At 38.5% G+C, this 72,089-nt stretch overlaps 1 long non-coding RNA gene across 1 annotated transcript; it reads left to right on the top strand.

Moving 5' to 3' along the window:
• Window positions 1-17,769: 17,769 nt before the first annotated feature.
• On the top strand, window positions 17,770-24,718 carry LOC115352113. The gene is made up of 2 exons (XR_003926997.1): window positions 17,770-18,035; window positions 24,517-24,718. It is a non-coding gene; the product is annotated as an uncharacterized LOC115352113 (long non-coding RNA).
• The last annotated feature ends 47,371 nt before the right edge of the window (window positions 24,719-72,089 follow it).

Here is a 72,089-nt window from a genome sequence, read left to right as displayed (position 1 = left end):
TGATAAAAGAGCATCCATAATATGGAGAGAAGGTGTGAGAATTGACAAGAATTCCTTCTCTCTAACCACAGCATTGCAGAAACTGAGGGAGAGTGGATTGACCCTGAGACTTAGAAATGTGTGTTTCTTTGCAGTGACTTCTTCTATAACCTTTACCAATTCACTTAGCCTTTCTAAATCACATTTTCATATCTGTGATACAGGTGTAAAAATCATGTGTCACCACTGTAAAAATCAGTGAGGTCTGAACTGCAAACAAAAACACAATCACTGCTTTTGTTAAGGGAAAAATTTGATGTTTCTCATAACCCCTTGTCACGTGCTTTAGAGTGTCCAGAGTGTGACAGCCTTGCTAAAAGTCAGGTCTAACAAGTCAAATAGTACTTTCAAATGCATTATTTTGAAAATATATACTACATTTCAAGTTATCCTTCATTATCCCTATCCCTGCCTCCTTTTAGCTCTCTGCATTGCTGCTTTGCTATTCTAGTCCACATGATCTGCACTTTGATTAATTAATTTATTCTGATTATTTAACTCCTTTTTCATTTTTCCATATTCTTCTTCCTTGATTTTTCTTCCCTTATCTCCCTGTCAGTCTTTTCTTTGTATCACTTTCTATTTCTGCTCTCAAGTAATTGTTTTTCTTTTCATCTCTGCTTCTTCCATTTATTATCTTCATATATGGAAAAATATATACTAATACCTCCAGGGAAAATAATCCACAATGCAGACACTCAGTGAGAGAGAGAGGAGATCCAAAGAAGCTGCAGTGCTGAAAGAGATCTAGCAGAGACAGCAAACTGAAGATTAGATATGGTTTTGCAAGAAGATATGGCTACAGAAAAGGCTAATGAAATCTTGTCAACATGCAGAGGCATCACCTTGTGTTACAGACCAGAGAGATTTAAATCCAGCCTTATAGGGATTTCTTGTTAGCACATATGGAATACTACATTAGGTTGTATGTAATATGTTGCCTTAGCAATACACCCGCCTATCCAGGTATTTATATAGATTGTATCACCAATATTCACTACGGAACCAACAACAACCTCAAGGGAATTCAAAGAGGATCAACAGAAAAACAACAAGAAGCTGAAAGGACAACAGTAAAAAATGATGGAAGATGTTGAATAGCACTCTTAGCTTGGTCAGGGAGGGGTTAAAGAGCTTGCAAAAAAAATTTGCAAATATAGAACATATTATCAAGGAGGTAGAAACGCATTTTCACACCACGCACAAAGAGATAAAATGAAAGCAGGATAACCTAGGTTAAACTTAATGAAAAACTTGAGGCTGTGGAAGAGTCTCTCAGGTGAGAGGCTTGTAAGAGCCATCATTTGGGTCTTCAATGGCAAGATAACAGATTTTATTGTTTTTTTAATTGTCCCCAACCACGTGCTGAGATGCTACACTTCAAGAAATGTTTCTATTAGAAACAGTAACTTTTAGGTTAACTTGCACCCAGATATTAGAATCTCTCTCTAAAACATTTAAGTCAATGAGCGCCTCATTTCAGTGACCTTCTTCCAGATTCACTCCCACAGAAATCAACACAGCTTAAAAACATGGAAGTTATCTTCCATTCAGCAGCAGTAATGTTGTTCAAGATGCATGTTCAACCTTGAAGCATAATGAGCTTTATCTGCTACTTGACCACGCTGTAAGTCAGTGTTAATAAAAATATACTATAAATAATTAACAGTAATTTAAATATTCACATGTTGTTGGGGGCAAGGCCTTTTATCAGACAGTTGAAGATACATTAGCGAACCATGATATATTTCACCAAGGTTAACTTTATCCTAAAAATGCTACCCTAGTGCATAGAGTAATAAGATATCAGAATGGCCATCAGACAGTTTGCTAATACATAACTACAATAGTCTTACTTGATAAACTACAATTTCAGAAATGGTTGATTCATATGAGCAAGCTTTAAAAAATATCGGAAGCATTCATTTCATTTGATTAATGCTGATATGATGCATTTGTATATCTTTTTTTTTTTTTTAAAAAGGCATTCTTTCTTTTTTTATACAGGAAAGTGATTTTTCTTCCACAGCATTGGAAATGTCACCTCAAATTGTCACTTGAACATAGAATTGCTCCTGAGCCAAATGATACCGTGTATAACTGCAAACATCGTCTCCCCCAGGTGACTTTAGGAGCTAGGGTTTCCTTCTCTGTAAGTGTTCAGATATGTAGCTTTGCCTCTGGAGCTGAACAGAAAGCCAGCATTGAGTGTATGCTCTCCTACCCATATGCACACGTAACTTTATATTAACATGATCCATACCCACACGGTGATAAAACTAAACAAAAAAGTCTCTGTCTAAATATAGAAGTGATGCTGGAAAAAGCTCTACGGATCTCCCTCTGCATGTAGTCTTACTAAGAGACTCCTCTCCCTGGGTGAGTATGCAGTACTGACAATGAATTGGATTCAGTAGTGCTATTAACCCCCTACTATGAAAATGCAATATGAAAACGTTCCTAAGTGCTTTGAAAAAAACACGAACTAATAGTTGGGTTTTTTTAAAATCTGAAATACAGAAAGTAAAATTTTATAAATGTGAAAAGTCAATGTTCCAATAGCATTGTTAGTTCATTGACATTTCTCATCTGTAATATTAACTACCCAAGCTTTTCTCGTTAAATGAACGGTCTACTGCCTTCCAGTTCATGTTAAATTTATTTACTAAAGTATCTAAGACAGACTTAGAGAAAGGAGGCATGGTTAGCCAGGCCACCCTGCGATACCATTGAATACTTGGCTTTTGCAAAAAAACCCCAAATAAACAGACAACCAAACTCAGTTACTGAAAGAAATCATTTCATGTACTGAAAAAAATAATTTCTTCACAATACAGTTGCAGAGGATGAGCAGTAATAAGTGCAATCAGGTTTCCAACAAGGAAATTAATCACAAATGCCATCTCTAATTGATTTGGCATGAGCGGTCCAGCGTAGTTCAGCAACACGATGGCCATGTATTCATGTCCTAATCCTGCACGTGAGGACTTAGGGCCAAATTAAAAAGGTTGCAGTTCTCACTTCATTTCAGGAGGGACTTCACTCACCTCTTTCCAGTACATCCTATTTGCATTAATAAGAAGTTAAATACCTGCCGTTAATGCAGGTATGGCTGCCCAGTGTCCAAGAAGATGTAAAATGTGACTTGATGTAGTTTATCTGTTGGATGTTTTCAAAACAAAGGACTTCTGCTAAGCTTTTCAAAACAGCTCACATCAGGAAGCTTTGGGTTTGCTTCTCCCTCGCATTTTTTTCCATGGTAAGACCCCAAGTACCACAACCTTCTGCACAGAACACAAAGCATTGTCCTCGCAGTTCATTTGCAAGTGTGCAACATTGACAACATTCAAAGCATCCTTCAGGAATTGGGTCTTTTTTTCCCATTATCCTGCAAGTAAACCAACAGAAGAGCTCATACAGAGCAAGCAGAAGGAAGAGCTCACTGAAGAACAGCTGTGTCTACTCATGTGTACCTGGGTTCATCCCAACAATTTGGCACCACTTCGTACAAACACTGACTAGGGACATCAGCTCCTATTCAGGAACGGAGGCAAATCTTTTCCCCCTTCCATTCTGGTTCATACATTTCCGTTGATATTATTTGTTCTGAATTAATCCAGAGCTAATCAACAACTTAAAAAAGGAACAACACACCAAATAGCAGGTTTTGCACTTACTTCCTAATCCTTATTCTGTTTCCCATTATGCATAACAAGTATGTAAACATTCCATATTTGGAGTGAACAATTAGTCTATGGTTTGCACGAAGGAAAAGAGATAGAAAGTCCAGATTTCATTCCCGAGTTTGCTACACTAGCGGGCAAAGTACTGTCTGTCTCAAACAGCCCACCCATATAACAAGAATAATTAAACCAACAACTGACAAAGTTGAATCTGTAAAGTGTTTTGAGATCCCTGAATGACCAACATTAGGGAAAAAAAAGTGTACTACTGTACAGTGAAAAATCACAGCCTTATGGATACAGGAATGTCATTTTTGTCTTAAAAACAAAAGCAAGAAAGGAGGATTATGTTACTTCTCTTGAATGGTTACAAGATATTTGTTACCAGAGCTTATGCTGGAAGGTCATGGCTATCCCCTGACAGGCTTGCCTTTCGCTGAACTAGTTTTTAAAAAGTAGGTGGGTTCAAGAATCACGTTTTAAAATCAGGTAGGGAGTATTTCCAAGTTCATCTCCTGAACCTGTAACACAGCCTTTAAGTCACCTTCCTGGTATTCAAAACTTCTGTTAAGTCTGCCCTGTTTTAATTACTGGGCAGCCACTGCCTCAGGATAAATCTAATAGGCTTTTTGGCACTGTCAGATTAAAACTTACCTATCAGCTCACTGCAGTGCTTTAGCTGTCCCTAAATCTGTACTTGGGAGAGAATTTATGACCAGGAATCGCATTTTGCAAAATGATTAAAGTTACCAAACATCCATAAAAAGTTGCAGTTGTAGATATCATTTTTTTGAAAGTCTGCTTAATTTATGAGAGGTGGAAGGTTTATTGTCATTTAGAGTCCACAGTGATGCAGCAATTTAGCATTTTCCTGAAGCTATACACAGCTGCTGTCTCATTTATGATTTTTACATGTTTTTAAATTGCCATGTTTGTAACTGGGGGCGTCTGCACACTGGGGGGGGGGGGGGGGGGAAACAGACTCTCCTTATTGTTCCCCACCCTGTTGTTAAAATGCGAAGCAGGTCATGTTCCTTCTAACAAGATTGTGAACTATGCAGTGAGCTTCAGCACTTACTCCAAAGACAGAGTGTCCCTCTCTCCTCTCCACCCCCCTCCCCGAGTGCTGCAGTACAATAAAATTAAACACAGATGTAAACTCCTCTGCTGCCAGTCCAGCACTGGAGATCCTACATGCTGCAAGGACAATGTACTGCCACATTAACACAAATGGGAAGTGTTTTAGTTGGCCCATTCCCAGTAATGGGAGGCTCTGTCTGACAGACGCAAGCCAGTGACCTGCACATCCGTAAAGTAGGATCCTTTAGCCTTGCAGGAACTTTAACTCTGTGTTCCTAACAGAAGACATCCTCTAATTCTGCCCTGCATTGGTGTTCTTACCCACATTACAGGCAGCAGAGGAAAGGAAGGTTTCCATCATCAGCTTACGGTCAATTGCCCATCATTTCGAAGTAACAGATGAAGTGTTTCTCTGGATGTTAAATCCACATTGTGATGTCAGGTTCTCTGTGCAAGCTTCCTAAGAGGACAACTGCTGTCTATTCAAGAGCTACATTATAGCATCAGAAGCCTTATGCAACTCAAATTACACTTCTTTCAGTCATCCTGACAATCTTCCTCATGGCTTAAGATTCCTTCCCCTTAGATAACTTCCTGTTTTCTTCTTCTAGATCTCACATCACTTACCTCTCAGTCCACTTCCACCCAGGTATGTACGCTTTGAAGCCTGTCAGATGGAAACACTCCAACAGGCTTATCACAGGATCAGAGAACGGTTGAGGTTGGCAGGCACCTCGGAGGGTCATCTGGTCCAACCTCCCTACTCAGGCAGGGCCACCTAGAGCCAGTTGCCCTGGACCATGTCCAGGTGGCTTTTGAATATCCCCAAGAATGGAGACTCCACGACCTCCCTGGGCACTCTGTGCCAGTGCTCGGTCACCTCCACAGTAAAAAAGTGTTTCCTCACATTCAGAGACTCTTGTGTTTCAGTTTGAGCCCATTGCCTTTTGTACTGTCAATGGGCATCACTGAAAAGAGCCTAGTGCTGTCTTCTTCACATCCTCCCTTGAGATACTTATACATTGATAAGATGGCCCCCAGCATCTGCAGCTTAACAAAGACTCTGCAATGTCATCAGGTAAAAAGTAATACTTGTGCTGTTCATTTGCACCTGCTGCTTGGTGTGAATAGGCAACTCAGTATAATATCAGGTAATGGAGTAGCATCTTTCTATGATCAGAGAATGTATGTATCAAAAGCTAAGAAGCTCTTAATTTGCTTACAATTCAAGCTTTTGATTCTGCATGCAGGTCAGTTCCTTCCCCACTGTGAGGTAAATTCACCCTGACCCTTCAATAAACAGAGACGTGGACAGTTTTGATTAAACGGCAATTAAAGCTACCAACACTGTGTTAAAGAAAGACAATGACAATTGAAATTGAGTCAGTGTAAATGCTGAACATGGGAAATGTGCAAATGCCCATTTGGAAAATGTTTATTTATTATCTATTGCTTTAGAAGATTTACTCCCATTTGCAAATTGAGCCAGTTGTAGACATGAGATTGGACATAAGATGTCTCGATCACCATCCACGTCCTTTCAGCTGCTCTCCATACAGTTTGCAGCTTCTTAACAATTGAGGTTCTCACAAGCATCAGCACTGCCATGTGCTCATCAAAACCAAACCATTGATACTTCCAAGGTCAAACTAGTGTAATGCACAGACCTCTGAGCTGAGAGATGTGCAACGGAGTACAGGGATGCCTCACCTATCTACCTATCCTGCTATTATCAATAATTCCTTTATCTTATTTTGTGTTAGTTCATTTTTTCATTTTACCAAGCTAGACTTGTGTTTGTAACTGAAAACTAATTAAAGGTATTTTGATTTATCTCTGTAAGAAATCCAGTCTCTCCCCCTTGAGTATTAGAATTTTCCAGCTTAATTGAATTCTACATTGTGTTTATGATGTAATTTTAAGAATCCCTGAAAACAAACTCAAAAGGCTCTTTTCATTACTTCTGAACCTCTTTTGCAACAGGCGGCATTTTGTCTATGGAGAAGGCTGGAGTTCCTGTCAACTGTAATAAAATCCAAATGCTACTTAATAACGGGAGTGAAGTCAAAAGGAGCCACAACAATGAGGAATTAGAGATTAGCAGCAGTAATCATGGACTAATTGAAACAATAACCTATTAACTGGTGTCTTGGCGGTCCTTGCAGACACAGGAAGCTGTATGTAACTGAAGCTGGCATTACTAAGCATATAGACTTGTCCTTCTTAATGAAATCCTTGTATTGCCAGGAAGAGACTTCACACTTTTCCTTTCTGTGAGAATATAAAATGCTAATCACTGGCATTTAGTTAAGTTTCACAATCAGGAGCACATTTCTTGCTAAAGAACTACAAATTAGCTTTTTTTTTAAAAAAACACAGTTTAGCTCTGCAGCTTTACTGTTAACAGTCACAGAGATGTAAACTCTTGCTCTGTAAGCAAATTATTTTGTTGTCTGAGTTTGTTTCCAGAGTAGGTAGATGTCATATCATTAAGATATGGCATGTTTAAGTAATTAAATCAATATTAATAGAGTGAACATTAACATGTCAGCTTCAGCAAAGCAGCTACAGGGGGTGTTTGGGAAGGTCACCCCTTTCGAGGATGCCCAACAGTATAAGTCCTGTCCAGCTTATAGCATAGGGCAATTTACTGTATGAGGGAAGCTGTTGCCATTGTGGAGTGTCCACCACAATGCAGGAAACATTTCTGTCACTTGACAGAAATTGAGCATCTGCCCTTCCTTCATTCCCCAAGAAAGGAGGTGGCAGATGTTTGATTAATAGATATGGCTAGTGCCCTTAGCCATGTCAGCAATCCATAGCCAAATAATTCACTGCAAAACCCTATCTACCTGTGCAAAATACAGTACCTGTTTGCTAATGCAGCTGATACTGGAGAAGAAAGACCTGGCAGAATTCAACCCTCCAAAAATAAACAACCCTTGGAAACAAAAAGTGGGGGAAATTGTTAACATTTACCTCAATAATTCTAGAAAGGGACCCTGCATCAGCACAAGCTGTCCTGTATAATATCTGTGCCAGAGCTGGCAGGCTAGCAGCCTAAAAACCATAGACCAGAGCAGTATATGATGCAAATGTTGTCCATCATAAAAATCAATGGTTCTTTTGCTAAGTGGTCAATATTTATTTAGCTTTAGCATTGTTTAATTCAATGCATCAATTAAAGATAGTGTAATGTCTGATTTGGTCCCAAGCTGCTGTTTCTGTTTGTCGTTACCTCATCTGTTTGATATCACTCATGTCTTTAAGTCTCTGCTCTTTTGTCCCCTTGCATAACTCAAGGACAGGAGTAATTGACGTAAAACTTTTAAAAATTAATTTCACCGCATATGCCACTAACAGAGAGTGCAAGTCCTCAGAATCATTTATAACTTCATCGTGATTGGCCCTGACAAAACAATACCTTAAAAACTCACGAAAGTAAATTATGGTCCAGGCAAATGGCTGAATGCGAGTTGGGCCCAAGGCTTGGAGCACAGCCAGGCAAAAACAAAGTAATGCGCTTTTGATATTAATAACAGAGATGATATTGATCTGTAAGCCACTGTCACTTCTATGCTCAGGCAAGGAGATTGCTTCAGGCATTTAGGCCACTGAAAGCCACTTTCCATATAGGCCATTTAATTCTGGGAGTCTTTAATTATATGAAATGGAACCCAGTTAAAGGGCCAGACACCTATTTACTCATCTTGAATATGGGCTGTGATTCAGGAAGCCGTCAAAAAGGTATATAACTCAATTCTTAGATTTCAAAATGTAGCCGTCTTTTTGTATGTTTATTTCATCTGTGTATTTCTTTGGCTCAGAGCCTGCTGGGAATTTGTGGGTACATGGACTCAAATTATAGGATGATATTTTTTCAAAAGACCTGAAGCTAATCTTCTTTTTTTTTTCTTTTTTTTTTTATACAACAAAAGCAGCAACTCAGATAAGAAAGTCAACATCTCTTACTAAAACACAGGATGCGTTAGAAAAGAGACAGTACATCAAAGATGTACAGTTTGAAAATATCCCGTCACATGTGCATTTGCACACACCTGAAAATGTACTTGTTTTCCTCAAACAAAAGTGATTTGCATAAATAAATTACTTGCCTTAAATCTACTGGAAGAGGTTGTCCCTTGAAAATTTTTCCCCAGGGAAGGATACTGAGGAGTGCCAGGGATTGCTTGTATTCTTGCTGTGTCCCTACCTGCTCAGAGGACAGAATTTTCTAGTGCTAAGGGAAGGGGGAGTGCTTATAGGACTGCAGAAAAGGGAAGCCAGGGTATCCAATGCTGATGAAGGTCTGCTGCAAAACTATACTTCTATTTGACTTTTACCTATACACATGACCCTAATCAAAGATCCCTCTTTCTAAGGCCGGAGTACGTTATTTTCTGTAGCATGAATTTATTACCAACAGACTGAAGTAACCATTTTACTATATTGTTTTAGGTCTTACACATAAGCTACCTGAGGTGTTCAAATCTCTGTGCTTGTCATTAACTAAGCTCATTTTGGAAGATAATGTTGTTCTCTCTCCTGTCCAAGGGGCATGAGTACAACTTTCCATGGTCATTTCCACCCTCATTTTTCATTCCTCATGTCCCTCATCAGAGAATTCTCCTACAACATGTTCCCTTGACAGCTTGGCGGGACATCATTCTGACAGCATGCATGTATCAGTAACTAAACAGGGGGCAATGCAGGAACTAGGTGCTGCTTCTACAACATGAAAGATACGTTTGCAAAGTAACAGATATAATTTGAAGGCACCTCTCCACATAAAGCAGCAGGAGGAAGAAAAAAACCAGTAATGTCCCAGAGCCCCTGAGGAATGCACATGTAACACAAGCACAGCGGACACAGAAGCTCATTGTATTTCACTAGCCTTCAAAAAGGTTTGCTGTCTCAGAGGCAATTCTCAAAATGGACAGAAATGCCAGTTTTGCCATGTCCTGCCATAATGAGAGAATCCCCAGAACTTGTAAGAGATGGGAAAAGGGAAATGGTAATTTAGGAAAAGGGTTTTCCTTGATCACTCCCTCATCTCTGAATAAAAGGCACAGCACCAACACTAGAAGAGCCACGCCAGATCAGCCTAAGGATCCATGTAGATCAGTATTTATTTTCCAACAGAGATGCACCATATTCACAAAGATGGTTTTCGCAAAGTGAGGCACTTGCACTCCAGGTGCAATAACCCCTTCAGTTTCCCTGGACGCAACAAACTTGACTGTGTTGTTTGTCATAGCAGGGGACTAAATACATAGCAGGGGAAAATACCTCCCTTCTTTACGAGATTAAATAGATTAGGATGCTTAGCTTGCAGAAATTAGCAATGGAGGACAATGATAGGGGCTTGTAAATCAGTTTGGGGAAAATGAATGATTACCATTAGCCCAACATAAAAGCTACGTCTCTTCCCCGCTATCTGTCCAAAATGGTCAGGGAGAGAGCATTTTTAAGAAGGAAAGAAGCATTTTTTTCCTGCAGCATATAATTACTTTGTGAATCTCATTGCTGCATGCTGTCATGGAGGCAGTAATTATAAAGAGCTACCAAGAAGGGATTAGACAAACTCACACTATTTTCCACATAAAACTTGATGCTAGGGAATCCCTCAAACCAGAGTGTATAAGAGGGAAAACACCACTTTATAATTAAAATCATACAATCATTTAGGTTGGAAAGGACATTTAGAGGTCATCTGGTCCTACCTGTGCTTGAAAAAGAGCTAATTTAAAACTTGGATTGTTTTGCTCAGGGCTTTGTACAGGCTGGATAGCCTTGCCCAACCTTGTCCTGCTTCTAATACATTTCCCTAGCATCTGCTTGCTGCCGATGTCAACATGTAAGGTACCGGCTTAGATGGTTGGGGCCACAGAACAGAGGGCCACTGAATCACAATGGTCTACTAACTAACAACAGCAATCTGTGGTAGCCTCTCATAATTTAATACTGCTCATAACATGTTTTGAGGACAAAAAGATGAAAATCTGCTTGGTAGTAATTCCAAGGCACTATCTGAACAGTATGCATGTCATCATTTCCAAGACTTTCACACTTCTCATTGACACTTTGTGGTCTCAAAGTGGCAAAGGATCACCAAAACTACTCACTTTAGACTGTAGAACTCATTAACCTTATGAGCTCAGATTATGTCCCAAATGAGAGGAGTTTAAGAAAAATCAATGTTATTGCTAGTCTTTGTATCACAACAATACATTTCTCTCTGTTGTAAGCAGCTGCTGCAGCGCATAGAGCTGACTGAGGAAGGCTGTGTTGCATGTAACTTTTCTCCTGTAACTTTGAACAGTTTGCCTGTTGGGGTGATTCTAAGTGGAAAGCTTTTAGCTCCTCAATCAGTGTGGAGGGCAAGTTCAGCTCTCGCAGATGGGGTAAAAAGAGTCCACCAGCTGACACATTAAAAGACTTAAAATTATAAATCTTGCCACGTGGTGGTGGAATATTATAGTCATTCTGTATATACCTGGGGTCAGAGAGAAGAAGACAGGAGCAATCAAGATCACCAAGAAACAACTAATTGTTTTTGTTGGTAAATTCAGACATTAGAGAGGCTGCAAGAAAGGGAGTCTGTTGATTTGTCTGGAGGGCACCCCTGCCGCATTTCTCAAATGGATATATTGGTACAAAATGAGCAAAACACCAAAAGACAAAATGTGCCTGACAACAGTAAAAAACAAAAACAGTGTTGCAAATGCTACCAGCCAAGTGTCCACAAATATACTGTCTGCAGTCAACATTCATTCAATTTAATAAGAGTTAGTTGGGAAGGAGAAAGGTAAAAAGGATTTGGTGCATACATTTTTTCCTCTGTAATCCATCATGTTTCTCTCTTAATTTCTGTAAATAAACAAGACTGGCCATCTGCCTACTTTGGGTGAGGTGTTTGCGTGCCCTCTTACATTCTCTCCTGGTTTTTGACTGGAAACCTCCCAAACGAAAGAGTTAATTCACTTTCTATATTAAATATTTACATAAAAATGTTCAGGAAGGTGTGTGTAAATTATAAATAATGTAAGGCAGGACTGGTCTCGGTTAGAGCTAAGAGACCCAAATTGTATCATCATAATACATTATTCACATATAATGCATCTATTCTCCTCCATTAGTGTTACTAGAAAAAACCCCTGAGTGCTTAACTTGAATTTGGAAGAGTGTAATAAATGCGAGATAAACAAATAGCAGTGGGGATGCATCTGTAGTTAAACAAGTGTAAATTAGAGCTCAGCCTAATTCCTCCAAACTACACATAGGACAAACATGACGCTCTCCAGAAACAAGAGATCACTTACAAACTGCAAAACAAAAGACACAATAAATCCAAATAATTTGATTTAGTTTCCCCCTATCCTCCCCCCTCAAAAAAAGGTTTCCATAGAGAACAGCATTCTGCTGAATTTTCTCCAGCAAAGTTACACCTAAATACTCTGTGTTGTGACAGAAAATGACAAATGTAGAAAATAGAAATTTAAAATCACACTTGCTCCTAATGCCCACTATGTGTGCCCCTTTTATTGACACAAGAACAGAAACATACTCTGAGTCCTTTTCTACTGCTGGCCTCTGCTATACACCTCATACCATATAAATGCATTTTAAAATAAGTGACTTATAAAAATGCTATTGGTCTTCCTTTTTAATATAAACCACAAATATATGTATGAAAATGTGAAAGTACCATGAGTGGGCTACAGTGCATAGGTATTTACTCAGGACTGTGTCTGCTCATGCCTAGTTTATACCCATTTATCTTTGTACTTCTATTTCCTGTAAGCTTTAATAGGTGGGTTCTACCCCATTCCTCCTCCCACCCTCGAGATCGACAGAAATTCTACTCTCCCTCCCACCAGTGGGCTCAGTTCCTACCATTTTGAGGTCCTCAAAATTATCTGATAATTTTGAGATCCTCCAACTTTGTGTGGTGTCAGTGAGAGACATACACAACTGAGTATGTGCCCTCTAAAAAGGTCTGAGGCACCAAGTTGAGTTTCCCAGAACAGAGGCACCCAGCATCTCTGGTCTTTGTACTGAGTTTCAGTTAACAGAAATATCACCTGCATCAACCAGGTGAACAGAAATAGTCTTATCTTTGAAATACCTCCTTTGTTAGTGCAATTTAATCTGTGACTATTCTCAAACCATGCAACTTTTAAAAACATTCTCTGATCAAATCCAATCCTCTTATTTCGGTTTTTGTTTAGGTTTTTTATTTAATCTTTTGAACAGAACCAATGGGATGGAAATTTCCATTCTCTAAGCAGCACTCTAAACAGTGGAAATTGGTTTGGGAGTGAGACTGGAAGTGGGCAAACCCATGAGCTAAGACTGAGTGTTTTCAGAGCACAAAGAGTGGGGAGACGAGAGGCTGAAGCAGCTGATGATGAATTTTTGTTTCCCCATGCTTCTACTTACAGCTTCAATATACAGAGCTGGAATCACATCATTACAAATCACCCCAAATTCTTAACCTTGGTCTTGACAAACATAAAGCCAAAATGCAGAATAAAAAAAACTAAACTGCAATGTAAAATTATACATAAAAAAGTATGCGTGTTTAAAAGTTAATGGATGAAAGCCTTACCACAGGAAAAACTCATTAAAAAGCACGTATGTGAAAAAGTCACATTTTCAGCAGGCCTCATAAATGACTAAATCCCCTGCAGAACTGGCCAAGGGTGCCAGGTACAAACACAGCCCTCCACCCAGAAATCAAAGTCTTTAAATAGGATCCCTGATATCAGACAATCAAATCCTGATGACAAGCGAACTGGGGCCTGAACCACTACAAATACTGGTCAAACACTGGATCCCTCTGGTCGACCTGTGAACCAAATGGCAGCAGTGAGAGGAACAGTCCCAGACACAAAAGAAAAGGCAAGAACGGAAGAGAAGGCATTCATGTTGGCCTAAAGTGAAGAGGGAAAGCAGACACGGTAAATCCTTGACAGAGGGACACATTTCTGTGACAGGCACTCTGCAGACACGATTCCAGTCTCCTGCAAGCCCAGGAAAGCCATCCCTGTTGCTGTCCCACATTTTCTTTTCAACTGGAGAGCTTCTTTTCCCCAGGCCCAGAAAAATATCATCAGCTGCTGACTACTGAGAGCTTGAGAAGTGATTTATTAATTTTCCACTTGCTTTCAGCTTTGGAACATGACTGTACTCAACAGCAGTCATCTGACTCCTTAGGCTAGTTTTGCCAGGTGTTTCCTGGTGCCTCGAGCCTCTCTTTTTCACACGGGTTTATATTGCTGCAATATACAGAATTGTTTCAGTAGTTCTTGGGGCAATTTTTTACTTTTTTGGTATTTTCCTAGAAGTGAAATAAATAAATGCCCCCTTTCAACAACACAAATATTTCTGCCTGTTTGGAGTTCTGACTCATTTCTCTAGGTAACACTGAAATAACTTATATGTAAAAGTGACTTTGTTTATGGAGCCAAGCAGGCACAGGGGAGTACCTGTTGATGAAAGGATAGCTTCTGTGGCCCATGACTCATGTTCTGCTGACTAACACAGCAGAGGCCTATTTCACACAGTGAGGGTGGCAAAGTCACTTAATTCAGATGGTCACTTTCTCACTCCAAGTGATTTCAACAGAGATGTCTTTCCGTTTTTTATGTATTCTCCCACAATATCCATCTCCTTCATTGAACTGACCACAAGAAGACCATTAAACCAATGCTGGACATTACATTTAAGAGGGACATCATTCAAAGTGTCCTCTGCTTCCACCCGTAGCTCCTTCTAACATGTCTTTTACAAATCATGTACGTACCTCTTTTCTTTGGAGTAGGCTGGGAGGAAGGAAGAGGATTCTGATAGACTAAATACTATTTTTCTCATGCTTTGCAAGCTGCTGCTGGTCTAATAGCAGGGAAGTTGCACGCTTATTTGTTGCAAATGGTGACTCAAACATCTAACCTGAAAAATCAGTATGCATATTACTAGTGAAAAACAAATGATATGTCACAAAGCCTGAACAGCCACAGTGCTAGAGGGGAAAAAAAAAAAAAAAAAGTGTTGCTTGAGGCCAGCTTCTTGATTTGGCATAGGCCAAAGAGCTGGAAAAACCCCATTTTTTTGCAAGTGTGGCACAAAGAATGCAGTGAGCAAACAGTACTACAGCAACATTATCCATTGACTACAATAGGGTATTTTGGTGTCAGAAACAGAGATCTTGTTTCTGCCACTACCCCACTATGGAATCTCAGGTGTCCTTTGTACTACTGTCTCCTTAGCTGTCAAGAGAGAGAAAGAGTTCCCTAGGCCTGGAAAGTGTTTAGAGATCTTCAAGTGAAACTGTTACTGTAAGCACACAGAATATTCTCATTATTAACTATCAGTACACATTAGTGGAACCGCAATGCAGTATGTTCAGTGCAGCAGGTCCTAGAACACCACACTGTGGTGCATAGACATAAAGTTAATATTTAGGCTTAAGCGCTTCTCATAAAGGCTTCATAAACAGTAGTTGTTGAAATGAGAAAGTCAACCACTATGTGAACAGCGTTACTGCTGTTCTACAGGTTTTTTTCTGAACTATTTATTCCTGCTAACTATGGATGTTCAAGAAGCAAGCACCTTCTCCAAACTGCAACTCAGTTACAGTTTGAATGACTTTTGTTTGGCAAGGAATTTTGCTGTCAGGATGAGACTTATGGCAGCGGCACAGTCCTTTCGCTTCCTTCCTGCAGAGCTCAGAGACCTTTGCTAAAATAATTAAATTTATTATTAGTGCAAGTAGAACAGGAGTAAAATAGTTGTCTGGTTAGTGGCATGTCTTGAACAAATAACATTTCTAGCACAAGGCAATTGTCACTGTCTGAAGAGTGAGTTGGGGAAACGCATATTTAATAAAGAATATTTAGTGGAAATTTTTAATAGCATTTTTAAGTTGCATTGTAAGCAATTAAGAGGTCTTGTGCTGACAAACTGCAGAGTGATGAACGTGCAGTTGACAAACAAGAATTTCCCAGGATATCGGAAGAGTAGAAAATTCAATAAATTCAGGAAATGCACACGAGGAACACTCTGAAGTCACACCCTGAATATAGGAGGCATCTAGACATTGAAGTCTGCACCCATCCAATAGGGAAGGCTAGATAAACTGCTCTGGACATTTCAGGTAAGCTAAAGACAATTAAATCAATTTGCTAATGCTTGACAGGAAGCCCCCCAAAATTGCTTCAACCTCTGAGCTTATGCTAAGAAGTTCTGGCTCTGATACAGTTCCTGAACCTGAAATCTGCGAATGCATCTACTACAGATGTCCAGGGCACCAGAAAACGAGTTACAACTGCACAACAGGAGATAATAAAAACACGTATACAGATCTATGCTTCTAGGTGGGACAAGACAGGTCACAATCTGGACTTATGCCCCAAGAAGGTAGTATGGTAGTATTGTCTGATTAACGTGACTGTCCAGAGAACTTGGAATCAAGTGCAACTTCAAGGTCATGGGTCTTGGGAACAGGACAAGTAAGACAATCACCATGGGATACAACCAAAGAGGACAGAAAGGAATTGCAGTGAAAGATGCAAATCATGAACAAGTCAGCCTTGGGAATACTGTTCTCCAGACTGGAAGCCAGAGAAGCTTCTAGTCACAAACTACACCAAAAGTTGACTGTGCAGGTACCTGAGAAGTGATGATTACAAGTGCAGATCTCAGGACAAAGGTCACAAACTCGTAAGGGTGACAAGACAAACAAAGACTCCAACAGAACTTCAAGAGATTGCCAAGCAATTCTGACTGGCAGTAGAATAAAAAAACATCAAAGAAAATGACTGCCATCTGCATCCAGAAACAGGGATTAAGATTTAACTTTATATATATTTGAAACCTTCCCCTTATCCCTGCATGCTTTCTGCTGCAACATACAAATATGGTAGCAGGGCAGAGTATCAACCACGACTCTAGCAACAGAACTTGCAGCATTCCTTAGGAGTCAAAGGTGAAGACCTAGCTGGGTGGCTCCCGCCAAGAGGAACGAGCTTCCCAGAGGCTGCAGTATTGCTGCCACCCTCAAACAAGTAAAAAAACAAAGTCTTAGGAAGTCCAAGTTCTCAGCCAGGAAAGTAAACCAGAGATCAAGAAAGAGTTGTGGCTGAATGCAGCTCTTATTTGCACTCTGACTCTATTCAGTGTCTAGGAGAATGAGTTCTGAGGACGAAAAACAGACGGTAGATGAGGAATGCCTTGCGGGTATGACAGGAGAGGTAAGGGGGGGGGGTGTCCCATGCTTAGGCATGCATCATCTTCTCCATGTCTTTCTCAAAAATCTGTTGGATGCCACATCAAAAGGCTTTATATGTCACAGAAAATCCTCAGAGCCAAGAAATGTCTCCAGAATTCCTCAACAAAATTTAAAAACGTTGATGTCACCCGAACAAAAGAACAATGAAACTAATTAAAAAAATGCTAATAAAGCTTCCCAAAAATCTAGTGCGGAACTATATGAAGGACTCAGCCTCACCATCTTTTTTGGTGTTACAAATTGTTTTGCTAGATACTTCTAAGCTGTATGTTCCTCAGACGAAGGGATACCTTGGTATACGCACACGCATACCTCGGTAAAATGTCCAGCACAATGGGACCCAAATTTCAAATGGGCAATGTGTATGTTAATTTAAATATTAGGTAACAACTTTATGATATCCTAGAATACACCACAGGCAAAACCTACAGCAAAACACCCCAGAATCACTAGAGAAAGTGGACTTCGAATAGCAAACAATTTTTCCCCCCCTAGTAAGGTATTTATCCTCCTCCATTCATTAACATCCAATTAGCTCCAGAGCCCTTTCCCCAGTGCTGAGGGTTTCTTTTCAACAAAACAAAACAGTATTACAAAACAAAACAACAAAGAACCCTAACCCCAAACAAAACCCTCAGTGTAATTAATTAATATAGAGACAGATTCATAGAAGAGCTGAAAGCACAGTAAGAGCAACAGAGAAATCCCCATATAAGCTACTGAGATTTACATGAGCTGCTATAAACTGAGAATTGCAGCCTTACAGCCCAGAACAGATTACTTTACATGATGATGATGATGATGATAATGACGACTATCACACAGATGTATTTGGCAGTACAAAGATCTGGCAGATCCACTGTCATAGCTTCTCCTACTATTCCAGAGGATTTCCCTGGCATTCATGTGCTGATCGAAAAGTGTGCATGAAATTAATGCACGTATGTATGCCAACACGTGATAATGTGTGTGTATGTAGCTATAGAAACATTACCAAACTCTCATTTACTAATATAGTTTAAACAGTCAGTTAACAAATTAAGCAGTATTTTCTCTATCAGCATGTTTTCTAAATACGTAACTCTGTGTTGTTTTCTTCAATCTTTATCATGAGATCTCGGTCTCCCTCTTACTAAAAATTTCATAAACAAATAACTGGAATTACTTATAAACAATCTGATTTAATAAGACATGAGAATGACTATAAAAACCACTCTAGTTCTATTATCACACTAAAATCCGCTAAATTATTCACTAAAGATAATTACATTAAGTGAATTTATAAAGTTGCATAAAATAAAAAGGAGAGGAAGAACCAGACAGATCTGAGGACCTCATATTTTAACAGAATTTCTCCTGAAAAAGTCTAGGTTAATCTCATTAAAATGTTTAGTTTTGTTTATAATCTTTAACTTGTAACACCCATCATTAGCAAATATGCTTTACTGGCCTCTTTCCATAAACAATTCACTAGAAATAGAACTGTCTGTTTTAAGCCCAAATACTCCCTTACAATATTTGCATCCCAGTCTCCCACTGGGGCAGCACACAATATTCAGACGCTGAATGCTGACTAAAAATAAACGGTAAAATAACTGACTTGTTCTCCTAGCTTTTGAAAAGTGCTGTGTAAAGAACAGCCGGAAGCGTGAAAAATGATGTGATTTTCACAATTACTGCATCGCAAGCGGATGATGGTGTTAACTAATGGTACCAACAAAAATCATTTTTTCCAAAATTTCAAGAGGAATAATATTACTTGTGGGTATATTTATATGCTTATTTAATGTGATAGCGTCCTTTTAAGTAAACTTGTCATGGAAGATTTATTTTTTTCCCCTATTGTCTAAGAGTATAGCGTAAGGAGTACAAAAGGTCCACTGCCCAGGATACAAACCCTAGAGGCTTAGCCTAACAAAGCAGCTGACAAGGAGAGACTGGGTGACACAATGAATGAAGTGTTCACAAGATCCTTTTGTTACAGATAGCAGAAATATAAAAATAAACAATATTTGATTCAAAGAAATCAGGAATAATGTTAGTATAAAAAATACTAAAATTGCAGTGTTCAAGCACTGGAAAAGGTAGTGGATATCAACTACTTAATTATTTCCAATTACTTTATCATATATCTAGATGTAATAACTCAATTTTATGCCACTTTCATGGAAATCTATTTCATTATTTTCTTACTTTTCTTAGTTTTTCCATCATTCTGTTTCATTTAATGAATACATGGATTTTGAATATTAGGTGAATAGTCCTTGCAACTGAACACAAAAGGGAAATGATGCAGATAGCATTATGGTCCTGCTTCTTCTCCTTGCATTAGGTTGGAAATGATATGCAGTAGGGATTATGCTTTGTTTAAAGCTGAGCCTCTGCCTCTAAAAGAATACATTATACAAATCTTCTAATGTTGTTGAAATTCCCCAAAACTTGATTGTGTCAGACATAATGTGGCAATGAGGTTCTTATCCCTACCTTATGCCGAATAAATATCTAATATCAGAGAGTATAACCTTGGAAAAGTATACACTAGGGAACATCCCTCACGTCAATAATTCATAGTGCTGTTGGTGGGAAGGTACATTCAGCTAGCCCCTAACATTATACAGAATACATTAATGCCCACACAGCCACAGCTCTGAGGAGAGGCGGTGGGGGAAGGGGAGAGTGCAAGAGGGGACTGACTTCCTTTCAGGCCCATTAAAAAAACCAAACCTCACAATTATTCAAAGTAGCACTCTACCTACAAAAAGCAAAACAAACAAGACCCCCTCCTCTGCAAGTCCGTAATTATTTGAGGGAGAGAGCATGTGTAATATACATCTTTACACATGCATGCGCTACAGAGATTTGTCTTACATTATCTGACTGTAAGAAACACAGGGTTAGCTTCCCCGATTCAGTGCAGCCGGAATTATACTGCTGAGAAACTGGAGTAATGTACTGATGAATGAGGCCCCCAGGAGTCCACATATTAATTCTACTAATGTTAATCCAAAAATCAATACATTCAGGTTCAGTGATGCTTCTATAGGCAAAAATACAGGTGCTATTCAAATGAGCTTAAAATAAATAAGATAATTTTCTGATGGTATGTATCTGCTGTAAAGATGATTCCAATTTTAATTAAAGACAAAATGAGTAAATTTTAATATGGTTTGGGGTCTTTTGCATTCCTCTTTGCTCTTTAACTGTTATAGTTTTAATGATTTAGGAACCAGAAGAATAACTAAGAAACCCAACAGTCATTATCTCAAATAATGAGACTTTTTAATGCAAAATCAATGTTTTTTATAATGAAAATAGATTCCTCAGCTCCTGCAGGGTGATATGTACAATTCTTTTTCACTGTTAAATAGAATGTGATTGCTTATTTTCACCCACATGATGAACATTTTTATTCAGGAGTAAAAATAAAATATCAGAGTTTATTTACTGTTATTAAGCACACATATTTAACCAGAAGCTCCCACCATATGACTGAGGCTGAGGAAACTGGGAACAATTTCCTGTGAACTTTCAGAAGCTCGAGGAAGAAATGCAAAATTTCCAACAAGTAATGAAAAAGCTCACTCTGGGAAAAAATTCTCTGGTTGCATTCCAGCTTCTGTTCAGATGGTTGACCAAACCCTTCATTTGTTATGTCAAATGAACCAAACTCAAAAGCTAATAAAAAATATCTTAAGCAGGCTTAATGAAGTAAAATAAAACACTTCTTCCACAACAATATACCAAAACTGTTATCAATGCTGAGCAAATTATTATTATGATTATGATTTTGATTACTATGATTTAGAGTCAATGCATGTATTTATGGTAATTTTTGATCTCTGAATATTAGGAAAAGCATTCATATTAATACTTCAGAGCCATATTCTACTAAGAGTCCAGATGATCTAAAAGAATTCATAGAAACTCATGGGTTTAAATGCTTAATTTGGAAGCAGTCTGTGTATTTCTCAATATCATATTTGGCTTGGTTTTTCATGCAATGCCTAAAAGGTGTAAAATCAGAACATGAAAAAGACAAAATGAGCAGCAAAGCTGCCAATATCCTTAAAATGCTTTCTTAGGTTCTTCTTCGAGTACCAGGTGAAGAACAAATTCTCACTAAAACAGAACTACAACTGGCAGTAGATCTGCATAGGAATCTTCAAGTACTTACCAGCAAGAGGTTTGGGGCCTGTGAGGTGTTTATGAGCTCAATTTGCATTGATTATTTTGGTACTGCTATCTTGAATAATATGCTTTTTTGGCAGCTGCAATCTCTAAAGGGTGCCTTTTGCAGAAATGACAGCAACAAAGCATATCATTCAGACATCCATACATAGGAGGAATTTCTTGTAGTGACACCAATGTTTAGGAAAAATGTAGTCTGTCTTGACTGGGTGCCCAGGCAGGTCTTGGGAGCCTTGAGAGCATAAACAGTAAATGTAGACAAAGCAGGGCTAACTAGAACGGGTTGCTCCGGGCTGCGTCCAGTCAGCATTTGTTATTGGCTACTTTTAAGTTATATATTATAATCTGTTCATGAGGCACACCACTGTTTGAAACAGTTGTACTCTTATCTTTGGAAGTTTTAACTGATGAAACTTGTAAGGATAATGGGTGTGAACACACTGCAAATCCTACTTTTCAGTAACAATAAATGTGAAGAAAACATGCACATTTATTCCAAACTGTTAGCCGAGGCTACATCCACATGCAGAAAAGTGCTTCTGGACGCGTGTACACTTCTGAAGCAATAATAATAAACAGTTCCGCCTTGGTTCCAAGCCAGTCACTTATCAAGCCACAAGGACTTCTTTTTCCTCATGTGATTTAATAAAGCTGTGCTTTCCTTCTTACTAATGTTCATTTTTCATGAACATTGGAGAAGTGGAACTTAGAGTGGATCACTTATTAATGAAAAACAAATTGCAATCCACACAGAGGCATTTCTGGAAATCAGCAGAAGAGTTCCATGAGCAAGAAATTCTTACTGAAGACTATTTTGTGCTTATTCAGTAAAACACAGTAATAATTTTATGACAGATAATAATTTCAGTCACGGCTAAACTTTACAGGTCAAACTTGATGGTTCATTCTCAAGGTTGATAAAAAAAATTAGAAAAATATTTTCAAGGAAGAGTACTACTTATGTATCATTTTGAGTAAATCATGATCCGCTCATAGGTATGATGCAGACAGAAGTAAAGCTTAAATTCTTTGAGTAAATTACTCACTGTGATGTATTTTTAATTTTCAAGGTGTTGTGGTTTAACCCCAGCCAGCAACTAAGCACCACACAGCCACTCACTCACTTCCCCCCCACACAGTGGGATGGGGGAGAAAATCGGGAAAAGAAACAAAACTCGTGGGTTGAGATAAGAACGGTTTAATGGAAGAGAAAAGAAGAAACTAATAATGATAATGATAACACTAATAAAATGACAATAGTAATAATAAAAGGATTGGAATATACAAGTGATGCACAATGCAATTGCTTACCACCTGCCGATCAATGCCCAGTTAGCTCCCAAGCGGTGATTCCCCCCACCCCCATTCGCCCAGTTTATATACTGGGCATGATGTCACATGGTATGGAATACCCCTGTTGGCCAGTTTGGGTCAGCTGCCCTGGCTGTGTCCCCTCCCAACTTCTTGTGCCCCTCCAGCCTTATTGCTGGCTGGGCATCAGAAGCTGAAAAATCCTTGACTTTAGACTAAACATTACTTAGCAACAACTGAAAACATCAGTGCGTTATCAACGTTCTTCTCATACCTAACTCAAAAACGTAGCACTGTACCAGCTACTAGGAAAACAATTCAACTGTACCCCAGCTGCAACCAGGACACAAAGTAACCGTGATTGACACTAAATAGAGAACAGTCATTTTTGCCTACAATGGCAGAATTCAGATCATTAAAATAATATATAACTAACCAAGAAATGCAGTTTATGTAGGAACTTTCCCTAATTTACACGTTCTTTGTAACAAAATGTACAGGGCCTCACATTATGGAATCTGTATGCATTTGCATAAGCTGTTCCATTGTGGTACATGCTCATATGTGCCTTTCTGAAACAGTTTTCAGAATTGAAAAGTATTTTATTTACAGCATACCACCTACCTGTGTTGCGCTACATCTGCCTTAACTATTACATAAAGTATATTAAATAGTTAAATGTCTCTGTGCCATGTAACAGATTTGTTAACAAACGACATATATGGAAGAATTAACCCCATTCAAGTGTTTATGAAAGCACGGAGTCCTCCAGGAAGTGTCACAGACTTAGGCAGTATTTCAGAACACTTACAACAACTTTCCTCAACAGCCAGCTGCTTCCTGACTAAATATCTAAAATACCTTAAAAGAAAGTATTTCTTAGAAAGATGAACAATATTAAAGTTTCAGGATGGGGCTACTTTCAATGAAGGGGTTTTCCTAATATGATTCATCTTTATTGTTGAAATCACACACTTCAGTAAGAAATGGGACAAGCCAACAGTTATAACCAGGAGTCATATTTGCAATACAATTTCTGGTACATTAATATATTCACTTCAGAGGTAATACTGAGGCAGTTTTCAACAGAGGTTGGAACAAACATATATATGAAAAACTGAGACCTTCTTGAAACCTTTACTGTAGTATAAAGGTACTGTACTGTAGAGTTTTCATCTCTTCTTTCTTTCTCCTTTCTCTTTAGCATTTAGGAGTTTGAAAATCCGTAATGCATCTTTTTCAACATTCAGGTGTATTCACTATCAGCTAAACTAAAGGCCCAATCAGCATACATAAACTCTGCCCCTAAGCAGTCTGTACTGGTTTATACAGAGATTAGGATTGCTTTGAATTACACATGCAATCAGGACATTTCATGGAGCAAATTGTGGTCATTTTGACAACTATACAGCAATCTTAATTTCAGGCACAAGTATATATGATATTCAGAGATACAATGAGGTAATTCAACATTTAAAAAGGGGAGTATGTAGTATAAATTAGTAGAAAAATCATGACACTTACAAACTTGTTCTAAAGATGCATTGTTCCTTTTTCTTCAGAAAAACCCAACCAGTTTCTATTAAGAATAATTTAACTACTAAAGAAGAATTCCATTGATGGCCAATTCATACCGGAAATCTATTTTAAACTTGGAAAAGAAAGGAAGTGAAAAGAGGGAAGGAAAGAGGGAGGAAGAATGCAAATATGTGCAGAATGTGTGCAGAAATACTGTACTTCTAGCATGCAGTCTGCAGAACAGCAGCCCACGACAGCAAACTAGCCTTCTCAGAGATTATCAGCTATTCTTGTAACAGCCAGTTTTTCAGAAAAAGTAGACAGTCCTCACTGTAAATATATATATGTGTATATATACATACAAACATGCCTAATGATTTAAGAAACCTGTTCCATTTTTTAGAGGTATGGGAATCCTAAGCATGGAGGGGATCTCACGAGGGCTTGCTCCTACCCTGTAAACCAGACTACGAAAGCTGCAGTGATGAACATAATATTGACCCGATGTCTCTAGAGATCTAGGTGTTCCTTACGCCTTTTATCCCAAAACATCCTGCTATGTAATAAAAAAAAAAAAAAAAAAAAAAAAATCCGACATGCGTTTGAACCCTGATCTCTTTGAAACAACTTTTTCCTCTCTGTAAACTTTGAAGGAGTACCTACACTACTTTCTTTATATGCTTTCACTACTCTCTTTATATGCTTTACCAACTTCTCCAAGATAAAAATGTCTCCTCTTCAGTCAGGGACTCCATAAAGCACTTGAACTAAGTGAGTGTGTGCGCGCACACACGCCCATGTATTGAATCAAGTATTCTGAAGGCAAATGGCTAAAAGCTGAATTTACGCAAACTGAATTCCTTAGCTGATACAGTAAAAATTCTACCTGTAATACCTTACACAGGCTTGGAAGATTTGTTTTCGTCATTTTTCCCCTCCAGCTGAGTGAAGATCAGTTGTAGTTCAAACCTATACTAAACAAGGGAAATTCTTAGGCTATGTGTAAGAACTGGATTGAATCGTCACAGTAGTTCATCCTGTTCTTAACCTTTATGAACCTGCATAGCCCTACTTCAGTTCCCAGCTTACAAGCACCACAGAAGCTCTTTTTGGTCAAAAGATACTTTGGGCTGAAGTGAAGTTATATGCTATCAGCTTGTGCACTCTGTAGGTGTGATTTTTGCCTTCAAAAAGCTGAAAGTGCTCTGAATATTTGATTAGTACCATGAATACCAGTTCAGTAAGAGGTCAAATGCCAAGAGAAGAATATGTAAGATAGGAAATATTGATTATTAGGACTTACCATGGCCTTTAGCAAAGATAATGCTGCTCTCAACTACACAACTCTCGTATTTGAAGCGTCAATGTTTTTTCACTAATTTCTGCTACAGTCTGTCATACAGTACATTATCTCCTTTCAATTAAAGATTCGTGTTAAAAGGCATAAAAACTAAAGTTGTTTTATAAAACTTGTTATTTGGAATTATGGAGGTTTTTTCACATTTTGACTGATAGCCACATCATCATCTTAGTCTGATTTATTACTCATCATTTTATACTCCTGCCAAAAAGGGTTAAAACCCCTCCCTTTCCAAGCATTTAGTACCTGACCTTTACATGGCTAATTTTACCACCCCGACAGAATTTTTAGATTTCTGTATCCCTTAAAATGCACCATGATAGTAGCTGGAATCTTCTAATTTCTTCAACCTGTGTCTTCCCAATTATTTATTTAAGAGCTGTGTAGATAAGCTCTCCATTCTCACCTAGATCAGTGATAAGTGAAGAAATGGCCTTTTTAGAGTGTCTCTGCTTTTTAAAGCAGATGGAAATAATAAGGTTGACAAAGGAAAAAGGAAAATTGAGCATTATGAGGGTAATAACTTAGAAAGTGTCAGATTCAGAATAATTGAATTCAATGACATTTAATGCTATGGAAAACAATAGCAGCAGCCCAGCCGCCCATCTGATTCATGTCTAGTTCATGTTTAACAAAACAAGGCTAAGGGTCATGCAGTCATGAGTCCCATAAATAACCTGTTAATGGGATTTCCAAACAAGCTGTCCTCAAAATGGTTTTTCGTCTCACAGAAAGAATATTAAAATGCAAATGGATTCGGGCTGTGTCCTCATAAACAACCATGTTCATTTAACCTCTGACCTGAACGTTTAACTGCCCATTCCAGCAATTTGTACGGTATTAGCCACAGCACGCCACTCCAAAGTGCTAACTTTGAGAAGAGAGGACTAAATGAATGGGTTACTATCTGTGATGTTCAGTTAATCATGTCAAAAGGACTTTATAGGCATAAAACTATTCTTTTAAAACTTCCCTTTAGTTAGTTGACATTTTTGCTAAGGGAAGAAAAAACAAACAAACATGCAAAAAAATGATGAGCAAGTGTCAAGAAAGTTATTTTGAAACATTATTGACTGCACAGTGCTGTGCGCCAGCTCAACCGAAGAGTAGCCAGAGCATTTCAGCAGAGGCTGCCATCCAGCATCAGCTGTCTCCACTCTCCCTCCCAACCGGTCTGACGCCCTGCCTTAACTTGCCTGCTCTCCTTGGCTAGCAGCCAGGACCGCTTGTGTGAAGCACTTAGTAGCACTGTAGAACTTTGAGCAGTGATAAGTCCAGACTTTCTTCCCCTCTTCTGTATCAGGATATTCCAGGCATTCCCTGCAGCGTTTTCAGTCACATCTTCAAAACAATGTGGCTCTTTTTCTTGCAATTAAAAAAAGCCCACCTGCCTGACATGAATAATATATAAATCAGTCTTTGTCCAAATTCAACCACATCTCTCCTCCCTGCTACTCCTCACAGGTCTCAAGGAGAGCCCTTCAAAAGTCCTATGGGAGCTTGTCTGACCATGGACAATGTCAAATTAAAACAGCAACAAGCAAAATACCTGTTAATTGTTCCCAGTTTTAAGTATCATTAAAATCACATTAAATACTCACTCAAACCAAATTAAAGTATGAAGGTTGCTCTTAACAATTTCGTTTTAAAGGAAGTAAATTAAATTAATCTTTTTTGCAAGCACATGACTCCTGAGAAAGGGCAGGGTAAGAGCCCCTTTGCAGTGAACTGAATGTTACAGAAGGGAAAGGAGCAGTTGGGACATCAGAGCACTCTTACCTGACAGTGTGTCTGTATTTTTTCATGACAGAACTACTATTCAAAAATATTCATAGCACTTCAGAGTTTATTAAATATTTGTAACTTCTAGAGAAAACTGCCACAGTTGAGACTGGATCTCAAAGTTGTTTCAAAGTTTGTTGCACAAGTCAGTGAGGAGGAGGAAACAATCTGAACTAACAGTGTTTAGAAAGTAATAGTTTTTTTCATGGTTTCTAACATTGGACCATACCTGTACTCTTAGTTGATTATTCAAATGGGCTGATTTTTCATGTCAGTTTTGGATTTCGACTTTTTCTCAGTAAGTTAATTCCTTTCTGTAAACAGCTCTTTGGGGGCACAGTCTCAGGTATCGCTCATTGCAGGTAACTGATTTGTCGTCTTTTGCTCACACTGATTGGCAGTAAAGGCTCTAAATATTTACTATCCAGTTTCACTTTTCTGAAATGTGTCCACTTCCTTGCCCAAGAAAACTCAAAGTGATGACTTGCCTCCTAGAAGAGGTGGTAACAGGTCTTCTGTCTTTGCTGACAACGTGGAGTGTCAGGAAACAGTTTTATGGCTCATTCAAAAATTAACAAAGTTTTACCTTCTCCAGTAAAAGCACATGTGCAGTTACTGTGAAAGAAATACAGTGGTATTTACAGACTAAAAGAGAAAAATAATACTGCAAGTTGGAATGAATGTTTCATTTTGTACTCTGACAGACTTCAACCCTTTTCCAATTTTCCTTCTTTGTTTACCCCAAAGGGTAAGCAATGGTTTCAGGAACCCCCCTTCACCTCTATATATCTGATCTACTGGACAGCTATTCCCCAAATGCAAAAGAGAGAAGCCATGCCATTCAAAATTAACATTTTCTTTAGCCTATTCTGTTCTAGACCTTTTAACATAACAAAGTGACTGTTTTGCCACACTCAGTAATGCAGAAATCTGGCATTTGAGAATTGCATCAAAAAATACCAGACTTTATCTATTTTAAGTTGAATGAATATATTTTGACTTGAGATTACAAATTTTTTTCAGTACACACTAAACTCTTAACACAGTAACTCTACACACTAACTGAAAGATTCTCAAACTCTGTTAACAAACTCCAGATACAGAGTGGCAACTGTACTCTAGTTTAAAAAAAAAAGAAGAAAAAAGAAAAAAATTGGATTATTCCTCATCTGATTTTCTGTGACACCTCACATTATGGATAACAGAGTCTGCACTGAGCAGGCTACAATTAAAATAATGTACATTATACTGCTCTGATACACAAGAATCAAAATAAATTATTGTTTGAATTTAGTATTTATCCTATAATACATTATTTTATGTTTTGTGAAACCTTACTGTGAGTTGTCAAAGTGAAACATCTTCAGAGACATTCAGAGCAGTTTAGCTTTCAGCTGACTCATATTTCAAAAGCTCTTTTTCCACTGACTCTATGCAGCCACCATGAAGTTCTGGTACTTTATTCCAAAGTTAATTTCACAGATAGCTAGAAATTTATTTGGATGACACATTCAAGAAGGACACAACTGTCCAAATCTTAGCAGAATTAGGTAAGATAAAGAAGGACACACCAATCATCAGAGACACCAGGCACATTTTATATAAGGAGAGACTAAACTGACAAGCCTTTCCAGTTCGGAAAGAAGGAAACATAGGAGAAATATGGTGTTATCACAGGTATATAAAATCATGAATGTCAGGTACAAAGTCAGTAGATAAACACTATTCATTTTTTCTTCCAAAACAAGACACAGGAGGCATAAGTAAACATATTAAAACCCTCAAATGGTTAAAAGATATTTCTATTACTCAGGTTCTCTCATATCTGACAGGCACTAAAGCAAGTTCCTTGCATTTTTTTTTGGTCAGGCTACCTTACTCCTTTCTGAGTAAGGCGATTCTTTCTCTCCCACTTTTTCTCTACTCTAGATCTTTTGTCTCCTGCATGCTCATTTTTTCTTCTCCCTCTCCTCTCTCTTTTGGTAAAATTTTATTAATGGGCCTACAGGCTCCTGCTGACTTAAGTGGGTTTGAACCTAACTGTTCACCTGCCTTTTTGCTTTATACCTCATCTCTTACTAACTTGCAATTTTCTTTTTCCTTATTAAACTCTGAAGGAAAAAGGAGTTGAGAAAGGTGGGGGAGGAAGAAAAATTGTAAAAGCAATAAAGGAAGGTACCTCCTTGTAGATACCTCAGAGAAGCACCGTAGTGCATTATATGTCCTATTCTCAGAGCACATTTTAAAAAGATTATTTTAAATTACCAGAGTTTTTACTATGAACGATCATTTTGCACTACTACGATGATTCCTTTAATTGTACAGGAAAATAATACTGAATTCATTGTTCTGCCAATACAGCTTTGGCTACATAATTTAAATACACCCACCCCCACCCCCCAAACATTCTAAGGAAAATATCCTCAGAAAATGTTTTTATCTGTATTTGAGTTTTATTTGTACTTGAATTCCAGTTTAATTCAGTGTTTTCAATACATCTGAATTGGAGAAAAACAACATGGTAAAAAATGCAGACAATAATAAATCACTGTCTTGGCAAAACAAGAGCAAATTTTTAAAGTATTAAGTCATGCTGTTATTAAGAGGAACATTTTATACCAAGGAGAATGGAAAAATGAGAAATTTATTTAAATATCAAAACAGGATACATCCAAGTGTTTTCCTTTGTTACCAGTATCAATTAGATTCACCTCCACTTGCAGATATAAAGGGGTAATTAGTGTTCGATTACTGACAATTTATAGTTTCAAGAACGGATTTTTTTTACATTGCTCATTGACAGGAAAGGATCATAATACATTTTTGCAAGAAACCCAAAACACTATTTCTAATATTTCTAAAAATTCTCTGGCTTTACTGAGACATCAAGCCACTCTGTCTCAAACAGAAAACCCCACATTTTATACACTCCTTCTTCTTCAGGTTTTTTGCCTTCTATAGTATTTCCTACCAAGTTTTTCAGTTAAAGAAACGAAATAAGGTATTTGCTGTAATTGTGCGTTGTGACTTTTATTTTCCAAATTGTGTGATCAATTTATTTTCTGTTGAGATGGGTGTAATAGGATTAGGCTGCAAGATATTTAAGCCATTATCATCAATATCTTAGAACCAAACTTGATGGCCCATGGATGAGGTAGAGCAGAATCCATATCCCCAAAATGTGTATAAATCCCCAAAGCCTAAATCTAAACATAATTTTGTCTGGGTTTGTTTTAGAAAAAAAATGACAAGATTTAGGACATGTCCCTCTGCTTCTAAGGCGTCTGAAGCACTTGATCTTTGACAGAACTGACAAATTCAAGTTTTCCATCAGGAAACCCGTTTCAGCCACATTCATCAGCTGATGTATTTACTTTCATAAATTCCCAGTCCTCCTTCTACCACTACCTTGCAGGTGTGACTCAGTCAATGCATTCCCTCCTTCATCAACAAGACATCATTGTGCACAGCTCAGGTGTAAGTTTGCACTAGAGTGTTAACTCTTGAAACACCACAGCTGCTACTGAAGCATCCATATATGATGCAGAAAGACTTATTCAGCACAGAAAAGAAATGCTGTCCCAATCCATTTCTCAGTAATGCCACAAAAAGATCTCAGCACGATTCCTGTCATCTCAACGTGCAGCTTTCATCATTCATAACTTTAACCAAATGCAGTACACACAAAAAAACAGAGACAGATGACAGGAAAGGAGAGAGTAATTGAGAAAACATTCTACAGCCTGCGCTTTTGCTTTTTGTTCCCAGATTCTTCAAATATAAAATTTGCATGCCAAGATCTGAACGTGATACACAGACTAAGATGGCAGCACTAGTAACTGGTTTATCAAATGCAGGAATGGCTAGGTGAACTGCACCGAGTCTTGTGTTTAAAAGGAGTTTTATCCTGCATATTACAGACAGTGTTTAAGCTGTACCTCACGGATTCACTTCTGATGCATTTTTTCTATGCTAAAAGCCTAAACGTATTTTTAAATCCAACACTGATTTCATGTATCTTAAAGGTAAAAACAAACTGCAGAACAGGCGGTACATGGGAAAGCCATGCAAGTACTACCATGTCCAAGAACAACATTACAATGCTCATAACCTAAACATGCTGGAAGGTAGATCTGCCCCACTATTTCACCAATATGCATTTGGAAAAAAAATGTTTGCAGGAAAATCTAACTTTGGCCATGAGAGTCTTTACAGAGGCCTTGGACTGCTCAGTGACTCTACTGACACAGCGTGTATTAAAGATTTATGTTTAGTTAGCTGCACCATTGGCTTATAGAAGACCATTCCATAAAAGTTAAATCTAAGCCCAGAAAAGTTACAGCTGGAAACTTTTTTTCTGCAACGGGCTGAAAGCAGAGTCATTAATGCTGCGATCGGTCTAATCCAGAGCATTTGTCGCTGCTAATTATTACGGACAAGCCTCTTTATTGAACCACATTCTCTTATCGACATTAGGATGCATGAGCCGAGGCTGTTGTTTTAAACGCACTCATTAACCACACAAATCAGCCCTGTTGACAGAGCGCTTTTGAATTAAGCTTCAGACTGTAGTCATTGGACAAGGAGCAATTTATAATGCCATTAGCAACACTTGCGAAGGTTACAGGCATCAAAAATTGTTCAGCCGTAATTATTCTTAATGGATACAAGGAATAAACTGATGCAGGACAGCTTTTTCATTAGCTTTCAATCAAGGCTGATGGCTTTGAGAAATGTACAGTAAGTGCGTTTTGGGGAGAAATAATGATGTTGCAGCACCTTTCATTGGAAAATGCTCTCAGTTCAGAACTTAACTTTTAATAGCCTTAATTTGATATAATTTAAAAATCTGATTTGCTTTGAAGATCTTGCAATGAATTGTTTTGGCTGCTGTTTAACCCTTTTTCAAGTATTCATCCCAAACATGCTAAAAAATAAAAATAAAAATAAAACCAAAAATCTTCAGATACTTTGCATTCTCATGGAGAGCATTAGACTTTTGATTTCCTACACCCCTAGTAACTAGTACAGATTTTTAAAGTGAACTTGGAGCTCTTGGAGAATGAAGGGAATTTTACAATGTTTATCTATCCCTGAAAAAGTACCAGCACATACATGACATCCTCCATAAAATTCAGTCGCAGATTCACAGACAGGTGGTCTAGCGGTTTTGTTCACCTACAAAGCAATAAATCGTGAAACCTTGTGCTCACTCCTAGAGACATGAGGACAGACACATACATATGTACACCCTGTTCTAACCTTCATCCACTAGCACCTACTCTTCATCCCTGTTAGCCAGTCTTCTGAGCTATGTGGACTATTGGCCTGATGCAGTATCTGTCCCTATGTTCTCTGACCAGTGTCCCCTTATTATACGCTGTAAACTTGGATGTGAGATGTCATTTATAGAATTCAGAATCATTGCAAGTATGGCAAAGAGCACAGTAACAGTGCCACTTCTCCCTGAGCAAGAATTAGCAAGAATGACTAATTATTTCACTCCTTTTTCTGGTACAGCACGGTACCAGCTTTTGGTTCAAATATTTATAATTGTTGTATCTAATGAATCAGCTTGGTGCTTTATAGGTTAATAACAACACTGAAACCATAAGGGCTGTGAACCAAGCACAGGGGCTGCAATGGAGTGTGCTTTCTGTATTGGGACATCTTAATCTCATTGTTACAGTTGACTTCTTACCACTCAGCCCCTTTGGGCCTCTGGATACTAACAAGATGGAAGACTGAGAGTCAGAAGGGTAATAAGCTTTGTTTCAATCAAGAGATACTACTGCACTGCACAGAGTGATGGAAAGAATCTTGAAAGAAGTCCCAGACAATAAATCGGAGAAGAAGTACAGCTGGTGTCTATGCTGCCTTGTTGGCTTAGTAAGGTCTGTGAAAAGACAGCAAATAAAAGGAAGAGTATTCATCAAGATATAATTTTTACTCAGCTCTGCTACTTCTGAAGACAGAACATAAGGAAGAGTGAAGAAGTCCCATTTCTTGAATGCATATTCTACTTACTAGAGTCCAATGTGGCCAGTTAAATCACATGCCATATCCCACTGTTAGACAAGCCATCTTGTTTAGCTGTATACCACTGTTGCACATTTCAAGTTGAAAAGAACCAGACATACTAATCAGTAATGTTACAGAAGTTTACACTGATATTCTGCAAAGAAACCAATTCTGAAATTTTATTAGTGAAAGTCTTAGTGAGATTTACTTGATTACATTTAGAAAGTTAACATGAATAATGTCTGACATCATTCAAGTTACTTTCCAAACCTAGGAACTGCTGGTTATATCTAACATTCGGGTGGCAAGACCACGTATGCACAAGCATATACAAGAAAATACATAGAAATATTAAACTTTATTCCTTTAAAGCACAGGTAAAATGGTGAAACAGAACAGAAAAATAATTTAAGTTTTAAACTGAATTTGCTACAGTTAAAAATCACATTACCTTATTTCTGAAAAGCAAAAACCTTCATAAGTTGGTCCTCATTTCATATCTCATCACAGCTGCTAATGGCAGTCCACGTCCCTAACAGGAATACCTTCTTTGTGAGACAGGGATCTTTCCAGACAGATTGAAGCTTCTGGCCCTATGGCCTATTAGCCACAACTGGTTCAAGCCCTAAAAACAATCAGAATTTCTTCTGTTCTTTAGCACTAAAGGTGTTTTTAGCTACTATGTTTCCGTATTTTTACAGTACAAGAGATCTCTTCACTATTCTTTCCTTATACTTATGCGGTTCAAAGAAAAGAGATAATGAAGAAAGTTAGTCTAAGACAAGGCAAGAATGTGGTTTACTGTCCTTAATCCCTCTGTGCTTGCCAGATTACAGGTCAGGATAGCAATACAGAAGCAACTTTGCTTCTTAAGCAGTCTAACTGTAACAGCAGCACCACTTTGCAGGTGTGTAATTCAAACAGAACAACAGAAAAAAGATGCTTTTAAAATATGCTGTGCAGAGAGCTGCTGAGAGTACAGAAAGTCTGACGCAAAGCTAATGAGAGCAAATAACCAACCACTGATACCAACCACTGTACTTCAGTTTCAGTCAGGAGATGCAAAGAGAGGCCTTGAAATCAAATTTGAAACTGGTGGATGCCAATGCAAGTAACAAAAAAAGGAGGGATGTCAGATTTGCTTTGCACCAAAGTGAGAAATCAATGGTGACTTCATATACAGGTGAATTTCAGCAGTAGTTGTACCAAATTTTATCACACAATTTGTGGTATTTTGTGCTTTGTTTAATCATAAATACTGGGACCAGATTATTACACAGAGTAATACTCCTTAAAAGATAAAAGTTTCTAACATGCACACATGAAAACAATGAAAAACAATGGGTATAAATATGGGCAGTTCAGAAACCAGAAAGCAAACAAGATATCTAAATTTGTTGCATTTTTAAAAATACACCCATTTCCAAGAATCTTATAGCGCATAATGTTAAAGCCAATTTTGGTCCAAAAAAATTAGACTACCCTTGCAATGCTGTGCACCAGTAGTGATGGCTACCAAAACAGACAAAAATACAAACCCTGTATCTGTCTGTATCAGTTATAAACTACTACCTTACTAAAGGTTAACACGACAGGAAAATTATTCAGAGGAAGTGCTGCCTTCTACTTCAGTGCTTCTCACTGTTGTTTTACTCATATCATCATAAATTTGAGTCTCTTGCTCACTCATATTAGGAAACAAGCAGGATCTTAACAGTATTGTAACAAACCAACTTTTTCTGACCAGAGGAAACACATAGAGATGAGACGCCAAATCTCAAATCACAAGCAAAATTCTGGCATGGCAGACTCTCTAGGACTGATCAGATGCTATTTAATGTGAATTCCTACTAAAGCTTTTCGTATTTATTGTTTACTGTCCCCTGGGAGTGTGATTAATTCTGACACAAATGTGCACTGGAGGATAGAAGAGGTGACACTCATGTTCAGGGATCTAAGGAGTGAGGAAGAGGAAAAAAGCAGGATGTAGATCCATATTGCAGAAGAATATATTGCTCAGAATCTAATAAAACGTGTTTCACTGGGTTTACAGAGGTCATGTGTATGATGGCATGAACCCCTCAATCTTGGGTTCAGAGGATTCCAAGGGGACAAGTCCTTCCTTCCTCCTTTGATCCTCCCCTTTCTCATGCTGGGCCACCCCTGCTGGTATTATCCCACACTTACCCTACTGACTCCCAAATCCCCATTTTCTTTCCCCTAGACTGCAAGATCTAATAAGGTTTATGCTTAACCCAGTGAACCTCTTTTCCGATGCCACATACATGCTCTCACTGATTACTTCCCAAACCATTCTTTCCGTAAAGACAGATGAATTTCTAAGAGCAACACTAAGATTAGATTCAAACTTTACTGCATATATCGTTAAAGACCAGCAATGATCTTACTTCCATTCTCTATTTTTAGAACAATCCATCTCACTTTTTAATGACTGACCTTGAAATTATTCCTCAAGGGCACTATGGGAGTTTGCTTCTGTCGCCTTAGTTCAGATATCGGACTCCATGCAGAACAGTTCCAATCACAGTCACAAATACTATAGTTCTGACACTTCGCAACATGGTTTTGGCAGCCGTCCCTCTACTAAGAAATCATTTAAGTAAAATGACATGCTTAATGGCATTAAATCAAGGTAGAGGGAGCTAAATTCTCCAATTTTTTAATATATACACATGTATACTGACGCACATATATTATCAAAAAGAAGTCTTGATAAATGAAGCATTGGCCCTGCCATCCTCACTTTGCATCTAGATTGCAGATTGATTACATTTTGGAATGAACCAGAATATACACAGATTCCAAAACAAACAAAAGAATAAACTACTTGCCCCACAAAGCTACAGCAAAGAGCATGACCTGATCTTTTTGCCTCTCACTGACACATCACTGTCACGTCCCCAAAAAACCAAACCCACACCATCAAGAGGGTATAAAATTGTTGTCCCAATTGGTTCTACTTGACTGAATGTTGTCAGCTGGATAAAAACTGCAGTGGAGAAATCAGGCCCACAGCAAAGAATGTATCTGGATCTAATTTGCCTCATCATTTCATCTCTGGTGTCAAGGAGTTAAAGCTGTTTACTCCAACAGTAATTTAATATTTCCTAATGATCTAGAAATACAGATTTGTAAGACATTTAAGATTAACATTTTCAATCAACGCTTTTGCAAACTGAAGTCTTGTGAAAACTGGCATTTGACAATCTAATGGTAAATAACCAACTTATGCTGAGTGTGCTGTTATTCCTGTCCAGTTGCTTTTTCAAGGTGAGGAACAATGGGACTCCAAAGTAACTGGAGCTTGGAACTTCATTCAAATTTCTCTATGGATTACTTGTTGCTCACTTTACCCGTGAATAATGTAGCCCCTCTTTCCTCAGATTCAATGATCTCACTCATCTTTGAATTCTCAATTTTTTCCAAGAACTGAAAGAAAAAGATAGTAAATAATTTAACATGTAATCACTGCTACACATACCCTGTAGACACTACACCCTTATTGGGTAATAAAGAGGAATTCCCTACATGCATACACTATTTCTACATGAAATTTTCCACAAGCCGTAAATTTGCCTCTGCATCAATGCACACATGTGAGCTGGACCTTTTTACAATAAATCATTTACAGAATCCACAGCTTGAGTCATCGTGCAAGATGCCATGGAAACCACACTCCACAGTCCAGAACGGGACCCCCAAGGCAGTATATTCTAAGCTGTACTATCATATTGGTACATGCTTAATTACAGTCCATGTGATCACTCAACGCCATCCACTGTTCTGTGCTAGATAAAAGCAAACTATCTATTGTATGAATCTGAACATTTAACTGGTTATTTAGAAAGAAATGTCATGGAAGAATTATGACAATACTGTTTGTTCAGCACTACATTCAGGTGCTAATAGCAAAAGGAGAAAGACAACTTTCCAAAAAGCAATAGTAGCTAACTGAATTTCTACCCAATTGCTGAAACTTGGGGGGGGGGGGGGGGGCGCGCAGGAATTAAAAAAACAAATCAGCGTTTCAATAGATTTGCACACCAAAGTGTTAACAAGTTATTATGAAAACTGATTTTCTGCAGAAAAATCTGTTTGCTAGTTAACTCCCTTGCCTTCATAATGACTTCAACACATTACAGCCTTTCTGAAAATATTGGTTCAATTGTTCAGCAAATTGAAATTTAAGCTCAGGAGAACATGGTCTGCATTCTTCCATCACAGTAGTATGAATCAGGAGGGGGCTGTTCTTTTGGTTTTGGATGGGGGTTTTTTTGTCTGCTTTTTTCTTCTTTCTCTTTTTTCTTTTTTTTTAAAGTGCATTTCTACGAACACAGTCATCAAAATTACTCAATCTCTAGCTCAAATCTCTAGTTACATTTTCAGAAGATTCAACTAAAATAAAACAACTTTTGATTAATAATAGAATAACTCTCAATTATGACTCAGAAATTAACATTTACGTATATCTCCTGCACTGGATTTGTCCTGCTTCTTGGAAACATGTATCTGCTCTCATTTCAGAACTGTGAAAAGTTCTTTAGGAACTGGCATGCACACCTGCACTTTTAGGGGGGAGAGGGGGAGGAGTGGGTGTTTTGTTTTGGTTTGTTTTTTTTAAGCTGTTTTTGCATTTTGAGGTGGGGGTTACCCCAAAACTGGCGTGAAATTGATAGGTAAAGCCTGTAGGTCAGCTGCCAGCTGAAATCCTATCAGTATCAGTGAACAATCTCTGTTCTAAAATTCTTAACATCTCGAAGTATAAGTGACATTAAAGTATTTTAGAAAATGGGAAGGTCACTACAGAAGTGTTCAGAAAGGGTTATGAAACAGCTCTACCCAGTACTCTAGTGGTAACATTCAGCCTATCTGGGCTGCCCTGTAGGGATGAGTATTGCGGGAGAGATGTCTCAGTTGGGAAGAACGTATCTTCCCAGCTCTTTTGGTGATTAAGGTGTCATAGGTCATGTTTCTCATATAAACAAATGAACTCAGAGATGAGATTTAAGCCATTAATAGCTAATTTGACCAACACTGCAGACACTTCAAGAGCACTCAGCACAAGATCAGCAATGTTGGAAGCAGACAGAATGAGACAATACTGGTTACTTTAGCATTAGAACAAAGTGTATCTTTTGGCCTCCATGAAACAAGGGGCTTGGAGAACAGAGGTAGAAGATCTTAGAATTTTGAGTCAGAAAGGGTTCAGCAGAAAGACATACTTCAGGGAGGGGGTGGGTGGCAGAAATCCTTTGAGATCCTGGTTTTAGGATGCAGTAAGTCCAGGCACAAGGAATACGTGCTGGCGATATAGAGAAAGAACATGCTCATAAGCAGGCTAGAAGGCTATAGATAAAGGGCGTAATCTATGTAACATTAGAAAGAATTTAGATGACAAGGCAGAATTTTTAACATCAGCTGCAGTCTCACCTGCCAGTCTCTGTCAAACCAGTAGTGAAGAGTGCAGTATCAGCCAGCAAGCTGATTTTGTCAGGCAGGTTACACGGTTACAACTTAAGAATAGCCCTCATCTCTCCACTCTATTCAGTAAAAGTGCACCGCTTTCCAATATTAGCAAAATGACCAACCAAGCTGTATGGAAGTTAGCTTGCTGTCTGGGATGGTAATGGCTAAGAGCCCTCTACATCTCTATAGCATCTGAACATTTCACTCTGGTTACCCAATGTACCCCTGCCAGAATCCTTTCTGTTAAGGATATTTTACTGTCATTGATTTTCATAAAAGGGCCCGCAGTACATTCAGACTTTGTGACTCACCTGTGACGGCAGATGATGTCCAGCATCTTTACGTTTGTGGAATCTGGTGTTCCTGAATCCCAGTCCAGTGCCTATGCATTGAATATTGATCCTGGCAGACACAGCAGTACCATTTGGGCCTGCCTTTAAGGCAAACAGAAAACAAAGGCCCTGAAGAAAGAGGTGGTATGAAAGAAGACGGGATCAGCTAATGATGAAGGAAATTAAAGGGGGAATCAAGCAAGCTGGCATCCAGATTTGGGATGATTGTGCCTGCATAGTTTGTTAGTAACTCATTTAAAACATGTACCTTCACATATGCATAATTCATTTCAGCCAGTCTGTCAAAAATTCCAAAGGCCACAAAGGATTTCTCTAAGCATTTTTGTGAAGAATTTCACAACAAAATCCCTTATTCATGAAGACACAACTTTTGTCCTGAGATTTCATGGAAAAATTGCAGTTACGTTTGGAAAAGTAAAAACCAAAAAAAAGCATAGACCATCTCACAACAGAAAAAGCTGCTAGATGCTGTGCCTTCCCTGAGACTGGAGTGAGAAAATGATTCCGCCCCCCTGCACAAAGCAAGCTATTCTTGTTATTACAACATAACAACTACAGACTACATAAAGAACTCCTAACATCTGCTGTAATCTCACCTATCAGCCTCTGCCAAAAGAGTAGTGAAGTGAGCGATATCAGGAAGTAGGCTGCTCAGCTAGGAAAGCAAGGAAAGCTCTTGAACTGACCTTGGGAGAGAAGGGGAAGTAAAGGTTGATATAAATGCCTAAACTTATAGAACATCATAGAGCTCACTCCTCTAATGTTAGTCTGTCTTACCTGGATCATCTCCCCCGCCAGTACAGAACACACGTTGCTTTTCCTCCCTTCTGGCCATTTCCATGAAGTATCTCCAAAATCTTTCATTCACCTAACATGTATTAACATACAGATACTTGAAGACTATGGTTCAGCAGCCTACGCTATAAAAAACTAAAGTGCATGGCACAGCATATAATAAAATATTACACCTAAATGAGCCTATCTGAAGACACACAGTCTGGCTGTTTACCTCTCCACCTAGAAGACTGTACAGGTTTTCAACGAGTGGAAGGAATATTTAATAACTAACCCTGTTCTCATAGACATTAAAACCTTACTATGCAGCCCAACAGTTCACATATTTGGCGACTGGTTTGCCTGAGTTAGATATATCCCTTGTATGAGGATGCAAACCCACAGTCAACAATTATTTCTTGACAAAGAGTACACTCTGCTCCCCTCAGTCCAGCATAGAACTACTGAAAGCTTTCCTTTGCTTTCCCGATCAAGAACCATTCACTTGTACCAAACTTCGACATTATTCCATGTGGCCTTTCTTCTGAGCCAGATGACATCACATCCCTCCATAAGGCATCAGCACAATACTCACGACAGGCTATCGCATTCTTACTGTGGTCTCAAAAGACCACTTATTTCCTGTTAGGCTGTTCAAGTAACATTTGTGACAGCAGGAATTCTGCACTTGTGCTCTCCAGTGACTCACGTATTCAATTACTCCCACAGACAGCACACCTGACATATCTATGTTTGGACTCTGCAGCATACCTGAAGTTCCACTGTGCAGAGAGCGCGCGATTCTTTCCTGAGCTTATTGCCAAGAAGGCACTGCTGAACAGTCCCCTGTTACTGACAACAGATTTCATTGACTAAAATCATTATTGACGATTCTATTATTGGCTTGTATACTATTCAAAATTCCTTCTTTGTAAGCTTAGGAGATTATTAAGACTAGTAACTGTTGTCTTGTCGTCGTGTCAACTTAGCCAAGGATACCACCCAACCAGAATGGTTTTGTCAGGCTTACTATGCTCAGGGTAACTTTCAGATATTGAGAAACAGAAGGTTTACCTAGAACTGCTGCAAAAGTAATTGTAAGCCAGCAGCTCCCCTAATAATAGCAGGTGCACTGAAGAAGACAAGCCTGGCTGGCTAGCCTACTGCAAACTTGAAGGCTGCAGGAGAGGAAGGAAACAACATCCACTTGCCCTTGGGGACATCAGCGGTCCTGGGTTGCAGTCATAAACACATCATCAGGCGCTGAGCCTTCTGAAGACAACCACGAGTCACTGGCCGGGAGTCTCCTCTAGTCTGTAGTCGTTGCCAATTATCAGAACTGAGGAATGTATTTTTCTTCTAGAAACTCAGAGTGACAGTTCAATAAAATATAGAAAGAGTATTGAATAAAATCTATGGAATCAAGGACTACACCTATCAGCTTAAGTAGGTCCCTGCAAAGATGTACCCACATAAACCTGGCTCTCAGCTGTGTAATCAACAATGATATATATATTTTTTAAGTACTTTCCAAAGACTGATTCACAACTTTTAAAATCAATTTTTATACTGATTAAAATGGTCAAGTCTAAAGGATTCATTCTTTTAGCACCACATGTTCATGTTAGCTAGCCTGTTCTCTTATACCCACCCTCTTTTCCATCCTCACCATCCTACTCAGCTGCCTGAAAAAATGGCTACTGCTGCCCATCTCTCTTTTGCACATGAATTAAAAGATGAGCAATGAACATGTAGCAACAGGATTGCTATGAATCATTGCCCTGCTTGAGTTCATCTGGTAAAAGTGAAGATGACCCTCAGTGGAAGAGCCAAATGGTGCATTTTTAATTTAGGGAGTTCTTTTCAGGTTTATGCTATGAGTTTTAAAATATTTCTTGTTTTAATAAAATAAATTCAGCGAAGTCCAGTTACAATAACAACATCATGACTGATTCTAATGCTACCCTTGGCTCCAAACAATGGGTGAGAGAGAGGTCCTGCTCCAGTCTATTAGAAGAATTTAATGACCATTAAAAGGCAACCAGAGATTTGTATCACTCGGTTCAGTGTCATTGTTCCAGTCTTCACAGTGGAGAAGCAGCACATTTCTTTTAAGTAAAATATTGCTGGGAACTCACTGCTTCAGCAATTACCTCTGAAACACATTGTTTTCTCAAAGCCATTAACATGTCAGATCATGGCAGTGCTTGACATCCAAACACGCCTTGGAGGGCTGCAATTCAATTTAAGGATCACCTCCTCTGAACAGGCCAACCCGCAAATTTCACAAAATCGGAGAGAAATTCTCAGGGCACACTTTGATCATGCTGCTTCCTAAATTAAAAACAAAACTGTAAGTGTTAAACATCTTTAACAAGACATTAAACCTCAGCCATAATCCAGGAAGGGTCCCTTAATGAGTAATGACATATGTTGTGAAGGCAGTTATCTCCTAATGTTCAACGCTGAAACAGTACGATGGAATGGCACAGTGTTCAAAAGGGATGTATCATCACTAATGAGAGGATAATTTGAAGCTGCTCTTCTGAGAACCCCAGAGGAGACTTCCCATTGCTGCAGGATGGCAAAGGATGCAATACTCCATCTTATCACACACTTCAAAGAGGAATGGGAAGTGGCAGTGTGATAGAACAAAAGCTGAAATAAGAGACAGAAAATGGACTAGGTCATTTGGAAAGTCCCTAAAAGGGCTACCTTCCTTTGCTCCCCAAAGTAAGTCTTGGTGCAAATTAGTCATATCTCTTTACTCCTCTTCCCTTCACCCAGCTGACCACTAATGGTGTACTAGACACAGTAGAGCACTGCCCTAAAAGGGAGTGTGGCATTGTTGTAGGCCTGCTGTGGAACACACAAAATATTGCAGAAGATGATGAGATAGGGGAGGAGTTCAAGAAGTGACAAGCGAGGGCCATGCTCAAAAGCAGGAAAAGAATCCAACTCCTCTATTGTTAAAAAAATAGAAAACTTGATTCAAAATTGGGTTTTGAAGTTCCTCCCCACATTTCTTAGTACTATCTTCTTCTAACATGTTATAGTTAGTCATTGTGTTGGGAATACTATAAACTCTGCAGGGAAACACACTGTGAAAGAGAGAGGTCTTGCAGATCACAAGCAGACCTTAATGGTAGGGACAGGAAGACAGGGGCTACACAGAAGAACAGAAAAACAGAATTGGGAGGCGGGGTGGGGTGGGGTGGCAGGGGGAAGAATAGAGTTTCCAATCACAGATAGCCCTGGGTTTGCTGGCAAGGACTTTTGTGGGGTTGGGGAAAGCAGGGGGTTTATGAAGTTTCAGCTGTTAAGTTTGCCTTCCCATTCTTAGAGATGCACCCAGCCAGAGGGAAGCATCATAAGGTGTGACTCAGTCACAAGAAGGCTCCAAGACGAACTGCTGCAAATTCAGGCAGGTTATTTACTCCGTGCTTCTCTTCCCTTCTGTAGACTGTGACTGAACAGTAGCAATGACTTTTCCAGGTGATACAAATATTCAAGGCTAATGACTGTATGGTACCTTATAGATTATGTTTTAATCTATCTTTGCCACCCCTACGCCCCCCCCCCCCCCCCCCCGAAGATGAAGGTGTCTATTTATTTATTCTTGACTATTTGACATAGTGGGCAATTCCACTTCCAAGTTTTGAGCATAAAACCTCTGTTTTCAAACACTGAAAAGAATCTGCTCAGATTTTTTGTTTGCTTTTTTGTTGTTGTTTTGGGGTTTTTTTTGTGTTAACAACAAAACCAAAAATACCTGACACAAAAAACTCCATGAAGCAAAGAAAATTAGCTCACTAGAAATGCTCTAGCACCACTTGGGTCTGACCTAAAATGACAAAGCTGAAGAAATCAGTTAAGGCTATGCAACACTCTCAGTCCCACTGCCATGGACTATTCCAGGGGACCTTGCTAGTAGTTGCAATACCAAGCACGTGCACAGCACTGTAAGAGAACGGAAACTGTAGCTATCGCATAAAATTTCCTAACCTGTACTCATTTAAGATAAAACCTTCCTTAAATTATCTTCCAGCTCTTCCTATTGAGTTTGAACACCAATCTAAATATCAAGCCACAGGATTTAGTTTAGAATAACAGCTTTCCTCATTTACATATGCAGGTAACCTGATAACTGAAGGACTGTGTATCAGGAACTGGGACATGGTTTAAACAACTAAAGGCCATTTAAAAAAAGAAAAACACTCCAAAGCTCTGGGAGCATAAACAGAGCACTTTAGGGAGGAGAAAGGCGGAGAGCATGCAAAGATGGTGAGAATGCAGAAAGAGAAGGCTTGATTTTTTTTTTTTTTTCCCTTAAAGAATAATACAAAATATTCTGAGTTCTTCCTTTCAGTTATAGGAAAAGAGAGTAGATGCCCTCGCACAAGCTCATTTCACCTCTGCTCCACATCATTACCTTCAGCAGAAAAAATTTAAATAATATTCAGGTTGTGATGAAGATGTGCTGCTCTAAAAATGAAAATAGTCCCAGAAACAAGGTGTAAAATGGCTAACTTCACACTTCCTGACTTGTCAGTTTGATACAACTTCAACATTGCAAGCACAAAGGTAGAGCAAAAGGGAGTTTATTTCAGAGATTTATCTTGCAGAGAAAAAGGAACAGTTTGTGAAGAAAGAAAATAAATACAAAATAAAAAAATCTAAGAATTTCATAAGAAATGTAAATATTTACTGGGCTTACTGCACATATGTGATAGGCTTGGTCCTGGTTCACACATGGCTTACCAATTGTATATGACAGGATTTGCCATATGCAATTTAGAGAGAGACAGAGTCACTCTTTATGAGCAGAATTAACAGGGAAAAAGACAATGGACCTGATAATTTTGCACACCACTTCTTTATGTGAAAAGCTGTTAGTTAAGTCCACAGAACCAATTAATCCCCACACATTCTATTACTACATTTTTTACAGAATTCTAATGAGTTTATCTCCTGACCGAAGGGACTAGCATTCACTAAAGCAGCACACTGCTGGCATCTCTTTAGTCACTAATTCCTTGCTCTGCAAGACAGTTTTGCATACAGAGGAGAGACATGTCAGAATGGGCTTTCTGCTCTCACTATCTGATTTAAGGCAGAGGAGCCAGCTGTGCTCCTCTAACAGTGAAGGAACACATGGCTGGGAAGGGATAGGGGAATCAACCGAAGACAACGGACACTCAAGTCAAAGCCTGCCTATGATTTTATTGGTACTCGGGCAAAACTGTCATTCCCTGTCCAGCACCCTTTTTACTTTGTTTTTTGTTTGTTTGTTTGTTTCGTTGTTTTTTTTAAGGCTTATCTTTAGAGATTTAAAAGGAAAGCTGCCGGAGACCACTTGTAAATGCTTCTTGCATTACTGAAAATGCCCCGATTCGGTGACAGAGTAGTATTTAATAATCATCGATATGAAATGCATAACTCAGCCCTCCTCCCTTGACCCTTCCCCTCATGTAAAGACATATGCAAATTAAGTGAATAACAATCAATTTGAGATGTTGCCATTTGCTGAAGCAGGCATTACTGGTTTCTACCTGATTGTTCCTGTGTCTAAATCAAGGGACCTGCTTCCAGAGACAATGATGACTTGACACTACATTGCAAAAGTTATGACAGGCATCAGAGCTTGGGTGAACCTGTACTGTATTTACTAAATTACATTTGTTACTTCTGCAGCACCCCTGAGCTCTGTAGAGAAGGTCTTTTAGATGAAGACCCAGCTAGCCTAATAACCTATCCCTGGCAGTGGTCAACAGCTTATGCCTAAGGAAGAGCCTAAGAACAGGCATACTATGTAGTGATTCTTTTCCCAAATTCTTTCCCACCTTCTAATATTTAGTAGCCTGGGGGCTTCTTGAGCCCAAGGTCGCATGTACTGATGTGAGAAGTTCTACAGCTCTCTCTTTCTGTTAATTTTATACATGGTAAATAATAGCTTCATCCAACACCCTCCACATTGTTCACTGAGAGGAACACTGCACAATCAATCTTTTTTAGCCTCTGTCTGCCTCTCTGTCACGTTTCCTCTGATGCTCTTCCTAGCTCACTCTGTCATTTCTCATACAGAAACAGTGTAAGGCCCTTACCTATTGTTGGTGTCATTCACTGGTTCATTTCCAGTTCTATTATGTCCTTTTTAGACAGGGCCTCTAGAACTGCATAATATTTACCGTGCAGGAGGCCACAGACTTACACACTGTTACAGCAACCCTTTTCCACTTTGCTATTTCTTTCCCAACAGTTTCAAGCCTTCAGATTCCTTTTTTTGGTTACTGTCAAGTGCTGATTTGACTTTTTCACAGATGCACCTACAATAACTTGAACATCTCATTCCTTGGCAATAGCAAGCAGCTCAGAGTACAACATTTTTTATGTGGAGTTAAGGTTGTTTTTTTTCTCAAATGCATCACTTTGCATTTATTTACATTGAACTGCATTTGCTGTTTTAATGCCTGCTCAGTCTTGTAAGGCCCATTTGCAATTCTACATGGTTATTTCACTTCTCTTTACCTGAATAACTTGGTAGATCAAAATAAATGTTTTTCAGGATTAGTTCAGAGGAATCTCGTTGCTAAAGGCAGAACCTCTGCCATCCTTTCAGTCACCTTTCCCGACTCTTCTAGTCTCCCTTAACCTCCTATTCTCGTCAAAAAAAATACTCAAAAGGCCTAATCTAACATTAACGTTGAGATAGACATGTAAATCTTCAGTGTCCTTCATGTAATACCCATTTCAGCAAGCTAGAATGCCAGTCTGTGCTTTTTACTCAAAGAAAGGCAACAACCTCATGGTCAGCTGTAATGCAATGCTATGTCAGAAGATGCAGGACTTAACAACTTTCTACCAAACTCACTCTCATGTGCAGATTCCAAACCACCAGATAAGAGCCAAGAATCACTACACTTCCATATTCAAACAACGGTGTTCTTGTACTATAAAAATAAATGCAATCATATGGAAAGCCAATAGCAACATTTGGAAGAGAATCCAGACCAACAAATTTCCAGCCCCACGTCCTGCCTTCTCCAAAACTGCCAAGAAGGGTAAATCTGTGACTCTCTGTGTCCAAGCCTAGTGCATCACCTCTACCATCCATCTCAAAACACACAAGCCACCTGAGCATACTGCAGACAACAGGGATTGTAGATTAACTTCAAGGATTAATTGATGAAGAAACTATCAAGAAAGCAAATACAAAGAACTACCATTTCTATCATGTGTGGAATTAAAGAAAGCATGTCAGAATCTCCTTGTGTGACAGGTCAGAAAGGCTCGTTCATTAAGATGGAAAGCCTAATTTATTTTCAGTCTTCTAAAACCTCTGCATACAAAAAGGGCGTTGGTTTTCTTCTTATTTTTAGTATCTTTTGACAGAGCTCTCTAAAATTGCACTGGAAGCAAATCTGTGAATGGGATCTCCAGTTAAATATTTCAAGTAAAACATGATTTTGACACAAACTTGTGAGAACACTAACCATCACGATGAAGAATCTACCACGTGTTCCAAAATTGCAGTAAAATGTCGAAGTGAACGAGCCAAGGACAGTTTAAATGTAAGGGATCTTGGCTCCCTTCTCCCATTCCAGAATAAACCCTCATCTCAGTTTTCTGACTGAAGTCTGGCATGGTGTAAAAATCAAACTCCATATTTATTGTGCATCATCAGTTATAGCATTTATTGTGCACTCCTAATTAAAACTACAACAGAGCAAAAACGAAACACTAAATTCTACCAAAGTCAGAGGTCCCCATCTCTCTCCATAGGACTAATGTGCATTAAAGCTTCCCAGACTAACATTAATTTAGCTAGTATTTTTCTAAGACAACATGAGGAGGCCTGGACAAGAAATAAATATGACTGAGTTAAAAACTGCAATACCTAGGATTTGAGATGATTATGTGAAATCCAAACACCAAACTCAAATTATTGACCAAAAGGTCTCCACCTCTGTTTTTTTATTTTATTTTATTTCTTTATTGGTTGGTTTGTTGTTTTGGTTTTTGTTTGTTTTTTTTTTTTCTGGTCGTCTGATTCCCCAGTTTCCTAGATGACTGCCCTACTTTAAGCAGGGGAGAGTAACCTCTTTTTTCACTGTGTAGTGTACAGCATTCACCCCCCTCCCAAGTGGAGAAACAACAGGGGGGCTTAAACACTCACAGGGGCAGAAAAAAGGACAAGAAAACCGTCTTTGTTCCAGGCAGACAGTACGAGGTCACGTTACTATGGCAGCATGAACCATTTCCCCTCATTCTAGCTAGTAGTTCAACTTTGCCCATAGTTTATTCCCTGGGAAGCCTAATCCAGAGTTCAGGTTTGTGTATGAGGGGTTAGAGGTCAACAGCAATATGACAATGGCCTAGTCAAAAGAAAAGAAAGCTATGATATAGCAGAATCAAAGAGTTGGTTCACCAATCACTGGGGGCTGGCTCGGACAGAGAGGTTAGAATTCATCCCCTCACTTTAGCCTAAAGTTCCTGATTTAGCTATTTTGTGCTCAGCATACAGAAAGCATGAATGGTGAACAATAAGGATGACACTGGAGCAAACAGTAAAAGATGAGAAGACAGTGCTGACAGAAAAACTGTGCCCAGTGCTGTGTTGTATTTACTCGCTAAATTACTGTTACATTTACAGGCATCTTAGATTAATGAAGTTATTTTTCCTGCATCATTCCTTACAATTGTGAATAACATACTAATGGGATATAACTTCTCTACACAGAGGCTGCAAGTAGAGAAGCAGGAGTTTCTGAATAAACATGTGTATGTGTATGCATGCACCTGTGTGTATGTAAATTCTCCAATAAAAAGGGACAAGTGTAGACTCTAAAATATTTTTAAAAGAGCAAGAGGTAAAACCTGCATGTGAGTTAAAACACTCACTTCATAAACCTTAGAAGAAAATAAAGAATTATGATTCGTTTTCTTTCACTTAGTATGCCCAGGTACTGAGTTTCCATTTAGTTCATCAATTCTTTTCCCATACAACTTCTATTTTGCTTTAGAAGTTGTAAGTTGTCTCATGTCCTAAAGAAGAGGTTTCAGAAAAATGAGTCCATAAGTAGCGTTTCCTTAGGCAAATAACAGAGAAAAGGAGAAAAGCTAAGATCAATGGACACACCCAACAGGCAGCTGTGTCATATTTCTTCCTGTTACCAAGGTCCTATGCTACTTGCTGGATTGGAATTGCTTTATTAAAATGTCCTTTCATAAAACTCAGTATTTTAGGGTTTCTTTATGGATTATTTTCATTTAGATAAGAAAAATAACTATTTTGTTCTGAAAAACAGAATCTTTCTCAGGAGAAAAGTGGCTTAAATTTAAGTGTCACTTACAACCAGTGTGCTGCTCTGCTTTAATTGAAAAAATGATCTTAGTAAAAGCTGCAGTTTTTTTGTACGGAATTTTCCTGAGGATCTCCCATGAAAAACAAATGCCATTTTAACAGCTTTGATCAACATAAGGGCCAGGCAGCTGGATTCTAGTTCTCAAGTCTCCATGTCATTCTACACTTCACAGCATCTTCACTGCACATTCACATAGTACAAGGAGTATACAACACAAAAGGGGGACATGAGAATAAGCCCTGGGATGAATTATTCTTTAACCTGTCAGAGTTGTTCAGTTGTCAGAATGAAACCACAATCAAAAGCAGCTGTCTGCTATTGGGTTTTTTTGAGTTTGTCCTGCATCTCTACAAATGCCATAGCCACTGCATGTCCTGCAATCGCTCTTTTCCATTCCTGCTTCCCACCTACAGGTGGCAGGTGGGAAATGTGAAGGGAACATGGAAATGGTAGTTACCAGAAATATATTCTGTCCAGAGCTGATAAATAGGTAGGGACAGTTCACACAGTCTGAAGGCCCTGTTTCTCCAGATCCACCAAAAGAATTGTGCTTGTTTCCACCAGTAAGAAGTGAACGTGGCACACGACAGTAAGAGGCAGGGAGGGATAAGGTCGAAGTTCAAACTGCGTTTGTTCCATCACTTAGTTGGAACCTGCACATTATGCTTGTGATAGCAATTCTGCCTCTCACAAAGTGAGCCCTTGGGATGGGGAAGAAAGGAAAGGACCTGACAGTCCAGGGAAAAAGAAAAAAAGACACACAAGTAAAGAAATTCACTATTAAAACAGGCAAGAACAAACACCTCCGAGATTAAAGTTGCTCAAGTTTCACTGGTTTTTACACTACAATCCTGAGAAATATTTATGAGGAAGCTGGAATTCCAAGAGCAGCACAGGAATCGCAAATGGTTCAGGGAAAGCAACATATAAGACATCAAAATGGACAACTGTTTTCTAAATATTCACAGGCATTAGTCCAAACCAAAAGATTTACTTTTCTCTTACATGGGGCTACAAATATTTTCATCATCCAACTAAAAGGTCTGAAATATCTTTTAAATCCAGGAGCATGTCACTGAACACTTCAAATGATTAAGAGAATTCTACTAATGCCCCAAATATGAGAGAACACCATAATGGCATATCCTTAACTAACGGCCTATGGGCAGTACTCTATTTCTGGATGAGGGGGAATTACTACTACATTACACTAAGAAACATTTCCAATTAAGGAGGAAAGTAATGTAAGACAAATTAAATACAGTAAACAGCTGCTGTTGAAAAGCACTAAATTTATTAAGATAAGACACTGTAGAACTGTCCACTTACGGTAAAACATTGATTTAAAAGACCACTCCAGTCTCACTGGAGCTCAGATATTTAAGTGATCTTCAGGCCTTTCAGAAGCTCACATTACAAGGACTTCTCCCCCCCCCCAATATTCCTCCTTTAATATGTGACAATAAGGCTCGCATACACAAAGGTATTCATTGCATAGCTTGAATTAAGCCATTTAACCTCCACTGAAATCCCGTCAAGAAAAATCAATCCAGACTAGGCTTTATACTACAGCAACTAAAACACAATTGGTACCTGAGCTAGACAGCCTAAAGTTATATCAGGTACATCTACATTGTACTGTAATCATTTCTGTGACTGCAGGGTAGACATCTGTAGCCTCTGGAGATTCACTGTCAAGGTTCAGGAAAAACCTGTCCAATGCTTTTCTGTAACAGATGAACGCAGATCGCAATGAGGGACTTTCCCAGAGAGAAAGGTGCAAGTGAGTAAACTGACATAGTTCCTGGAAAAACCTAACATGCACACCTTATTTCCTTATCTGTAATCTGAAAACTGATTTGTCTTCTATTAGAAAGGGAGTTTGCAGCTAGCGAGATTTACAGATGTAACTCCTCTTGCCCTGCACAAGGCAGGATGTTATGGGATGAAAGCATCTTGTAGCCTATCCCACAGGAAGCACCACAATTATAAAGGGAAATGGAAATGCATCCGTTTCAAGCTACAGGACTGATATTCTCATTTATAGCACGGTTGCATTCTTGGACAATGTAAGACAGTTCCCTGTCACAGTCATCCCTGCACCTCAGTTTACTGCGAGAGGGAGAGCATGGGGGGAGAATGGGATATGCTGAGCTTTAGTGACCGAAGTTAGTCATTGTGTTCACATGGCATCTTCTTTCATTCTCTTATTTGGAAAAGAATAGAATAGGTTCAGTTGGAAGGGACCTACGACAACCATCTAGGCCAACTGATGTTAGTCATCAGCAGAGATGACAAGAGTAAAGCCTCATTTCAGAAGACTAGTCAGGAGAGCAAACTGGTCTATGAAACTGAAGGAGAGAGGAATGGATGGGTGTTAACAGCAGAGAATTTTCAACTCTTAAGTGCATAATGAAACTAATTGGACCATTGAGTTTACTTAGAATGAAGCAAATTCAAACTTCTAAGAAATATTTCCATTCAAACAATAACAACAGCTATTGACAAGGCTAGTGTAACAAATAAAACAGGCTCTTTAGGACAGATGTATTTGTAAGACTAAAATGCATCTTAAGGAGTCAATTGCCAGGAGATTCTAGGTTACACTTAGGTGCCCTGGTAGTTATGTAAATATTTTGGCTATAGCCTTTAATTCAAACTTACGAATTGTAAACACTGGAAATCAACATAGGCAAGAGAGAAAAGAGCATGTAAATGCTTACCAACAAATGGAAGCATTCCACAAAGCAGTCTGTTTTTTCTCAGGCTGTGGGACACCACTTTCCTCAAGGAAGACTGCAAAGATTCATACATACGTATCTGCAAAAGAAAGAAACTATTTTTCTTAATTCACTATTGGAAGCTGCTAAATTTCTATTTTTCAAGTAGAAAAATATTGAAACTGAACTTCTTAAGGACGTTTTATCAATTTCTGTAGTTACTAAATGCATAACAGAAGGATTAAATTGGCTGAAACAGTGTCTAACTAAGTTTTAAATCTCTCTCTGGTCAAGCCATGAAACACAGGTAATTGATGTAGGTCTGGGGCCAAATTATCTTCAGAAGGATCGGATTTATTTACTGAACATGCCAGATACACAGAAGTCAGCAGGAAGCATTTATTGATTAGCCATCGACAGCACTGTGTCACCCACATGCGCCATATTATTGATTAGGTTTACTTGGTCAATGTGCATCTCTAAGCTCTTGTCTCCTACAAGTGAACAGCACAATAGCTTTTGGGAAGAAGCAGGACTGGAGAATACCAAAGACATAAAAAGTCTCCATGACAAAGGGCCCAGGGCAGCTGTGCTCAATTCCCAGACTAAGAGAAGTAGAGATAACCCACTAATCCTTAACAGAGTGGGATAGGGCATGCCTGCCACCCATGCCGAGTTCCAGAAAGATTTCTGTACAAATAAAGCACCTTTCCCTTTGACATCAGAGGTCATGGGTGTTATTTTGTCTGGCATTGGCTGTGAGTAGTACTTCTTTTCATCATGATCATTCTTTTCCCCTGCAGGATGAGTCTCTGTTTTCATAGCACCAACTAAAAAGGATATACTTTCAATTTCTCTCTAATTTTGAGGAATACAGGATTTAGAGGAAATGAAGCAATTTGGTATTCTAAGAGCCTGCTTTCATCTTTTTGTTGCACTTGAAGTGGTTTTGCTACATTGCATTTTTAAAAGTAAATTATGGCAAACTGATCCATTCTTAAGGATGGGCAAAGCATGCCCTTTACCTGAAGGTGCGTTAAGCGATTGAGATGAGAGAAGAACATGCTTTAGCTGTTGCTGCAAGTCCAACAAAATTGTCAAGTACTCTGCTACCTTTGGTATAATTAATGAAGAAATCCCCTCTGCTCTGTTGGGCAGGAACTTCCCAGTACCATTTTTGTGCTACAATCCCACACAGACAGACTTAGTTACATAGTAGTAGTAAGTGTTCCACTTTAAAATCTAAACTTTTATGTTCTAAGGCAATTGTCAGCATATCTCAGGTGGCCTAACTCATTAACCACCTGTAAAGGCTGCATATCAGGTGTATTCTATTTAATGAATTAGGACTTAAGCAGGACTGTGAGAAGGGAAGCTCAAAGACCTATAAATTTTATTAGCAGTAGTGTCATCCATGCTTTCACCACCAGCAGGCTGTCCTGGCAACTGACCAAGTTGTCCTGACAACTGAGAGTTGTATTTAATTTGCGTAAATCAGAGCTGATTACAGTTACTTTCCTCATTAATACACTGAGTACTGATTAATAATTGGTAATATCCAGAATGTACTGATGCATTTGTACGGGTCTGAATGCATGCTTCATGCCAAAAATGTTTCTGACACCCCCCCCCCCCCCCACCTTCCAGAGCATGCATTCTCAAAACACAAAGGACAACCAATCTACATCATAATGCAGTCTTTGTTCCGAAAGGAAGAGAAAGACCTGCTAGTTCCTTTAGTTCGTACAGGACATATCTTCATTTTAAATCCTGGAGGGAGGGTGGAGAGATGCGAGCTACGTTCCGGGTCCCTGTCTGGTTCCATACAGATGCTTCAGGCAAAACTCTTGACACTCCTTACTGGTCTAGTCACAGGTCCTGTGACCTGGATCTTCTGCACTAACAGCTGGGTTGCATTCAGCAAGAAAACACTGTCAAGTATAAGAGGAGTAAACTGTTTTCTTCCTGCCTATACTGGACAGATGCAAGAAGCTTATTCAACACAGCACATCTCTCATTTCAATATGACAATATACATTATCTATCAGCATATTTGTTGCTTACATAGATGTGAGTTATTCACATGGAAAATTGATTTATCTATCAGATAATTAGTAAACTTCAATAACTACAAAAACCTCTTAGCAATCAGTTGACATTTAATTAACATACAATAACTGTCTTATTATATCTGCATTAAATACCTGTTGGAGTTAATTAAAACCCATATGTAGGATTCCACGATTCCTGGGGAAACCACACTACAGTTCAACAATAAGAAGCCGGGAACTGAACTGCTTGCTTATTTCTATTGTACTGAGTTGCTCTACTTTAAGGTAAGCACAGTACTATGTTTCAGATTCTAACACTTTATGATTATGTAAAAACATGACATGAAAAACATGAATGAAAAAACATGAAATGCTCTAAGATTGTCAGCTGGACTCAGCTGCAAACCTTCTTTTTTTCTTACACACATGTGTTAAGTTCATGTGGGCTTTATCTCAATTTCTTCAACTTGTATTGTGGCTGATGTCAGCTGCATCTTAAAAACACTGGGCCAAATTCTCCTTCTCGAATCAAGCAAAAATCTTCACTGGAAATTTTGTATTAGTAATGTCTGAGTATAAACTAAGTGGTAGTTTTAGGGAATTGGCCTGATATCTGTGAAACATGAATTCGGCCTAAGCGTTTCTGATGAATTTGGGAATTCAGAAACATAAGGATGAAAACACTGGAGTGGAAAAGCCAAAGGCAGCTCTGGCTCTGAAGGCCTACTACACACATGGTCACAGAACAGATAAAACACTGTAAGAAAGGAGGATGTTAAGTCCCGTAGCACTTATAAAAAATTTGGGACCCATTTTCTCACCATGTTTACAGAGAGAAGCACATCCACTATTGCTCAAGGAAACCCAGTGCTCTCAATTTCTGAGCTGCCATGGGCCTGCTCTTTTCCTGATCTGAGTCACCATCTGTGAGGAGTCAAATGAACCTCAGTGTTACACAATCTAATGCAACCTGATATGACACTGATACACAGTGCCCGATTTGCCTCAACCCCGTGTGACAAAGATGCAGGCAGTGATGAACTCAAATCTCCCTCACTTCTTGCAGAATCCTCAATGAGAAATAATAAATAGAAAGGAAGAACTCATTAGGCTATTATCCATCCATCCATGTCTCTCATCACACCAGCTTTTAAAGAGAAAGCTTCAGAACACAGCATGGAATCTTGAACAAGGGAGCAGGGAAGCACACTTTACACACGCTTGCCTTTTCAATGAACTATGCACATGAAACCCTTCCTCAGGTCCATGTTAGATTACATGCACAACACTCCATTTTAGGTCACGTATACACGTGCAAAAACTAATGACTTCATACTCGACAAAGACAATAGTGTCTGGGTCTAAACATGTGCTTTGGCATATGGGTATCTGGTATTTTGGTTATAGATCAATAAAAAAAAATAATCAATTGTGTCTTCCATATACTTGGGTCCAAACATATTGAATGCATGGATAACTCTGGAAGCATCACGTCATTTAGTAGTTAGAACTGATTGTTTATTGCTGCTGTTGTGTGAGGAGATACACAAGTATATTCTGTAAAATATATAAAATGACACAATCAATCCTCAAAGTTCACAGTCTAAAAAATAAAACTCCTTGCTGCACAGCAGAAAAGAAATACTACTTACAAGCAAGACACAAGCCTCTGGAGGCTAGAAGACAGCATAATAATGCTGTCTATATCTAGACTAGACTAGATGATCTAGACTAGATCATCTACGTCAAAGAGATCTGACAACTTGTAACTTGGGCAACAAGTCTATAATGGCTTTTGTGTTACAACAGATCTTTAAAAATTATGCTAAACTTCCATGTAGAGGGACAAATGATGAATAACTTAGCATGTTCTTTTGTGTGTCATTCTAATGAGATTATTTGGAACTAACAATGATTTGGTCTAAATTTGTCCCCTTACTCACTGAGACTTACTTTGCTGGCTTCTGCTAAGGTAGAAGCATCTTCTTCAGTATGATCAGATAGACAAAAGATGGATGATACAGAGAACTTCCAAAACGCTAGGCAGAATAAAGTGTACTTGGGTTTTGCTTCCACTCAGCCCACTCAAAGATGCTCATAAAATTTAAAAACAAAAAACAAACTAGACTTTTCCTCTTGCAAGAGACAAAAATGCAAACATTTAACACTACTGTTTCATCTACAGCACATGAAAAACTGAGCAAGTATGGGATCCTTTAAAATGGAAATAAAAACTGTGTAATAGCACTCATTTGTGCATGTTGCTGTTTACTCTAAAGTAAGTCAAAGTCAGAACAAAGTCAGATCACAGAAAACATCAACAGTAAGAATTTTGAAATCTACCTCCTTGTTGTTGACCTAGCCGTATAGCATTCAGGACTTCTCTTCTACATACAGTAATTTTCTGAACACCTAAGCATATGTATAAAAGTGAAATCAAATGACTGCCTCAGACTTGACAGAACTGCTGAACTAAGAACCATGCATTGTCCTCTATTAAAGGGCATCACCTTGAGAAGATAAAGCTTTGTAAATGTTGCTTTAAAACTTAGTATTCTCTGCTGTTGGCTATTATATGTATTTATAGAGGTAGTAATAATGATCTTCAAAGAATGATGTTGCCTAACCACATTTTATGTGACCTTTACAAAACCCAGAAATCAGTACTCTGTTAGCAGAAATATAGATTTATCCCTATCAGGGTACTAATGTATATCTAAAAAGGGTCCCTGTTTTTGAAAATAGCAAAATAGATACTAAAAAGGAAAACAAACCTCTAATCAGACAGAAAATACTGGTCTAAGAGCGAGGGGCAATACTCACAGTAATCTAGGGACATTCAGGTTATAATGAGAGCACATGATGCATTATTTGTGACTTAACTTATTTTAGTCTGAGGTCCCTGAATAATTAACCTACTTTGTTTCAATTCATTTAAATGTCCATATCCTACTGCTTATGAAATTGGAATGTGTTCTACAAAATAAACAGTCACATTGCTTTTGAAGCTGTACAGACACTGATATGAAAAATGTTATTCATGATGATTCTTAGGATTCAAGTATTTTTCTCAAAACAAAAATTAACCTTGCTTTATTTAAAAAAAATAATTTTGAGAGCAAGTATTTTATCCTAATTACAAAAGAATACATTTTTTTCATACTGACATTGTATCTAATTTATTGTTTATAAAAATCTCAAATAAAACAGATTAAGTTATTTTATAAAAAGATCTCTATTTAGAAATTGAATAAGTGGTTTAAAATGAGTAAATTATTGTACAATATCAAATCACAATTATAGAAAGATTTGAGTGCAGCTAATAATATGGTGATTCATGATCACTGGTAACACGTGACTGAAAAGGTACTATGCTTATGTGAACAGAAACTAAGGTAAAGGGTATATGTTTACACAATCAACTCTTCCAGTTGCACCATGAAGGATATTGAAAATTTCTAGCATTTCACTTAGTGTTACTATCCTATTATATTTTAAACCATGCCTTTCTAATTCTCATATTTTTCTTCATGGCTGCATCTCTGCAACACAAACCTGTTTCCCTAACTATTAAGAAATATTACTGTTGCTGGAAATTCATCTGTCATTTTACAAATCTTTTTCAAAGGAAGAAATAACAGGTTGTCTCAGTGAAAGAAAATAACATAGAAACAAAAATAGTATGCTCTTTGCTCCCACAGGGACAAACCAAGTAGTATTTACCTCTGACATGATAAACAAAAGATCAGAAAGGATTAGAACTAATGGCTCTGTAAATAGTATATTCATAAGAGAGGAATCCTGCTAGAATCGCAAGAAAATTGTATCCACTTTCAGCTGCCAATTTTTGAGGAACATCCTGATTTTTTAACTCTATATTTATGGAACAGTGTATGATGGCAGCAACTCTGCCATCACCATCATCATCTTTTTACATTATTGCCAGGATTTCTCCTGAAGAATTATTAACAGTCTCCTGCACAGAAGCAACTAAGGCAGATTCCACAGAGGTCATTTTCAATGACAGCTACGTTTTTGAGAACAGAGTAAAAGCATATCCAACAAAAAGAGCCTGCCTTCCAAAAAGAACACAGGAGTATCTTAACGTAGCGCTCAAGTCAAGGAGACCTTGGACAGAGAAGACTAAATGCCCATTCTCAATATTCTTTTCTCTCCAGCTGTGGGTCAAAGGCAGCATAGGCAAGTCAATACTCTATGGATGTAATGGAATGCTTGAGAATCAAAGACACATACCTGTTGGATATACCTTGTACATCTAAACATGTTATTTTCTAGCAAGGGGTACACGAAGTGGGTTACACCAAACTACCTTCGGTTTACAAACAATGGCTCATCATTTGCAGATCAGTAACTGTCAATGCAATTTTACCCTGCTGATTTCTATTGCTAATGCATTCATCAAAAACTTGGCTAGTTTATGCTGTTACAGTGATTGCAGGACCATTCTGCCTAATAACAGTGAGCTGCCCTAAACCCTAATTTCTGCCCCATCTACTTGTATCAGGAAGACTACTGACCCCTGATGCTGCCATAGCCTCTGGAACACACACCCAGCAAATGGCCTACTTCTGTGCAAATCACTGCAAGCAGACTGAAAATAGCTATGGTTGCGCTAAAAGGACTATGACCTTAAAGATAAAATATGCTTGGAAGAAACAAGGACTGTACAACAATATTTGCATACAGACTATCTCTTTGTACAAATGGCTCTTAATTAGTAATACTGGTAACAATCACAGGAATAAATTGGCTAAATAAAGACATATCCAGAGTATGAAGTATACATAAAAGTGTTACACGCTTGGGGACAGAAAAGAAGTAACTTGCAGGGAAGAAGCTTTAAAGAGCTTGGACAAGTGAACAGGGATGAAACTTCTTATTTCTGTTCTGCTGGTTCAAAAATCAATGAGGCTGTGAAAACAAATTACATTTGTGTAATCATCTCCATTAAAAACTTACCTGCCACTATAATTTTTTAGTTTCACGTTGCACAAAGCTGAAGAGTTAAAGTGAGACCTTCTACAGAGCATTTGCTTGGACTCCTCCTACAGCCCATGCCCAGAATCTGATGCATAGAAATTTTTATCATTTTAGGCTTTCCTATTTTTTAGCTTCTTATTTAACATACACACTGCAACAACATATTATAGCCCATTTCCTCAGCTGAAAAATTACCAAGTTCATTGCTTTGTAAGAAACCTGCTCAAATCTCACAAGGGAACTGATGAGCTAGCAGTACTAGCACGCCTAGTCAAAAAGGAGTCTAGAAATATCGAGAAATTCCTTCTTTCTGACTAACAGAGCCCTCACAGGAAGCTTCACAGAGTCTGGTGATATGCTCTGCCTGGCTGCAACACTATTTCTTGACCACTAGCCTCACGGCTGAGGTGAACTGGGACACATCTGCTAAGAGTACTCATAACAAGAGCTCTGGGGAAATCACACAGAATACTTTCTTGGTGTCACCATACTGGCATGATCTCCCCCTTCTAGTCTGGTGTCACAGAACTACAACACAAACTCCACTTGCTAAGGTCCTATGATGCGCTGGAATGGAAGAGATGCTTCCTTAGCTGATTTTCATTAATTGCATGTATTTTAAATTTAAATGGAAGAGACAACAACTGAACACAAAACCAGGCACATTCTCACTTCCAGTACATGTATGTCCCTTCACAAATTTGTTTGAAAACAAGAAGCTAACAAAATTCAGGACAGAAAATGGTTGTTGTTGAATTACAATAACCCCAAATTAACCTTATGGCACAGCAAAAAAATAGCCTAAAGTCTATCTAACCAAGACTGGCTTGGCTAAAAAAGTGAGCATCAGGGAGGTCAAAGCGAGAATGTACTTTCAACACTTGTGGATACTGAATGAGAAGTGGAAAAATCTTCTGAAATTCTGTCTTATTTATTTGAAGATAAATTCAGAGCACCAAATTTCTGAATATTTTGTTCTCAGAAAATCTCTCAGGTGAGTATTCTCGATGAAATACACTTCTGCATTACAAACATGTATGATTTCTGACAACTGCACTGATGCCACATAGGCCACCCCCCCACCCCCAAATCAAAAACTCACTGTGGTGTGAATATGCCCCTTTCTACATGATCAGTTCTAGCGGGTACAGCGTATTTCACTTTTCTCTAGTTAGTGTATTATTTAAGAAATGTAAGTTGAGTAGAGTCTTAGTTTCTTTTTTTCCTGCAATTCCAGATGATTAATAAACAGACATACTCAAAACCAAATGAAAAAATATACAGTTGTGTAAAACCTTACAACATGGCTTTGCATTCATCACAGATGGACACAAGGTCTTCTCACAGCACTTGCAATATAATTAGAATTCAACACTAAAGAAGAAAATTCCCTGAATAAAGGATGCAAAGATTACAATCTAAATACAATGTTGTTAGTTGAAAGAAATGAATGTAGAGTATTGAATGTTCAAAATTGTGTTGAATTAGATAAGCAAATCCCATGTAGACTTTGTTAATGATTCATAATCAGCTAATAAGCTCATCTCTAGTAGAATAATGATCCATGGACCTGTTAGCTCATTTATCACTATGTTTTACAACACTGGCAAAGAAACTAATTAAATCCCAGCATCATTACAGAGAATTCCTTTTAATAGAGATACAATGATGCACTAGAGGCTACAGATTACACCGCAAATTGTACCAAGAGATTCCGGACAGCAAGTTTTAATTAACATGTTAGCAAGAAGCTGCTCACTTAAATAATAACTAACTAGGAAACATCTGCACACTCAAAAACATTGGAGGAAGGAGAGAGTAAGGAAAGGACCATTATGTGAGGTATTGAAATTGTAGACTTTTTCTATCCACAGCAAAAAGCTGTTGCTATTCACTGACTGCATTCGTTATCCAACACAAATCAGAAGGCAGAACTCTGGCTCCAGATTGGTGTTGAAGATGGTGGTAAGGGCATGTATATCAGATTACCGAGAAAAAAAAAGTCTGTGCAGCACTACCACTACGCCAGTGCAGCTGGAGCATCTCCCAGCATATGGCAAAGGTTCATCAGGCGGAGTACAGTAAGTTGTTATCTCATTTTGCTCACTGTGGGAGAGAAGACAGATGGGTAACTGCCCAGAAGAACTGCTCCCTGTTATGCAAGCAAGAAAAAAGAGTACTTTTCCAAAGAAATAACGGAAGAACTTAAAAAGCACAGAATGAAGAAAGAGTGAAATAGCTGAACAGTCCACCAATACTGGTATTCAAAGGAAAGATGACTCTATAGTGGGAAAAAAACAGAAAGCAATCACCGGTATTCCCTTTTCACCTGAACATCCCAACCTAGACTAAGAAGCACACACAAATTCTGCAGTGAATCTGAGACAAGAAAGGATCTTTCAAATGCACATATAAATGAATATGCAGCCCTAAAATGGTGAGTAGATGCTATGACTATTGAGAAAGTAAGCAAAAAGGCAAAACTGTCTAGCAAAATACTCCAGGCTTTGTTGGTTTCACCTGTTTTATTTCTGAGAATAGTGATTAATCAGAGAAGCACAGAGACACATCTGAAACAGGTCAGGTAAGCCAGACAATATTGTGATACAGTTTGTTAATGTGGGACAATGAGTCACTGAAAATACAGCTCTCCAGAAGAAATAATGATCAGAGAATAGGCAACCAAGATGGATTGGAGAGAACATCTTTCATATCTTACTGACTACATCTGTCAGTTGACAGGATACAGGTGGTGTGTGCTAGCGTGCCAGTACTGCAGGGAACCCATACTCTTTCTTTAAAAAAACTAAAAATAAACACTGTACCAGTTTAATACAGGGGTATGAGCTCTATCACAGCCTGTGTTCCCACACATCTTAGGAGTGGGTTTGATAGCGTGAAATCATGAAGCTTACCTTGTCTTTGTTTCTTTAGGTCTAAAAGCCATATTCCTCTGTTTTGGGGCTACCTATCAGTCTGCTTTCTGTCTGCTCTGCTTTCTCATGCAGTGTTTGCCATGTAAATTGACTGCAGTTCCCTCAACAGCATCATCCCCTTTCAGCTCACACATTTATCCTCACCTTCAGATCAAGACTCATTAGATCAAGATGAACAGACTATCAGTCTCATCCTTCTTTCCTACGTGTAAAGGAGAGGGATTCTGTCAAAGCTCAACTTGAAGTCTTCCACTGTAAGCACTGTTGTGGCTTTAACATCTCATACAGTCTGCTTACAACATACCTCTAAAGTCCTACCACATCAGTCAATATAATTTTAAGTCACAGGCATAAATAATGTGTTTGTAGCTAACTGAGCACAAATTCAACTCTTTTGCTAAAAAAATGGTTGTTCTGACTTCAAAATCAGAATAAATTCTTTTTAATTTAAACTTAAAACATTCTTCATAGTTAGCAAAAGGAAAATGCTTGGGCAACTGTGAAATCCATGTGGATTTCACCTGCTGCACAGAACATCTTGAGCACTATTATTCAGAAAACCTTTGAAACAAATTTAGTGAAATCCCTAAAAGAATAACAATAAATTGTTATGAAATAATCCCAGATGGTTCCACAGAAAGTGATACGTTGCTTGAATTAAGCAGAATCTACATAATTCTTTACTTTCTATGAACTAGAATTTGTCTAAGTAAAAATACTATGAAGATAATATACTAACAACAGAAGACATTATCAGTTTCTCCAGAATAAATCTAGAGATTTAGTGAAATTAAACCAAATGCTCCCTTTCACTGAAAATAGTAATTAACTAAAATTAAAAAATATCAGTAAATGTAGACTTACACTTGGTCTTGTGCTCCATCACAAAAGCCACAATAATCAGGATCATGTTGCAAAGTTTTATGGTCACAACAGACTTCTCCCTTGTTTTGCACAGTCACTTCCACACTTTTTTTTTATGGAAACCTTGGAATAATGCTAGGGTGCTATGGTGCAAAACCAGAATCTTTCTGGCTTTTTGTAAATTTGAACCCAATACAGCACGGAAGTCCATCCCAATGGTAGGCTGCAGCAATACTGACAGAACTGCTAGAACGCCTGTAAGCTGCTGCATACCCATCTCTGGCACTGCGCGGAAGTGTTTATTTGCCTCATCCCTGCAAATACCAGCACCACAACAGTAACTGTGCAAATGTGCCCATAGGTGATGTAACTAATGGACACAAACATATGTGGTCAACAAAACTCATTTTTTGATTCCCTTACATGCTTATGCTCGTGATTTTTTCAAACCTGCTCCACAGGTTGGTATTTTAAGGACTTTTTCAGTCACACTGCATTTTGCTAAGATTTCAAAAGTCCATAGAGTTCTTTAAATTATTTAAGTGCCAACACAGAATCTACTGTTTATCAACTTTGAGTCACCCAAGCTCAAGTGAAGTTTGAAATGTTAAGCCTCTCTGGTTTCCTCCCTCTCAATGAAGTTCTCTCCTACCAGGCACTAGAGGAATAAAACATCTTGACATCACTTAAATCTAGAATGGATAAAGCAGTAATTTTAAAAACCAGTTTCAGTATTTTAAAATAGATTCTTAAAAATCTATTTTTTCCTCTTAAAAATAAAGTTATGTAAAATTAAATGAGACATTATAATAATTTACATGCAGACCCTGAGTGTAACTAAATGACATGTCAATAAGTAAATAAGAATACGTTGTATAAATGTGCATCCTCAAATTTTAATGAGTTAAAGGGTACTAGATCTTTTTTTAATTGTGTGAGGAAGCAGGCAAAAAACACCTTTACTCTAGAGGCCAACTCAAGTGTTATAAGTGTATCAGAATATTATGTATCTTATATACTATCTTCATTGCCAATTCTTCAGGGGTTTTGCATCAATAAATGCTTTTGGTTTAATTACTTTTGGTTTCACTTAAGTGAAAAGAAGCAAAGAGATTTTCTGAGGAAACTGCAGAAAGTTGGTGAACTTTCCACAAATTGAAAAAGCAAGAAGGCTGGTTTTCTGCTTTGTAGGTGTGTCTAACATGCAGTTGAGAGAGGATCAGATCTGCTAATTCTAAAGCTGTAAGCATGGGCCAGATTTTGAAGACTGTTTAAGTAACTACAGTTGCAGCTATCTACAGGGATTTTTCAAGAACTGCCAAAAGCATACTGGCCTAGCAGTTCAAGTATGTTATGCCTAAACTGATCTAACTACAGGTTGCCATTAAAACAGATTGTCCTGCTCTCCTTGGACTCAGAATCTGTGTTGTTTTGTTTTCCTCACCATGCATCAAATTGCACAATGATATGATCAACTGGACTATCTCACTGTTGTCATGGAAAAGCAATCCCAGGATTCAGCCCAGAAAGGGCTAAAAACCTTTGGCTACATCTGGCAGGCAGAGAACTAGAAAACTTACTTGGCAGCTGCATGCTATTAGATTGGATTGCAAACTGCATACTAGCTCCCAGACTGTGACTGCAATAGGGAAAAAAGCATATAGGTACACATGCTGGATAAATTGTCCCATTCCTTTTGGAAACCTGCTTTCAGATGGAATGTCTTACCTTCAGGAGATATCCTTCTCTTTCCTAACCACAAGTAGCCCAGAACTCTACCTGAGACCACATGCCTAATTTTCAAATGTCCAAATCAGAAGAGATAAACCCCATTCCAGTTATCTACAAATCTGGACTACTATGACCAAGGGTAACACTATTTTTTCCAGCTAATATTTCTTATTTTATAAATGAACACAGTTTTAAAATATCTAAAAAAAAGGAGCTTGCCAGTGTCACTTTTTCTTTTCACAGTTGAATTAATGGGAAACAAAGAGCAAATAGGAAAAATCTGATTTTGAGTTGGGTCTGTTTTAAAATTAGTTCTCTAAGGACTTTTACAGGAATTTATTACTTAAGAGTGTAGCATTCAAAGTGTCCATCAGAGCAACTGGTCACTCCAGCAGGATCACCAACTTCTCACTGATTTCTCTGAGATTTTTATTGTCTGATTAAATGCAATTAAAGACTCTGATAGTGCCAGTTAAAGACTTGAAGGAACTGAAGTTGGTGTTCACCTTATCACATGGTAAAACACAGCAATGCTGTAAACATCCATTAGCCATTACAGTTCTCATCAGTCCCTAAAAACAACTCATTAGTGTCCTTAGACATGATAGACAAGTACAGTAAATGAGATAAATCTATCAATATATTCACTGCGTGTAAAATCAGGGCTTCCATCATCATATTCCACCCAGTGACAATCAGAGGTGAAATACACCTTCTGCAAGAAATAAACGTAACATGCAGAGCATCTAGCCAGAGTGTAGAAAGATGCTAGGTGAGAAACTAACAAAGACACCAGACATTTCATTTATACATAGGGAGGTTCATCTGAAGTTCAGGTTGCTATGAACTGTCACAGTTGTTTAGCCAAGGCTAAATTTATAAAATATATTGATTGAACATAACTTTGTAAATAACAGCAGTTTATTTCACAACTGAGGGCTGCCAGTTTGTGGAATTCGATGCAGGCTTCTGGTTACCTATACAAAACCTCAGCAGATAGATTAAGGGCTAGAGACACACATCCAGGCATGATAAGGCCTATCACAGTGCACTAGTCGTAATGCTGCACACTGCTAAAGATGCCAGTATTAGACCAAGTACCACTTTCCAACGTGACATACTGAAGCTCTAATCACTACCAATCACATTCAGAGTACAGACACATACTTTCTCATATGAGTATCTTTACTTACCAGCTATTTTTCATTCTTCTTTCTCCCAGCTTCTCTGGATCTATGCTAGCTTCATGAACTTTTTTGACAAAAGCCTGTAATTAGATCCTTTTCTTCTACATCTTCTCCTTACCACTGATTTCTGTATCTTTTTAACATTACACATTCACATTTTCATAGCTACCTCTCAGAGTTCTCAATTGAGAGCAACAGCTTTGCACAACATGGTGGGAAAACTCTACAAGGTCTTCTGCTGAAGTGCAGCACAATCAGAAAAGCAAAACAACTGTTGGGACCCATCCAGAATGAGATAGAAACCAACCGTGCTAATATTAATGCCACTGTTTAAATCAACAGTATGGCCTCGCCTAGAATACTGGTTTCATTTTTGTTTGCTTTATCTCAGAAACAACACAGCAGGAAGAGAAAGAATTCAAAGACAGGTCACAAAAATGGTGCCAGACCAGCAGGAATTTAACTACAAGCCATAATTAGAAACTGGGTCTGTTAGTTCAGAAGGAAAAATATTTCATGCAGTTATACAAAACAAAAAACTGCACAGGGAGTAATACAAGAGTCCCACATACAGAATCTAGGAACACAAGAACATGATAAATAAATCTGAAAAGCAACTAGTACCTTTAATGCAATCTTTAAAAAACAGGGGAGTTGGGGAATGAACAAAATTGCACATAAAATTCAGTAGGGCATAACACAAGAGATATTGCTATAGATAAAGAAAACATCTGCAAATGAAGGGCTGGTAGCACCAGTGACGTTGTGATGACTCAGACATAATTTAGAGACCATAGCCATGCCAGGCTGAATGATTGTTCTAGAAATTAGAGACAGAGGAGAATCTGGCCTCTAAAACTATTCTACTTGTTCAGTGTACGAAAGGGCATGGCAACTCCACGGGTGTAGAAAGCATATGTGGTAGCCCTCTCTGCAAGGGTAAAGATGGTGGTCTCCACAGACCTGGTGCACCAGGCTGGTACCAAGTCTGTAATCACTGACAACACAAATGAGACTTTTCCTCCAGGTTCCCATGATTACAAGAAAGCCACATGATGGGTGTTTTTGTGTACATCTGTTAGCTTCTCCTCTGTGTTCAAATGGGAAAGCATAAATTGGATTTTTGCCACTCTTTGTATAGTGGGATCTATTTTAAACGCATAATGTGGTTTATAAGACATTTTAAAAGTACCACCCACGTTTCAGAATGGTCTTATTTAATGTGGGTGCACACAATTTCTACAGCTTGTCCACCACTAAGTCTCCTGCAACAGCAGGGGTTCTAGCAACAGCCAGCTTACCATAGTATGAGAGGCAAGTCCTGATTCAAAAGCAAAGATGCAGTCATTCTAAATCATTTTAACACTATGTACTCCAGCAGTAATAGAACAAAAAGTGTTCAAGGAATACTGTGACCTTACTGCCCCCTATTCTGAAGCTTAGAAAATTACAACTTTCCCTGAACTATACCTTCCGAATGCTTCAGCAGGGACAGGAGAGAATACCCCTGAGAAGGAAATGACAGTGGAGATGTGGTTTCTCTTAGTTCCATAAATCTGTCATTCCTACATGCTGTCTGTATTCCCTGATGTAGAGTCTTGGGGCCACTTTATGCAGAAAGCACTGCGGGGAATGAGCTAATTTTTATCCTGAACTAGTCTTTGTAACTCTTTGGAAAAACAGGTTAGCAACATCCAAACACAACCAACTAAACAGACCCAAGATACACAGGGTATATCACTCAAACACTTTGTATGATACTGGGGTGTTTTCCTCTTCTTGACACACAGAATATATGATATGGTCAGTCATACAATGAGGACCTCACGAAAAAGTCCAAGGATTATACATTTTCCCATATTTGCTTTCTTCCCCCCTCTGTAAATATCTGCTAGCACATCAGTTGCATCTGTTATTTCTTTTTTTCTAACACTGTTGGCCCACTCACCATCATCAGTTCACTTGGCCAAAAAGTAACAGGTTAGTACACGCTGCAGCAGAGGTATCATCTGAGTAGTTTAACTGAGAATATACAGGACTATTTCTTTTGAACTACTGAGTGCTCTGTGCATTTAAAGAATTGAGGGTGCTCAGCAATTTATACAAGAAGAATGGGATTCAAGATCTGAAGGTCCATACTGTGTAACAGAAATGGATATTCATACACACATCCACACACTCGGTCTATTTCTATCTATTTCAATTTCCCTGCCAGCTTATTAGACTCTATCTGGGCACTGATTAGTTTATTCTATTTGTTGTTACAGGAAACAATAAGCCCAAATTTAGCCACTGTTTATTCCTTATGTTCAAACTCAGATGTTACAAACACAGAGCTACTAGAGGAGAAGGATCTTGGTTTTATTAAACGCATCCTTTTGGGTTTGGTGGGGTTATTTTGGCTTACATTTCAGTAAACAACGGGGGGGGGGGGGGGGGGGGGGGGGGGAAGAACCATGCAACAAACCAAATGGTCCTTTCCCAGGAAAAAGCATTTGAGTCTAGCATCCATCTCTTGTATCTGTCCATAACAGAATCCTCAACCTCTAAACAGTGAATCTGAAATAAATGAACACTACCAAAACATTCACTGGCATTTGCTCAGCACGCTGCTCAGACCCTAGTTGCACGAGTACCAGGACTAGGAGAATACCTGTAAGAACCAACAGGTAACATTTGATATTGTGATTAATCAGAATAACCTTGGCGTTACGGGGTTATTTCTTTGTAAGTGTATTTCCTTTAAGGTATTACAGACTCCAACATGGCAATTCTTCACCCCTAGTTTCCTTTCTCTTCCTGTCCAAATTACACCAACTGGAATGACACCAGTATTGCTGCTTCTACAGCCAGTTAACTGACACAGCAGTCACATTTACTTCCTCAAATCATGGTAACACCAACTGATTTTACGCTCACATTAAATGGTTTCTTATTTTTAAAATTAAAAGAATTAGCTTTTGAGTAAAATATGACTTTTTCACAAAATCTAAGATAATTTTTTTAATACAGAAACCAGTTCTCCTCACACTCTCTTCTTTCATCAAAAAAAGTCTTAAATTTTAAGTACAACTCTCATCAGAAACAATCCTAGGGCACATCCTAATTTACAATTAAGTGAATTAATGACAAGTTGATTAGAATGCTTGTAAGAATGCATAATTTTGGGGATGAACAATGACAGATTCATTACTTTCCTTTTTAACTAGTAAACATGTTTACTCTTTCCTCTAGAAGTTTTCCTTGTTTTCTGTTTTAGAGTTTTTCCTCATAACGCAAATACCCCTCCCCTTCCCTACTCCCAGTCTCACATATTTGCCTACATCCCTTACACAGAAAAATTTCTATGCCAGTTATCCCATGAGCGAGAACTTCCCAAATAAAGTAAGGCATGAACAAATTACTTTTCTTATATCAAAACATATTAGGCAGACCTCACAGCCTCTTTGTTGGATTTTGAAGGGGATTCTGGAGGAACAATGAAGCTTAGGTTTTGAGCAAAGGTAATTTCGGAAGGTGGAATCGCAGCTTAAGAAACTCTCCAGAGAATTTTCTTGATGCAAAGCTAAGAAGACTTTGTGATAATTTCTTAGGAACTGGCCTCATTCCAAGTTGGATTTTAAACACAGATTATAAAGCAAACACCATCCCCCACAAGTATTAAGAAAGAAGAAAATAACAGAATGGGGGCTGCAGAAATGGTCTCTATTGTGGGACCAAAACCCGTCAATCAAGCAGGTTGACAGGCATCAGAGATTGACAGACAGGCCCTCTCTCTTGACTTCAGTTATCTGGGGGAATGGGAAAAGTGTCTGCAAGAACATGTTAAATTGCCAAAGTCATTACCAGTCACCAATTACCAAAGAAAAGATAACAAGGTGTATTTTAGAAAAATCGATGCAACAACATGCATTTCAATAAAGCGAGTTTTTCAGAACTTTAGAAAACAAAATGAACTATTTAGGGAATACATGATGGTTTTTTCATAGAATACTAAGCACTTTACTATGCCAGCAGGCTTTGGAGATTCATCACTATTCTCTCTATATTTTGTATTGGGGCCAGAGGTCAACCAACAAATATTTCCCTTTGTCTCTTCTTAGGCTTAACCTAAAGAAAGAAAGTAAGGTCTGTATCGCAGCGATTAAATCTAGGTTCTATGCTTGGCAAACTACAGTCCAAAAGCCATTTTGATTCCCAAGTGCATTTATTCTAGTTGCAGGAGTAAATTCTATTACATGTTAATAAGTTACAAAAAAAGACTGAAGGACCTTGATATTTACTGCCAGATTTGATTTTTTCATTCACCCAGGCTGAAAAGGCCCCTCCTGAATTGTGTCGGACCCACTGCAAGATCTTCATACAGGCTGCCTAAGCTTGGATTACCACATTTCTCTCACATCACTCCATTCAAAATTTTTCTGTAGCTGTGACCTAAGTCAAGTGAAATGAAATTTCTTCTGACAGAAAAATTAAGAAGCCTGCAACTAAGGCTCTAAGAAAAAGTCTTTGCTGTGATGGAAGAAGGCAGCCCCCTTGTTTCTGTCACCTTCCTTCTGCCAGCACAATCAAGAGAAAAGCAAGACAACCCTTTTCAACATAAATAAAAGTGTTCACTTATCATGAATTAAAGTGTATTTGCCTTCAGATTTTCCAAGCTCTCATAACAGTAATTAAATATCATTGCAAATATGTTGAACACACAAAATTAATTAATTTTTTCTAGATTGCTGCCCACTTACTGTTCGTCGAATTATTCCAAGTGCTTTTCTTCTTTTAATTTAGCTGGCATTAGGTGGTTCACTTCCAGGAGCTGCTTCCACTTTCAGTGGAAACAAAAGGAGGTTTTCTATTACTACTGTTCCAGCTAGGATGTGCAAGAATATGATTATGGTTCACAGTAGATGCACAGACAGCACTGAATTCAAAAGGGTCCTCCTGGGGATCGTATCTCTCTCCTACTGTGTCCAACAACACCACATATCCCATATCACCTTCTGCACCTCCATGATGGCCCATGGAAGAAGTATGGAAACTGCTGCTCCAGGCTTTATTTGCATACCTCTTGGATACCTCCTCAGGCTCGGAGTGGCTTCTATTAATCTTTCTGACTTATGTAATTTTTGTCGCTTTTTTTTTTTTAAAGAAAAAAAAGTAGTCTGCAGTCCAGTTTGATGATCCCACACGTATCTTACACCCTTTAATTCCTGCAGCTCTCTCAAATGATTCTTTTGGACAACGCACAGTAAGGAACTTAACACTTCACTCAAGAGCCACTTGTAGCCATGTGTACCACATACCAGACCATATCTCTGTGTTTTCATAGAATCACAGAATTGTAAAATTAGTTTGGAAGGGAAGGGACCTCTGGAGGTCATCTAGTGCCACCCCCTGCTCAAAGCAGGTCTAATCAGATCAGACTGTTCAGGGACATGTCTAGTCAAGTCTTCCGAACACCTCCAAGGATGAAAATTTACCCAAGGGGGGGGGGGGGGGGGGGGGGGGGGGGGGGAGCCTTTTTACTGCATCTAAGTGGAATATCCCATGTTCCAACTTGTGTCCATTGCCTCTTGTCCTATTGCTGTGCACCCTTGAGAAGAGTCTGTCTCTGCTTTCTTCGTATCCTCCAGTCATATAGTTGTAGACAATAGTAAGGTTTTCCCTTAGCCTTCTCCTCTTAGAATGATTTTAAAAAATTATTTAAATAGAAGACTAAATACAGCATTGAAGTTCTCAGCTCTTGACTCACTAGTATTAGGAAAAAAATATTCAGAACACTTACTTTTACAGTGAACGGGGGGAAAAATCCAAGAAGATTGAAAATGGCTTGCAAAAGACCTCTCAGAATCAATCAACTCAAGAGCTAAAAATGACTTAACTAGCTGAATTAATTAGCTGAATCACAGACAAGGGACCATAAATGCTCCCATATTTCTAACAGAAACCTTGTATGGATGTGCATTCAGAAGAACACAAGCATTAGTCCTCCTGAACACCAGAAAAATACCTGTATAGAGAGCACCTAAATCCTGCTTAAGCTCTGTTTTGTTGGCTTAACCTTGTACTGGTACTTCTACCAGAAGGACATCCCCTGAGCTTTAACCTCGAGCTGACTAGCTCCTTTTAACATGTATGACCCTCATCTTCAAAAGGGAAGCCATCTCTGACACTCAATATTAAAGCTGAACAAATGCCAAAACCAACACTCATTTCATCACAGCAAAAGAAGAATAAGATACTAATTCTGAAAATGCTTTCTACTGATATTTTTCTTAACTTTCATGACACCTTTATTTTTAAAGAAACTTAGGCGGAATAGAGACTGATTTTCAGTAGCATGTCTGCA

The sequence above is a fragment of the Aquila chrysaetos genome, chromosome 16, assembly GCF_900496995.4.
Source record: "Aquila chrysaetos chrysaetos chromosome 16, bAquChr1.4, whole genome shotgun sequence".
Lineage (NCBI taxonomy): Eukaryota > Metazoa > Chordata > Aves > Accipitriformes > Accipitridae > Aquila > Aquila chrysaetos.
The sequence above is the reverse complement of the archived record's forward strand: the minus strand, read 5'-3'. Positions and strand labels throughout refer to the sequence as shown.